The following is a 72089-nucleotide window of genomic DNA, read 5'->3' on the forward strand; positions in this document are numbered from 1 at the left end:
GCAGACAATTCTTAAATACCTGTGCAAGCCGCTTTAGCCTAGAAGGACGTGCAAAGTCAGAAAAAAGTGCGGCGCAAAGCCCTTAGTAAATGTGCCCCAATTTGTCTTTGATGCATTTCCATAGACTTATAAAAGACATTTTTCTATCAATGTTACTTTCAAAAGTACAGCATGTTGAGAGTTTCACACATGTTAAAAAAGCACACGTGTATCTGAAAAAATTAGCCCGGCAAAATCCATTAAATATAATGGATCCGAGTCCAATGTGTGTCCCGTATATCAAAAACCTGCACAGGACACGTGCACAGGACACGTGCATGTTTTCTAGCAGTGTGGTGTTGCATCCATGTTGTCAGTACTTTCCTTCATGAATGGAAGGGGTGTTCTTCAAGCTCCATTCAGAAAGTGCATTAATTATCTCATCTCTGCTGTAGGACACAGATAATGTTTGTGGTCTGTAGGTGGCAGTATCCCATAGTAATGCTGTTTCCTGCTATACGTAGGTCACTCTGTACAGCTCCAGACTGCTGGAGGATGGAAGGGAAATAAAATTCACCTTTATCATCCCTGCTTCCTGCACTTTTTGCCATTTCACAACACATTAAAAATGTAATAAAAAGTAATCAAAAGGTTGCACTGTCCCTAAAATTATAGCATTTAAAACGTCAACTCATCCAGGAAAAAATGACTTACAAGCCAACTCCGTACTCCTAAGTATGAAAAAGTTATTGGAGTCAGAATATAATTAAATTTAATCATTTTATTTTTTTAAAAAATCTATTAACACCTGATAAAACCTATATAAATTTGGTATCCCTGTGACGGTTTAGAATCAAAGAATAAATTAGAGATGTCATTTGAAGTGCACAATAAAATGGTGCAAATGAGGTTTCCTGTCAATTTTACTGCATTTTGAATTGTATTTCCACTTCCCAGTACAAGGGATGGAATATAAAATGCAGTCACTAGGAAGTACACTTTGTTACGCACAAAATAAGTCCTCACACAGCTCTGTAATAAAAAAGTTATTGATTTTTGAAAGTGGGGAGCGATAAAAAGAAAGTAAAATTGAAAAAAAAAAAACATCTGTGGCAAGGGGGTTTAAAATGACCCCTATACCTGTTTACAGTTTACAAATTCTCTGGGATGAAGGTTTCTGGTACCTGAGGCCACGTTCACATGTGGAATTTTGGTTGAGTTTGGAAACATAATCCAAAGGCTCCATTCGTGATCACACTTTTAGGTAACATTTATCAAGTAAACCCCATTAAAAATGGACATCTAAAAACAAACGCAAATACGGACAGTGTGGGAAAACTGGAGGGGTACACTCTTACATGTATATACAACGCTGGTGTTGGCCAAACACTATCCAGGCCAATGTAACATTATATATGACAGGTACGGCTAATGCGACATGCCCAATTCAGAAAAGTAATATTGTACAATGTATTAACACATATTCAAACATATGTCACAAACACAAAAATATTAACCAGTTCCCACCAGACACCATGACAGCCCTACCAGTACACACTGTCCGACACCCCAACGCACGTTTCGCACCCTGTTTCGTCAGCGGGTGTGTGGTCCGTGTGTAACACTCAACCTTAAATCTAAAGTGGACAGGTGAACTACAAACCGCAATTAGTGCTAAGTCGGTGCATGTGCGGAGACCACGGCTGTCCGGCGTCAGCGACACGGAATCCGCGACTCCAAGAGGGTATCGCGAGGTCCTATTTGACACCCGCCGGAAGCGGAAGGGACCACAGGACTCCAGACATGCGCACAGCACAGGCCATTTTTTTAGAAGCCCATTCAATTGTAGAGAGTGGCCATCTTGGATGGGACAGAATCCTTACAGCGGCCATCTTTTAGAAGCCCATTCAATTGTACACAGTGGCCATCGTGGATGGGACAAAATCCTTATGGGGGCCATTTTTTAGAAGCCCATTCAATTGTACAGAGTGGCCATCTTGGATGGGACAAAATCCATCATTCGACACTTCTAGATCACATAAATGGTACCAGCTGATGGAGAATATATACTAAGGATATATGTGGTAATTTCAGATACATGATATTAGTACATAGTATCATAGTATCATGGTATATAAGGCTGAAAAAAGACGCAAGTCCATCAAGTCCAACCTTTAAGAATTAAATAAATGTTTTATCCCCATAACCCGTGATATTTTTTCTCTCCAGAAAGTCATCCAGGCCTCTCTTGAACATGTACATAGAGTCCGCCATAACAACCTCCTGTGGCAGAGAGTTCCATAGTCTCACTGCTCTTACAGTAAAGAACCTTTGTCTATGTTGATGGTAGAATCACCTCTTCTGTAGGCGTAGAGGATGCCTTGTACTGTCCGTTCAGGTATTTGTACATTGTAATGAGGTCTATCCTTTTTATACACTGGTTCCCAAAACTGTACACAATATTCCATGTGTGGTCTGACCAGGGATTTGTATAAGGGCAAAACTATGTCTTTATCATGAGAATCTATTCCTCTCTTGATACATCCCATAATTTTATTTGCTTTAGCAGCAGCCGCCTGGCTCTGGTCACTAAAATTAAGTTTACCATCCACCAATACCCCCAAGTCCTTTTCAGTTCCAGTTTTACCAAGTAATTGACCGTTTAGAACATAATTATACTTTTTGTTTCCCTGGCCCAAGTGCATAACTTTACATTTATCTACATTAAACCTCATCAACCATTTCTCTGCCCACTCCTCAAGCTTCCACAAATCCCTCTGTAATGCTAAACTATCGACCTCAGTATTTATTACTTTACACAGCTTAGTATCATCTGCAAATATTGAAACTTGACTGTGTAAACCCACTACAAGGTCATTAATAAAAATATTAAAAAGAAGTGGCCCCAATACTGACCCCTGTGGCACTCCACTGGTAACGTCAACCCAATCTGAGAATGTGCCATTAATGACAACCCTCTGTTTTCTATCACTAAGCCAATTACTTACCCAAATACACAGATTTTCACCTATTCCCAGCAGTCTCATTTTATATACCAACCTTTTATATGGCACGGTGTCAAATGCCTTTGAAAAGTCCAGATATACAACATCCACAGCGTCCCCCAGATCCAGTCTTGAACTTACCTCCTCGTAGAAACCAATCAGATTAGTCTGACAGGACCGATCTCTCATAAACCCTTGCTGACGCTGGGTTGTAAGGTTGTGCACAGTGAGATACTCGAGGACAGCATCTCTAACAAACCCCTCAGATATTTTCCCCACCACAGAAGTTAGACTCATGGGTCTGTAGTTTCCAGGATCGCTATTTGATCCTTTTTTGTATATTGGTACTGGTATTGATATTTTGTACATTTGCTATGTGCCAGTCCTGTGGAACATAACCAGTCCTCAGTGAATCTTCAAATATTAAAAATAACGGTCTGTCTATCACGGTACATAGTTCATGCAGAACCCGGGGGTGTATGCCATCTGGCCCCGGTGATTTATCTATCTTAGTGGTTGCGAGGCGGCGCCGTACCTCTTCCTGGGTTAAACTGTTGACATTCCAAAGAGAATTTACATAATTCCTCATTGTGTCTTCCACCAGTGGATTTTCCTGGGTAAAGACAGTTGAGAAGGCGACATTCAGTAGATTGGCCCTTTCCTCATCTCCTTCCACCATGACCCCCATGTTATTTCTAAGGGGACCCACACTCTCTGTTTTTAGTTTCTTATCATTTATATACTTGAAAAATAATTTGGGATTATTTTTGCTCTCCCTGGCAATTTTTCTCTCAGTCTCTATTTTTGCAGCCTTTATCTGCTTTTTACAGGATTTATTTTTCTCTCTATAATCCTGTAATGCCTCATCGCTACCTTCACGTTTTAGCACCTTAAAAGCCTTATCTTTCTCGCTTATTGCTTTCCTTACAAGACTAGTTAGCCACATTGGCTGTTTCTTGTTCCTCTTATGCTTTTTCCCGTAAGGTATGCGTTTCTCACAGGACTTTTTCAGAATATATGAGAAAAAGTCCCATTTTTGGGGGGGGCTTTTGTCTTTGAGAACATTATCCCAGTCTATGCCTTTAAGGTCTTCCCTTAGTTGCTGAAAATTTGCCCTCCTGAAGTTTAGAGTGTTAGTTGCCCCTTCCCTAACGTTCTTAGTAAAGCGTAATACAAAATCAATGATATTATGATCACTATTCCCCAGGTTCCCCCCAACCTGTAGTTTTGATACCCTATCAGGTCTGTTGGTTAGGATAAGGTCCAGCGGTGCCCCCCCCTCTTGTTGGCTCCAGGACTATTTGCGACAGGTAATTGTCTTTTGTTGTTGACAAGAACCTGCTGCCTTTGAAGGACCTGCAGGTTTCTGCCCCCCAGTCAATATCTGGGTAATTGAAGTCCCCCATGATAAGTACTTCACCATGTTTTGAAGCCGCATCCATTTCACTTATCAGCATTTCCTCTGCTGCCTCCAATATATTAGGAGCCTTATAACAAACCCCTAGTAATATTTTATTATTCTTTTTCCCTCCCCTTATCTCCACCCATAGGGACTCCACATTTGCATTTGCGTTACTGATGTCATCTCGCAAGACAGGCTTGAGGCAAGAATTCACATATAAACAAACCCCTCCCCCTTTTTATTTATACGATCCTTTCTAAAAAAGATTATAACCATCTATAGTAACAGCCCAGTCATAGCTACTGTCCAGCCATGTCTCGCTGATTCCCACTATATCATATTTCCGCTCCAACATCAAGAGTTCCAGTTCCTCCATTTTGTTTGTGAGGCTTCTGGCATTTGTGTACATACACTTTATATGGTTTTCCCTGTCCGTATTCCTTTTGTTCTTATTCCCCAATCTCATTCCAGCCCCCCTTCCTCCCCCATGGACTATGACTCTTCCCAGCTCTCTATCTACACTGTATATTTGCCCTGCACAAGTGTACTTGTCCTGCCCCTAGGTCTCTAGTTTAAACACTCCAACCTTCTAGCCATTTTTTCCCCCAAAACAGCTGCACCCTCCCCATTGAGGTGCAGCCCATCCCTACTGTAGAGCCTGTAGCCGACAGAAAAGTCAGCCCAGTTCTCCATGAACCCAAAACCCTCCTTCCTACACCAACTTTTGAACCACTTATTTACCTGCCTGATCTCCCGCTACCTTTCTGGTGTGGCACGTGGTACAGGTAGTATTTCGGAGAAAACTACCTTTGAGGTCCTTGCCCTGAGCTTATGGCCTAAATCCCTGAAATCATTTTTAAGGACCTTCCACCTACCTCTTACTTTGTCATTAGTGCCAATGTGGACCATGACTGCTGGTTCCTCACCAGCCCCTCCCAGTAATCTGTCAACCCAATCCGCAACATGCCGAACCCGAGCACCCGGCAAACAACACACTGTTCGGTATGCACGGTCTTTGTGACAGATTGCCCTGTGTGTTCCCCTAATAATCGAATCTCCCACTACCAGCACCTGTCTGACCTTGCCTGTGCTCCCATTACCCTTCTTACTGGAGCAGACAGTCCCCTGGTTGCTAGAGGCCATGTCTTACTGCAGCATTGCTACCCCAGAGCTGATCTCCCCCTCATCCGCCAGCCTGGCAAACTTATTGGGGTGCACCAGATCAGGACTAGACTCCCTACAACTCTTCCCTCTACCCCGCCTTCTACATGTTACCCAACTAGCTGCCCCCTCACTCTGCACCTCCATACTTCCCTCCCCACACCCATCTTCCCCAGAAAGTTTGTGCTCCAGGAGCAGCAAACTTCGCTCCATATTGTCAATTGCCCGCAGCCTTGAAACTTGCTCATTTAGATCCAGAATCTGGGCTTCCAGATGGCCAATTTTCACACATCCCACACAGCAGTATTCCCCCTCGAACGGCTGTTCAAGGAAAGCATACATGGCACAGGATGTACACTGTGTAGCAATGCCACTTATGGAGTCCATTGTTCTAATGGGGATTACAATAGAAATATGCACGGAAAGAAGAATTTACAGTCAAAGTAACACAAAATACAGCAGTTACCTGCTAAAGTCCCTCAAACTTAAGTCACACTTAGAACACTGCACACACTTCGGATCAATGCACACTCGCCACCAAGCTCACACACTCGCTTTTCTGATGCTTTTTTTAAAGGTTATGTGCCACAAAACTCTGCTGAGCTCACTGCAACAAGATCCGGCTGCAAACCACCAAACAAACTGACCACAGAAGTATACAAAGGCTGCTAATTAGATAGCCACACCCACTATTAATTAGGCAGCACCTGTGACTATACTGTCTAGATAAGCAAGGTGAATGCCTCCCTATACGCCCCACACAATATACAGATTATGCAAGTAAAATACCTTCAGATCTACTTGGTTGCAATAAAACTCACACAATGAATTTCAGGAAATAAAAATGTAAATGCACTTATCTATTTGTTACTGGATCCAAAAAGTACTCCTTCCCTTAACCCCTAGGCGCACCAGGACGTTATAGTACGTCCCCGGGGCTAGATGCTTAGCGCACGGGGACGTTCTATAACGTCCTGCTTCTGGCACCGGCTCACGAACGGAGCCGGTACCAGAAGCAGCGGCTGTCAGCTGTCTAGTACAGCTGACAGCCTGCGCTAACACCCGCAATCGGAGCCGGCTCCGATCGTGGGTGTTAACCCCTTACACGCCGCGGTCAAACATGACCGCGGCGTGCAAGGGTGTTTGCGCTGTGGATCGGATCCCCCGTGCCGCTTACCGGGGGATCCGATCCACTTCTGGGCAACTCCGAGGACTGGCATGTGCCCCGGAGCTGCCCGGTTTCCATGGCAGTCAGACCCCTTCCAGGTCTGACTGTAAACTGTCTGAGCATGCGCAGTCTTGCTCAGACAGTTTACACTGCTCTACAATAAAATAGTATTGTAGAGCAGTGTATTGGACTTAAACCAGTGATCAGAGCATCACTGGTTTAAGTTCAAGTATGTATAAGTAAAAATATGCAAAAACACTTAACACTACACATTATAATTAATAAAAAATAAATACATAAAAATATAAGCCCCTAAAATGTCACTTTCCCATAAAAACACTTAATAAAGTATAAAAAACACAAAAACACAAAAAACCCCGCATATTTGGTATTGCCGCGTCCGTAACAATCTGTATAATAAAACAGAATGATTACTGGACCCGCACGGTACACGCCGTAGAAAAAAAAACGCAAAAACGTTCCGAAAAAAGATAATTTTTAATTAATACCCTATAACAAAATGCTCTAAAAAGTAATTTAAAAAATGTTATGCACTCCAAAATAAGCCCACTAAAAAGAACAACTCTTCTCGCAAAAAATAAGCCCCTCACTAGATTTGTCAGCCGAAAAATAAAAAAGTTATGCATATGAAAAGATGATGATGCTAAAATGAACAAGATTTTCTCCAAATTGGTTTTTATTCAGTACAATTGAATAAAATACACAAAACCCCCACATATTTGGTATCCCTGCGTCCGTAACAATCTGCATAATAAAACAGAATCGTTATTAGATCCGCAAAGTTAACCCCGTAAAAAACAAAACAAAAAAAAGCTCCAGAAAAAAGATCATTTTCAATTAATACCCTATAAAAATGCTCTAAAAAGGGATTTAAAAAATGTTATGCACTCTAAAATAAGACCACTAAAAAGAACAATCCTTCTCGCAAAAAATAAGCCCTTAAACAGATTTGTGAGGCGAAAAATAAAAAAGTTATGCATATGAAAGACGGTGATGCTAAAAGTAACAACATTTTTGCCAAATTACTTTTTATGCACTAAAAATGGGGAAAAAATAAAAAATCTATATAAATGAGGTCTTTTTGTAATCGTGGCGACCCATAGAATAAAAATAATATACTATTTTTATGGTATGGTAAACAGCCAAAAAAAAAACCCCATAAAAATCTTCCTGAAAAGTGATGATTTTCATTTCCTCCACCAACAAAGAGTTAATAAAATCTCACCAGTTAGCCTATAGATTCCCCCAAATTACGTACCAGAAAAGTGCATCTCATGTGGCAAAAGAAATAAGCCCCTATAGGTCCACATTAAAAAAAGAAAAAAATTATAGCCTGTACAATGTGACATAGCAAATCTGCTCTGGATGGCGCCTCCTTCCCTTCTATGCCCGGCCGTGTGCCCATACAGCAGGTTACCACCACATGTAGAGTATCCGTGTACTCGGGAGAAATTGGGTAACAAACTTTGTGGAGCCTTTATTCATTTAATCCATTGTAAATGTTTAATTTTCCACCCAAAATGAGTGTATTGTGAAAAAATATTACAATTTGCAGACTGCACCTCCATTTTGTTTTAACCCCTTTAAAACACGTAAAGCGTTAACAAACTTCTTAAAAGTGGTTTTTCATACGTTGAGGTGTGTAGTTTCCACAATGGGGTATTTTACGAGTCCCACTATTATTTAGGCTCTCAGTGTCAATTAGAAGTTGAGCAGGTCCATCTAAATACAGGTTTTGGTGATTTTACAAAAAAATTGAAAAATGATACCTAAATTCTGAGCCTCATAGCATTCTAGTAAAATATGTGGGATCTTAAAAAACCATGCCAACATAAAGCAGACATTTGGGAAATGTAAGTTATGAATTTATTTGGGAGCTATGACTATCTGCATCAAAAGTAGAGAATTTAGAACATTGAAAATAAAGAATTTTTCCAAATTTTTGCCAAATTTAGTTTTTTTTCATAACTAAACACAAAAGATATCATCCAAATTTTTAAACTAATTTGAAGTACAATGTGTCACGAGAAAACAATCTCAAAATCCCCTGGATATCTCATAGCGTTCCAAAACTATAACCACTTATAGTGACACAGGTCAGATTTGAAGAATGGGGCCGCGTCCTTAAGGCCAAAATAGGCTGTGTCCCCTAGGGGTTAAACGTAAGTCACACTTAGAACACTACACACACTTCGGATCAATGCACACTCGCCACCAAGCTCACACACTTGCTTTTCTGGTGCTTTTTTAAAGGTTATCTGCCACAAAACTCTGCTGAGCTCACTGCAACAAGATCAATTAGTTTATAAATACATGAATAAGAAAAAGATACAAAAATCAATGAAAAATGAAAATTAGAGTGAAGTGACCCTAAAAAAATGTGGGAGGAGATATCCCGAGAGTTAGAGCGGAAACCCTAAATCTCGATATCATTAAAAATGTGCTAAACAATAAATAAAACTGATGCAAAAATTTGTTGTGCCGTAAAAATATATCCTTTTTCCAGACTTTTTCATCCTTATTTTTATAAATATGAAATTGTGGCAAGTGTAAATGATTGGAAAGTGAAGAAAAAAATGAAAAAAAGGAAAAGAGGTTTGAATTATACAAACCAAATAAAGTGCTAGCAGCAAAAGTGCAAAAAGTGCCAAGAAAATGTGTAAAAAATTTTTTGTATACACAGTGTGAAGTGTATTGCGAATATTTGAAAAAATTAAAAAATATAAAAAATATAGTAAAAAATAGTGCATACTTACCATACAATAATTACCCAAGTATGAAGATACCATAAAAATCGCTGTACGAAAACAACATATCGGAGTACTAAATGTACTACACCGTGATCCACTTTAGTTCTCGCTGGGCTAAGATTCTCTTAATAGAGAGATCCAATTCTGATCTCTACTACGAAAATCCATATTGGACCCTGCTTAAAGCCAAAAGACAACACAATTATAACAACCGAAAAAATCTTTAACTGCAGGAATAAATCACTATCTAGTCAAATATCTCCGCTTAAAAGAGTAGGAAGACCCCAGAAACATCAAAATAACCCCTATCAAGCTTCCATAGAAGAGCACAAATATGCCTCAATCGATAAATAAATCAGAATCTTTATTGTAATTTCAATCGACAGTATATTACAGCAAATACATAAATACTAAAAAAAAAACATTAAAAAAGGACATCTAAAAACAAATGCAAATACGGACAGTGTGGGAAAACTGGTGGGGTACACTATTACATGTATATACAACGCTGGTGTTGGCCAAACACTATCCAGGCCAATGTAACATTATATATGACGGGTACTGGTACTGTGACATGCCCAATACAGAAAAGTAATATTGTACAATGTATTAACACATATTCAAACATATGTCACAAACACAAAAGTATTAACCAGTACCCACCAGACACCTTGACAGCCCTACCAGTACACACTGTCCGACACCCCAACGCAAGTTTCGCACCCTGCTTCGTCAGGGAGTGTGTGGTCCATGTGTAACACTCAACCTTAATGATGCGTTTTGACCTGCGTTTTCATTGCGTTTGAAACGCAAATGTGGGAGGAGATATCCTGAGAGTTAGGGCGGAAACCCTAAATCTCGATATCTCCTCCCACAATTTTTTAGGGTCACTTCACTCTAATTTTCGTTTTTCATTGATTTTTGTATTTTTTTCTTATTTATGTATTTATAAACTAATTGATGTACTATGTACTAATATCATGTATCTGAAATTACCACATATATCCTTAGTATATATTCTCCATCAGCTGGTACCATTTATGTGATCTAGAAGTGTCGAATGATGGATTTTGTCCCATCCAAGATGGCCACTCTGTACAATTGAATGGGCTTCTAAAAAATGGCCCCCGTAAGGATTTTGTCCCATCCAAGATGACCACTCTGTACAATTGAATGGGCTTCTGAAAGATGGCCGCTGTAAGGATTCTGTCCCATCCAAGATGGCCACTCTCTACAATTGAATGGGCTTCTAAAAAATGGCCGCCGCAAGGTGCTGTGCGCATGTCTGGAGTCCTGTGGTCCCTTCCGCTTCCGGTGGGTGTCAATTAGGACCTCGCAATACCCTCTTGGAGTTGCAGATTCCGGGACGCTGACGCCGGAGGCGGGACAGCCGTGGTCTCCGCACATGCGCCGACTTAGCACTAATTGCGGTATGTAGTTCACCTGTCCACTTTAGATTTAAGGTTGAGTGTTACACATGGACCACACACACCCCCTGACGAAGCAGGGTGCGAAACGTGCATTGGGGTGGCGGACAGTGTGTACTGGTAGGGCTGTCATGGCGTCTGGTGCATACTGGTTAATATTTTTTGTGACATATGTTTGAATATGTGTTAATACATTGTACAATATTACTTTTCTGTATTGGGCATGTCACAATAGCAGTACCTGTCATATATAATGTTACATTGGCCTGGATAGTGTTTGGCCAACACCAGCGTTGTATTTACATGTAATAGTGTACCCCTCCACTTTTCCCACACTGTCCGTATTTGTGTTTGTTTTTAGATGTCCTTTTTTAATGGTTTTTTTTTTAGTATTTATGTATTTGCTGTAATATACTGTCGATTGAAATTACAATAAAGATTCTGATTTTTTTTATCGATTGAGGCATATTTGTGCTCTTCTATGGAAGCTTGATAGGGGTTATTTTGATGTTTCTGGGGCCTTCCTACTCTTTTGAGCAGAGATATTTGACTAGATAGTGATTTATTCCTGCAGTTAAAGATTTGTTCGGTTGTTATTATTGTTAACATTTATCAAGTGTCTGAAAGTCAGAATATTTCCCATGGCAACCAATCACAGCTCGGCTTTCAATTTACCAGTGCTCATGAATATTTGAAAGGGGAGCTGTGATTAGTTGCCATGGGCAACTAGAAATATTCTGACTTTCAGACACTTGATAAATCTGCCCCATTGTGTTTCCAAAACGTTAACTAAACACAAAGGAAATACAATCTAACCTAAACATGAGATAGCAGGTAGAGCCTTTGGATTGTGTTTCCAAATGCAACTAAAATGCCATATGTGAACGTGGCCTCAGGGGCTCTACAAACACATGGCACCTGAAAACTTTTCTGCCCTACAAAAGTTCAATAGCGCTTGTTCCCTTTTGCGCTTCACCATGTGCCCTGACAGTGGGCTACATACACATATGGGGTGTCCTCTTACTCGGAAAAAACTGCACAATATATTCGTAGATGCGTTTCCTTCTTTTTTCAGTTTACGTAGGTACATTTTAGGGCTAAATGAACGTATTAATGATAAATATTAGTGAATTCCAAATCAAACCTTCATTTCCTTTGAAGTTCTGTCAAATACTTAAAGGCTTAAGAAGCTTCCTACCTGCTCTTATGAATAGTTTGAGGGGTGAAGTTAATAGTACCAGGTTATATGTGGGGTTTTCTATAAACAGAACTTCCAAAAGCCCTATAGAAATAAAATGGCCTCTAAAATGATTGATTCTAAAATGTTCAATTTGTGATCTTTCTAGAGTCATAATAAAACAAAAGGACACTTATAAAATGACGCCAAAACACACAGCTGAGATATGGTAAACGCTAGTAACTAATTTGGGTAGTTAAATTGTCACTTTGAAAAACAGAATTTTGAAAATAGCTAATGTTTTCAAAATGTTTACCAAATTCACCTTTTTTTCATGAATAAATGTTAAATATCAACCAAAATTTCCCACTAACTTGAAGTACAATATGTCACGGAAACACAAACTTAAAGCCTTCTAAAGTTAATACCGGATAGAGGGACACATGCTGCTTTTGAAAAAAAGGCACAAATGAGCCTGGTCCCTAAGGGGTTAATTTATGCAGGCATCATAAACAATATACATTGACCTTGAATGTGTTTGCCCCACTAGCTATGCCACTGCATGCATGGAAAAAGGGGGTTGAAACTGCATTGTATGAAAATGACCTTGTTGACACACGGTTTCATGACAGTGAATTTTGAAACTGACAGAACTGTTGTAGAGACAATCGTAGAGCAGGAAAAATGTGCAACTGTCTATGAAAATACAGTGTTGGTAAAATGGCATAGATAAACTTTTATAAAAATGTATTTTTATAGCCGAATAACACTTTCTAACACTTTGCTTCGGTCAGTTGTTCCTATTGGGTCACCATGGTTTTGGAACAGATCTGCTATATGTTTTTGTTTAAGCCGGCGCCACACAGGGCGCTTTGTCTGCGCACGCAAACGCAGACAAAGTCGCGCCCACCGGGGCGGGCCTCGGCCCGATCGCATAGGCGTTTCTATGGAAACGCCTGCGATCGGGAACGAGCCGCCGGTGTTTCGCGTTAAATTAACGCAAAACACCGGCGGCTCGTTCCCGATCGCAGGCGTTTCCATAGAAACGCCGATGCAATCGGGCCGAGGCCCGCCCCGGTGGGCGCGACTTTGTCTGCGTTTGCGTTTGCAAGCGCAGACAAAGCGCCCTGTGTGGCGCCGGCCTTAGTGTTTGAAAAGGCTATGATCAAAGATCTCTTCAATAAAGCTCTTCCACATCAAGGATAACAATACCTGTACAGTATGTGTATGGACTTTCCAGGATGAAACTACATTCCTATGGATTCACATAATAAAGTATGTTATATACAGTGATGCTTTACTAAGAACTGAGCTGCCACACTCATACCATGAAAATCTAACCTAGACCATTATGGCACTGTCAAGGAAAGATAAAGGGTCACAGGCTCTAAATTTACCCACATCCCAAATGCCCTTTCTAATATCATCACAAAACCTAGTGATAGGGGACTACAAAGTTGACTATCCCTACTCTGAGTATGTTCTCAGAAGAAAAAGTAACAGACAGAGAGACAAATTAATAGACAGACACAAACAATGTAAGAAAACTGGATAGGAACCGAGAAGGTAACAATGCACAGAAACAAATAAGTGAACAAAATGAGCAACAAAGAGACAAATATACAGACACAAGAGAATTTGGTTAGAGGCTCAGGAATGGTGCTTTCATCCAGGCTCAGGAACAGGTTTGGGGTTCCGGACCAGGAACGGGTTACTTGTCTAACACACCAGGCAGCAGTTCTACAAATCAGGAGAAAGTATAACTAGCCCGGAGTGAAATGAGGATTGGATATTTAATTCCTGTGTTCCCCATCACAGTTGACTGGCTCTGCTGTTCATCGATCAACCCACATCTGGAACCAACAGAAGCAAGATGAAACCACACAGCTTAACACAAAACAGAGACCCAGCTCAACTAAGGGAATAAACTCTGCATGGCAATGTGTGTATGGAATTGTCATAATGGGATGTGGGATTGGCACTACACTGCTACTTTATTATGCTGTGGATTCACTGCACAGAAATTACACATAGCAATAACAGGCACAGCAATAACATAATAATACGCAACCCTAAATCTTTCTGTAACTATTAAACTCAAAAGTATTAACATCATAGAAGATTTTTTATTTTTCCTGACTAACACGGTACTTCTACACTTCTCTCAACATACTATGAAAAAAAAATCATATTTAAATAAAAGACCAAATTAAAAAAAAGTACCCAAAAGGAGATAGAATCAGAATATCCCACATGTTTAAAGTGCAACACCCTCGCCGATGCAAGGCAGAGCTGTGTTTGCAAATATGTCCCACCATGTAGCTTGCAGCCTGTGTAGGGTCTGATCAGCCCCACAGCATGTCACTACATAACACTAGATAACACAGATGAGCACTGCAGCGGTAGATCCTGCCTGGCAAGGCAGGAGTTAATTCTTTGATGTGATGAAAGATGTGTCATCCAATCACATGTGTTATCCTAATGTATTGTAAGCTGGGATGTAATTGGAGGAGTAACCACCACATGACCAAGAGCTGAGAAAAAGTGACGGTTGGAGATTTCCAACAGTCAGTTCAGTCAGAGAAGTGAGACCAAGCAGTGAGTTAGACAGAGAGAGGAAAGGGGTATCATCCTACCTTCCAGGGTGATACCTGAACCACTCCAGGACAAGCTGAAGCTTCCTATTAGGACACAGCTACCTCCCAGCCTGCCCTCTGCATCCAGGCTGGCGATCTACCTCCTGTGGCTCCCTCCAAGTAAATCTCAGCAATCCACTACTCTGTTAAAGGCACGTTGCTGCGGTTCCTGTCGGTTCCAATAAAGAACTGTAAGTTGTTTTTGTTCAACCTCTGCCTCCGTCTGGTCCCTGCTACTACAACTACCATCATCACAGGCACCCTGTCCATCACACAGAGACCCATACTCTAGACACCAAAGGGTTGCCCCAGGGAGATCCGCTATAGCAGCCTCTCCCTCATCATTTCTTGCCAACACCACCCTGCTGGAGACCTGCCAGGCTGTAGGACAGCCCTCCGGTTCCCCATACCAAGCACCGTGACACTAGCGTGCCTAGGCCGCAACCGCCAGCCACTCAGGTACTGCGGGCCCCGGCTGACTCCAGGCCCCGAGAAAAGGCTAGGCCCCGGTGGGGGATGTTGCAAGTGGCGTCACGAACACAGGATCATTACTTCTGTGCCTTATTCTGGCACTAGAGACTATCCTTTATTGAAAAACTACTGTGCTGCCTAACCCTGCTACCATTCGGGTATAGGCCAAAGTGATTTTGTGCTATATTTCACATTGACTTTATTACTGCTGCCAAGTGCTGTCAAGCATCGCTCCAGCAATCAGGGGGTTAATCCCTGCCAACGGACTCTGTTAGCTCAACTACAGTTGGTGCAGAGCGGTTGAAGCATTTTACCTCACAAGGCTGTGGCGCAGCAAGTATTTACAGCCCACCAAATCCTCACTGGCGGGAACTCCAGAGTCGTCACTAGGCTCCGCCCCCTGCGCGAGTGGCGCGAAGTACCGTTGAGGAGGAGCTGGAGCGTGTGCGGCCGGCAACGAAGAGGGTTAATTGGCCATCTTGGATTTTGGCGCAGGCCGCGCCTGAAGCCTGCCAGCAGCGTGCGCCTCATCCGGAGTTCCGGCACATGTGTCCTGCGACTGGAAGAAAGCACTGCTGAGCATCACCGTGCCCCTGCTGCCTGCCGGACATCGGAAACGGAGTCCTTCGTGCACCGGAGCTGTCCTGTCACCGCGGCTGATCCTGAGTGAGTACAGCTGGGGAAGTTAAAGGGGGGTAGAGATTGTTTCCGATGCTAGGTTATTGGCTCACCTCCCAGGGAATAGTGACTGTGTCTTAAAGTGCCCACGTCCCATTCTAGCCATCGCCCATAGCAACGGATATTGTGTGCCCTGCAGACTTCCCTCAGCTAGACCAGTCATGTCCGCCCAGGACAAAGATACGGGGCTGGAGCAGGTCCCGTCCCCTGGTCCCTCCTCAGGGTACCGGAGCATGTTAAGCCCACCAGAGAGTCCCTTCAGCCATGCTACAGCCAGTGTCCCTGGGACTCCCACCTCGACTATGGCCTCTGACTATGCCATACTATCCGGGGGCCCCCTGGTTACCCCACTACGAGGGAGAATCACACACTCTCCCTGAATTCAGGGACAAGTTGTTAGCCACCTTCGCCCTGTACCCGTTCACAGAGGAACAGAAAGTGGGCATTCTAACCGGGCAGTTGAAAGGACCCGCTCTCCGGGAAGTCAAGTCTTGGCCCCGAGAACAGTCAGAATGTGGTCCAAATTCTTGATAGGCTGCGCAACACCTTTGACAAGTGTACTGCCTCAGAGTTGAAGCAGCAATTCTTCGGGAAAAGACAGGAGCCCCAAGAGTCCCTCCGAGACTTTGCCCTTTCCCTACAGGAGACATGGAAGGCCATAAACCGTCTTGATCCCAAAGATGCTGAAACCTCTGAGCAAACCCTGAGGGAAATCAAAGGTGTCAACTAAAGATCATCTCTTCTCAACATGCCCAGGCCTCCTTTCTTGAGTTTAAGGAAATTGCCATTGACATATTAGGGGACCGACCGCCTACTGGACCGCAGAAAGAGCCTGAATCTGTGGAAATAGCTTGCCATCCAACGCAGTCGACATCACTTACTCCTGCGGCTACGGAAGTTGCTGGCTTAGCAGGACAGGTCTCTAATCTGGTGGACACCCTGCATAAAATTCTCGATCGGTTGACCCAGTTGGAAGTGACTGTCTCCACTATGAGGAAGAAACCTTCAGAGAACTCTGTACGGTCAACTACCCCTCGTGACTCCCCGGCCAAACAGCGCCCAAGAGAAGCGAAGTCGTTAAGCACCTGGAGTCAGATGGAACCCCGCCAGCGGTGCAGCTACTGCCATAAATATGGGCATGAAGAAGATGGATGTCGTCAGTTAAACGACAAACCCTTGGAGCTAAGGGACGACCTCCAAGGGAAGGACCTGTAAGTCCCCAAGATGCCAACTGGATGCCCAGGTTCGTGGGGACTCGCCCCATGGTTCATGTAACCATCAACGGAGTTACCCTACCAGCCTTAATTGATACCGGCTCTCAAGTGACCACCCTCCGGAGTGCTGCCTTTGAGAAATGCCGAGGAGGAGCATCCTTAGTCCAGCCTCCCAAGGCTTACTTGAACATTATTGCTACGAACGGAAAACCCGTACCCATCCGTGGCTACTGGGAGCCCACGCTAACCATTGGAGACACTGAGTTAACCAGACAGGGCGTAGTGGTGACACGAGTGCCCGAAAACGGTAACTTCTCCCTGGTACTGGGTACCAATGTCCTCCGCAACTGCTACCCTGAAGTGCTGAAGGCTCTCCACGACTCCCTGCCAACAGTGTCCAACGGTTCCCGGAAGGTAATTCAGGAGACTATACAGGTTCTAGCGGCGCAACAGAAGTTTGCTGGCCCTAATGGTGAAATCTGCAGAGCCCGGATCAAGGATCCCCAACCTGTCCGCCTTCAACCTGGGACTGAGACGTTAGTATGGTGTCGAGCCTGCATGGGCGTCCAAGGTCAAGACTACCAGGCGATAGTAGAACCTCTACCAGCTGATGAAGACCTACCCATTCTAGCCGCCAGGAGCCTAGTCACTGTATCCCGAGGACAAGTACCCATTCGACTACTAAATGTGGGAGATTCCCCAGTGGATCTGAGAAAGTACCAAGCCGTAGCCACTCTCTTCAGCGTGCATCCTGAAGACTTGGTGGAAACCTCTCTGTCTGCCTCCCAACAGTTGGAACTGAAGCAAAGTGCTGAAGGTGAGCCTGCCGAGCAATCCTGGTGGCTTGAGCTCAATATTGGAGACGACGATTTTACTCCTGCAGACCAAGTACAAGGTGTCCTGGATGTCGTTATGAAGCACCACCAGGCCTTCAGCAAACACCCACTGGATTTTGGGCAGACTACCCTGATCCAACATACCATCCCTACTGGCTCTCATCCTCCTATCAAGGAACGATACCGGCCCATACCTCCAGCCCGCTACCAAGAGGTGAAAAAGCTGGTACAAGAGATGAAGACAGCCAACGTTATCCGGGAGAGTCACAGCCCATGGGCTGCCCCGCTGGTCCTTGTGAAAAAGAAGGATGGAACCCTTCGATTCTGTGTTGACTATAGGAAGATCAACAATATCACCCACAAGGATGCCTATCCTCTGCCTCGAATCGAGGAATCCCTCGCAGCCCTAGGGTCAGCTGCCTACTTCTCTACCCTGGACCTGACCAGTGGCTACTGGCAAGTGGCCATGGCGCCGGAAGACAGAGAGAAGACAGCTTTCACCACCCCAATGGGCCTGTTCGAGTTCAACAACATGCCGTTCGGGCTATGCAACGCCCCAGGCACATTTCAACGGCTGATGGAGAGATGTTTGGGTCATCCAAACTTCGAGACCGTCCTGCTATACTTGGACGACATCATCATCTACTCCAAGACTTATGAAGACCACCTCCACCATCTGGCTGAAGTCTTCCAAATCCTGACCCAACATGGGTTGAAGGTCAAGCCATCCAAGTGCCACCTGCTACAACCTAGCGTCAAGTACCTGGGACATGTGGTGAGCGCTCATGGAATTGAGCCGGATCCAGAGAAGATTGCAGCTGTCCACGACTGGCCTACCCCATCAACCATACGGGACATCAAAAGCTTCCTGGGATTTGCCAGTTATTACAGGCGTTTCATCCCGAAGTTTGCCCAGCTGGCGGCTCCCCTGCAAGAACTTCTAAGGGGCCTGCCAAAAGAGAGCCAACGTTCCCGAGTATCCATTGAGTGGACAGCCGAACGAGAAGCTGCCTTCCAGATGCTCAAGCAACGGTTGACTGAGCCTCCGGTGTTGGGATATCCAGACTACAGTCTGCCTTTCACCCTATACACTGATGCCAGCAAGCAAGGCCTAGGGGCTGTACTATCCCAGCTCCAAAACGGAACTGAAAGGGTCATAGCCTACGCCAGCCGTTCCCTCCGAGAACCGGAGCAAAACAACCAGAACTACAGTTCCTTCAAGTTGGAGTTTCTGGCGTTAGTCTGGGCTGTGACCGAAAAGTTCAAGGACTACCTGGCTGCATACTTCTTCACTGTCTTCACAGACAATAATCCCTTGGCGCATCTGAACACCGCTCGTCTTGGAGCACTGGAACAACGGTGGGCCTCCAGACTTGCCAACTTCAACTTTACCATCAAGTACCGGGCTGGTAAGACCAATGACAATGCCGACGGTCTGTCCCGTCTCCCTGACCAGTGGGAGGGACCCTCCACGGATGCTCAGTGGGAAGATGTCGAGATGCCAGTGTTCTATGCCCGGTTTGTGCGTCAAGATGCCCAGAGAGTTTACTCCTTACCGTCAGAGGCAGCGCCAGCTACTCCTCAAGAAGAGTCAGAGCCCCCTGCAGAAAAGGACCTCTGGATAAGTCTTCAGGCTGATAGCCGCGCCATAGGAGAAGTAATGGACTATCTCTCTAGTGGGCGAGTGCCTGAAAGAATCCGCCGCAGAAGAGCTGATGGAGAACTGTCTCAATTGTGGCGCCAGAGAAAGACTCTGAACATGCACCAGGGTCTGCTAAAGAGAAGAACTCTGGACCCTATCACTTATGACCGGCTGTACCAGATTGTGATTCCCAGGAGGGACGCCAAGATAGTACTGGATATGTACCATGACCAGTCCGGACACTTTGGTGCTCAGAAGACTGAAGCCACCCTCCGAAGGCGATTCTACTGGGTCAATATGAAGCCCGACATCGAAGCTTGGTGTCGGGAATGCCCAGCCTGCGCCATCGCTCGAGGAGAGCGACACAATCAAAGGGCCCCTCTACATCCCATTGTGAGCCAACGGCCCTTAGAGATCCTGGCATTGGATCATGTGAAGTTGGAGCCCAGCAGATCCGGTCACAGTTATGCTCTCACGATCATCGACCACTATACCAAATTTGTGGTTGCAGTACCTGTCAGAGATCTATCTGCAAGGACCACCGCAGCGGCCCTGTGGAAGAGCTTCATCCTCCCCTATGGCTGTCCGGACCAGATCCTTACGGACCAAGGAACAACATTTGAGTCCCAAGTCTTCCAGGAGCTGTGCACTCTATATGGCTGCAAAAAGCTGAGGAGCACAGCCTATCATCCCCAAGGCAACGGGCTTTGTGAGAAGATGAATCAGACTCTAATCAACATGCTGAGGACTCTGACCCCTGCAAAAAGGGCTGACTGGCCAAAACTGTTACCCGAATTGGTGTACCTGTACAACAATACCACTCATTGTTCCACAAGATACACCCCGTATTATCTGATGTTCGGGAGACACGGCCATCTCGCTGCTGATATGACCTGGGAAATGGAGTCCCCTGATTCCCAGTCTTTACTCCCCCAGACTGACTGGGTTCACGAACACCAGAGGTGCTTGGCGGATGCCAGAGAAGTTGTGGATCTGCGGTTGGAAGAGGCCCGAGAGAAACAAAAAAGGGACTTCGATCGTAATGCCTGTGCTGAGCCTCTTGCCCCAGGAGATCGAGTGTGGCTGCGCAACAACCATCCCACCAGTAAGCTAGATGGGCGTTGGGAGCGTGAGCCATACCTAGTTAGGGACAGTCTCTCCCCTGAAGTCTACGAGATTTCAAGAGGAGACCGTCCACTACTCCGGGTACATAGGAACCGGCTGAAGAGATGTCTTCGTCCTTTTGCCCCTATGTCCACACCTCTCACCTCGACCCCCAACTTACAGACCTCCTTGTGTTCACCTACCCCCAGTTTCTTAGAACTTGTGACTGTGCCTCAACTCTGTTTTGTTGTTTCCACTCCAGTAAGAGGTACCCCAGAGAGACCATCATCCCCACCGCAGTCTCCAATACTGCTGCCTGTGGAGGATGCTCCAATGTCTGCAACCCCTGAAGCATCAGAGACAGCTGAGACTCCGACTCCAGCGCCTGACTCAGAGGAGGATGATGAGGAGGTTGTTATCTTCTCCAGGCCGGAACTTCGGAGGTCTCAAAGGGAGACAAAAGTTAAAGCTCCTGCGTACCTGCAGGAGTACCAGCTGGTGTCACACAGAAGGAGGAGGCAGGTACGCTTTTCTAACACCGAAGTACTTACCACCGAAGAAGATACTGAGTAACCCCTGATGGGCTGAAAGCCTTACCAGGTACTGTGCTTATTGTACATATTGTAAATATTATTACTGCTATCCCATTTGGGCTGAGCGCCCGCTATTCGACAAGAGCCAGAGACTTTCCTGGGACTCTCACCCCTATTTATTTATTTCAGTCAAGAGACATACCTTGAACTGCCCACTGTCATGTGCTATGATAGCACCCCTACAAAGGACTCTGTCCCTCTACACATAGAGGAAACCCTTTGCATCTTTATTGCACTTTTCCCACTTCAAGGGCTGTACCCAGAAGATGGACTTTGCTATTAAAGACCTTCTGAGAGACTTTTGCCAACCTCAAGGAAAAGTTGCTACTTTATTTATTTTTATATTGCACTTAATGCCTTCCTTTTAGGTACGGACATTCTACATGCACTTTTATGCCTTTCCTTTTCAGGTAAAGAGACATTCTATGCTGCTACCCTGAGTAGCCTAACTATCTGTAACGTTTGTAATGTTATAAGATGTGTACCCATTGGGCTCCTAAGCCAATGTGAGTTTACAACATGTTTGCACACTGTCAATATATGTCAGTAGTTTGCACTAACCTTTTATAGGCTTTTCAGATTGTAGTGTGGCTGTGTCGGACCGTCTAATCTGTAAACCTTGACCTCTATCTTATGCCTCAAACCAAAGCTTTGCAAGTGGGGGTAGTCCGTAAACTGCGGGTCCTTAGGGGACCGGGGGTGTTAAAGATATAGCTCCTGGATGCCACTCACACAAGGGTAAGAATGTCAGTCGGCAGTTACTTGTACATTGTACAATGTTTTATTGTGTCACATATGCCAATGTAATGCATATATACACTATATATTTGTCGCCAGGGAAGAAGTGTTTATATAACAAATATACAGGCCCCGGTGCAAGGAGTGGATTACAGTACATGACACCACACCTTTCCTACTGTACAGTTTGGTTTAATGGCGTCAGCAACCAACTGTCACACATGTCCTTGTCTTAGTCCGACACCAACCCAGGTGCCTGTCTCCAGGACCATGGGCAGTTTGTCCCTACAGATCATGTAGCCTGCACTTCACAGAAGTGCCCCTATCTACCTCTGCGCCCCAATCAGTCTGCAGTCGAGCCGAGAGCGGCTCTTTCAATTGCCCCGGGGGTATGCAACACCCTCGCCGATGCAAGGCAGAGCTGTGTTTGCAAATATGTCCCACCATATAGCTTGCAGCCTGTGTAGGGTCTGATCAGCCCCACAGCATGTCACTACATAACACTAGATAACACAGATGAGCACTGCAGTGGTAGATCCTGCCTGGCAAGGCAGGAGTTAATTCTTTGATGCGATGTAAGATGTGTCATCCAATCACATGTGTTATCCTAATGTATTGTAAGCTGGGATGTAATTGGAGGAGTAACCACCACATGACCAAGAGCTGAGAAAAAGTGACGGTTGAAGATTTCCAACAGTCAGTTCAGTCAGAGAAGTGAGACCAAGCAGTGAGTTAGACAGAGAGAGGAAAGGGGTATCATCCTACCTTCCAGGGTGATACCTGAACCACTCCAGGACAAGCTGAAGCTTCCTATTAGGACACAGCTACCTCCCAGCCTGCCCTCTGCATCCAGGCTGGCGATCTACCTCCTGTGGCTCCCTCCAAGTAAATCTCAGCAATCCACTACTCTGTTAAAGGCACGTTGCTGCCTGTCGGTTCCAATAAAGAACTGTAAGTTGTTTTTGTTCAACCTCTGCCTCCGTCTGGTCCCTGCTACTACAACTACCATCATCACAGGCACCCTGTCCATCACACAGAGACCCATACTCTAGACACCAAAGGGTTGCCCCAGGGAGATCCGCTATAGCAGCTTCTCCCTCATCATTTCTTGCCAACACCACCCTGCTGGAAACCTGCCAGGCTGTAGGACAGCCCTCCGGTTCCCCATACCAAGCACCGTGACACTAGCGTACCTAGGCCGCAACCGCCAGCCACTCAGGTACTGCGGGCCCCGGCTGACTCCAGGCCCCGAGAAAAGGCTAGGCCCCGGTGGGGGATGTTGCAAAAGTGCTGAGTGTGCATAAATATATCATAAAATGTGATGTTAATAATAATGATAATAATGTAAAATAATAAACACATACTAACCCGGAGCCGGATTGGCCCCTCTAATACTGCATAGTCCAAAAATAAATAACCACACAGAACATTGATTAAATTCTCAATTGTTGGTTGACTTGCGGTCAGCCACAGCTTTATTGAAACCATTAATAATTTAACCATTTCTTTATTTGAATATATACACACTTTTAACCATTTCACTTTACATAGAGACCGAAATTGTGTAGGACAGGCACTACCAAGGTATACGAATGTATGTATGCCAACGCACCCCGATAGCTATACAATCCAAACAAAACAAGAAAAAGGTGGGATGCGTACACAAGGCTAGACAGAAATATAACAAAACATGTTTATTGGACAAGTACAAGACAGGACAACAATAAATATAAAAACACTTAAAAAGTACACCAGAGGGGTGTACAAAGCTGCCAAGGGCCAAGTTGCCCTAAAAACCCCAACTATAGTCTGCCAAAAGTAGAACTACAGTAACCATAAGGACCAGAATATGAATAACCATATAGAGCTAAAGTGCAAAAAATGATGCATGAAAAGTGCAATTGATCAATGTAACAAAGCTCTGATGCATTGATCCCTACATGCCCAACATATATAATACCATGTTGTCGTAGAATGAGACAATAAAGCAAGGCAGGCAGGTGCAGGCAGAGAGAGAGGGGGGTAGGCAGTCTTGTGTACGCATCCCACCTTTTTCTTGTTTTGTTTGAATCATTTCACTTTACACAGGGCCGGCTCCAGGTTTCACTGGGCCCCTGGGCGGCAGTGCCTCACTGGGCCCCTTAGCTCATGTGGTGGCATTAAAAGCGCAGACCTTAAGAAACCAATATTAATATACAGCCCCCCCAGGCTCCATTAATATACAGCCCCCCAGGCTCCATTAATATACAGCCCCCCAGGCTCCATTAATTAATATACACCCCCCAGCCAGAATACAGTAATTAATATACAGCCCCCCAGGCTCCATTTATTAATATATCCCCCCAGGCTCCATTAATTAATATAACCCCCCCCCCCCCAGGCTGTATTAATTTATATACACCCCCCAGGCTCCATTAATTAATATACCCCCCCCCCAGGCTCTATTCATTAATATACCCCCCCAGGCTCTATTCATTAATATACCCCCCCAAACTCTATTAATTAATAGAACCCCCCCCCCAGACTCTATTTATTAATATACCCCCCCCAACTCTATTAATTAATATACACCCCAGGCTCTATTAATTAATACACCCCCCTCCCCCCCAGGCTCTATTAATTAATACACCCCTCTCCCCCCCAGGCTCCATTAATTAATTTACCCCCCCCTCAGGCTCCATTAATTAATTTACCCCTCCCCCCAGGCTCTATTAATTAATATACCCCCCAGGCTCTATTAATTAATACACCCCCCCCCCCCCCGGCTCTATTAATTAATATACCCCCCAGGCTCCATTAATTAATTAATTAAATACACGGTAAAAAAATAATAAAAGCTAACTTACCTCAAGGGCTGCTCGCATCTTCTTCATGTGCTACATCTTCCCGAGTGAGAGCTCCGTCTACTGTGCAGCAGCAGGGACGTGTGAAGTCATCACGTCGGCAGAGTCCTGCACAGTATTAGACGGAGCAGAAATACATCGGCCGCGCCGATGCAGGAGGGTGCCGGGAGGGTGCCGCCCTCCTGTCAGCCACGCCGGCACTGTGAGTGCGGCACTTCTCTCAATTACATCGGCGAAGTATGCCGATGTAATTGAGTTTTCTTATGTTGCCGGTGTGTGCCATGGGCATGGGCACTTGCCCAGGTAAGCCTGGTGCTGGCGCCGGCCATGACTTTACATAACACCACATAACACCCTGTATGCCTGCCATATGTAAGGGCATGTAGGACAGTGTTACCCCTGAAAAACCGCCCTCTGTGACAAAAAATACACAAAAAAGATATGAAAAAGGGAGGGAGGGAAAACCGATGATAAAAAGGATGAGTCTCTGCTGGTCAGAGTAATTAAGCATGTGCTCACTTCTTGTACCGCCCACATTACAAGCCACGCCCCCAGCACATCCCTCTGATGAATGAAGATGAGAGAGGGTAGAGCAACCTCCAATTAAAGGGGCCGCACACCGTTTATTGTATTCAGACTGTTAGCCACCTTTGAGCAGTCATTAGCCCAACGGCTATGTACCTAGGTGCTATCAATAACAAGTGTAATTACCATTGGCATACCATACCGCCTCCATGCTGATCAAAAATGTTGCCTTGTGTCCAGATGGATACATTACAGAAGCACCAAAACTATATTATGACTGTGTATTTTCATAATGTCTATATTTATAAAAAACTTTAAAATAATAAGGTTATCAGTTTTCTGGAGTCATGTAAATGAACTGCTTTAAAGGGGTTATCCGAGAGTAGCAATAAATTAGGGACGGGCTTTTTAAGGAAAATAAACATGTACTGACCTCCGTCACTCCTAATTTCCCGCACTGCGGTCGGTCTGATCCATGCCCCTGTTTTAATTAAAAATATCTATATCTTATTATTGCCAGAATTTTTTTTAGAATTTTTTTCATTTCTGTTAAAAATTGTGCATTGCTGGACACTTGAAATTTATGCAAAAGGGAATGTTCCTGTTTTATTTCCCAAAGAAATGGCTCAATGAAAGATATTTCAAATTCTATCATAATACACTGTGATACTGTACATTTGTCTTCCATTAAGAATGTCCAATTTATTATTAAATTCATAGTAAATGAGAGTAATAAATATTAATATTAATGCTTTACTTACCATATATACTCCAGTATATAAAAAAAATTGTGCTCACCTCCGGCGCTGTCCCCAGGCATCTTCTTCTCCCCAGGCTTGTTTTCTGCACTTGGCTCCGGCCTCCCGGCAGTGCTGACAGAGGAACCTCCATACTCTTTGGCCGCACGCACACACGCGGCATGACATCACCTGGCTTCCTTTCACTGTGGGGCTGAGAAGGCGAATCGTTATCCATTTCCTCCTTTCTTTTAAAATCAACTTTTACCTATGCTAATGAGCTCAAAGAGCTAATGTGGGTGTTACCAGAGCCACTTTGTGCTGCAGATTCACAGGCTAATACACTGTGCATTAGCAGTTTCCTTCTCCCACTTTGAGCTCAAACGTTCTGTGCTAGAGTAAGAATGTGCTAGGAGTGAAGTGCTGGGGGAGCAGAATGGGAAGGTGAGACAGTCTAACATGCATAGCATGCTGCATAACAACCCCCAGAGCCCTTCAGTTCCATAAGTATAATTTTGAAAATTGATTTTAGAAGGAATGTGGTCACTGGATAACATTTATAAGACGATTAGCATAGTCACGATGCCTGGATCTTTGAGTGTCTCTGGTTTATCATTCCTGATTTTGATGGCAGATTTCCTTTCATAATTCTTCCACATCACTTGCACTGGTGTTGACTCTATGTCAGACTATGGGCTGGTGTAGATTCCTGTTTCAACATCAAAATTTTGCTCACGAGCCTGAAGGGCTAGTGGGGTGGTTCCCAGAGCCCCTCCATGCTGCAGATTCAAAAGCTGTTAGACTCTCTCCCCCTTCCCCTCTGCTCCCTCAGGACTTCCTTTCACTTCAGATATGGCGTGTACTTGCACAGCAGGGTCCTTCCTCACTGCAGAGGTACACACATAAACACATGTTATGTCCTTCCTCACTGCAGAGGTACACACATAAACACATGTTATGTCCTTCCTCACTGCAGAGGTACACACATAAACACATTTATACACTCATACACACATTTTACTTACTCATATCAACAAATATACACTCATACATACATTATATACACATCAAATTTGCACACATTCTGTATAGTACATATACATTATACACACACATAGTATATATACATCAGCTTCTTAGGCATGATCTATATACACACCATATAAACACATACATACAGTATAAACACACAATATAGACACATACTGCATAAAGATACATAAAGCATATCCTGCCTTCGACTGCAGGAGAAAGCCTTGAGTCGCATGGGGCAGATTCACTTACCCAGTCCTTACCCGACGAGGATTCAGGTCTTCCGGCGATTTACTAAGGTTGTGCGCCCGTTGTCCACTAGGTGTCGCTGCTACACCGAGTTCCGCATGTGAGTGCTTGATTTTGCAACACACTTTGTTTTTTAAATTCGGCTGGTTTTTCGAATCCGTCGGGTTTTCCGTCGACCAATTACTGTCGCGTGAAAGCTGGCGCGATTGCAATGAAATCCGATCGGCAGAATTCGACACAAAATGGAAAAAGTCAGGAAACCCGACGAAAGTGCGGCCGTGGAGCCCTTAATAAATGAGCCCCTGTGTGTTGGCCTGTGTGAAGGCCTGGATGCCCACAGAAAGGGCTTTGAGTGCCATAGGTTCGCCACCACTGGCATATACATCAGACATGTTTCAGCACACAGTGGGAGTGGAGAAGTGATCTTTTCACACTGTAACACGGTGGAGCACATTTATTAACAGTAGCGCTGCTCACTTTTGTCGGACCGTGCACGTTCTTCATGGCTAAAACGGCTTGCACAGGTATTTCAACTGTGTGTGCACTGCAATTGTGTCATACGTGACCTTCTTGTGGCGCAGCTGCGCTGGCTTCCATGCAACTCAAATTAGGGGGTGTGCTGTAGGACGGTCCAACTGATTCAGACCAAGCGCTGTTTTTAACTTTCAAATTGTGTTGCACCCTATATTTACGGTGCACCACAAAAAAGACGGTGAACTCTGTCAGACCTTTGCGGGGAAGCACCAGATTCATGATTTCTGGCACACGATCTTAGTGAATCACCGCACGCAGCACTATAGACGTACAATGCACTTTTAGTGAACTCGAGTGACCTTATAAGTAAATGTCCCCCAGTCTGCGAATCAGAAGGGCTATGGGAAGCATCCCAGTAGCCCATCCGCCTCATTAGCATAACATTAAACTTCATTTTTAGGAAGGAGGCTGAGGATATCAAATATAAGAAGTGCCTGGATGTATGAGTAAGAGTTCTGGTTTATCTTGCTGGAATTTGATGGTAGATGAAAAAAAACAGAGGTAAAAACTTAGTCTGCCACATTAGTTCTATATCTAAACACCTTGCCTGAGGGAGATAGTTTGTGGTGTTGGTGCTCACCTTGGCATTTAGCATTTAGCAACAGAAACATCACTCACCTACTTACACCCATGCACAGGGAATAGAATTGCAGACTCACTAAGTAATAAATACAAAAAAAATGAATTAAGTAGGAATACTTTTTTTATTCAATGTTTGTAAAGTAAAATTAACTACAATAGTAAAAACAACTGGCTGAGAATAAAGAGTATTTACAGTATAAAGCTGTATCGCCTACACATGTTGATCCATGCTGAATCCTTATCATCATAATGTTTCCAGTATGGAGCATTCAGCAATCACACAGACAAGCCAAGAATACAGGCTTAGCTACAATGACTTAGCTAAAGGTGTAGAAGAAAGGAACATAATAGGGGATAAACTAGTACTGTGTGGACTTGTAGGTCTGTCATCCCTGATGAAAATTGTCTTCTAGAATGCTGATGAGGTGATCAGATTTACTGCCAAGAAAGGGCTCTTTAATGGGTGTATTCAACTTTAGGTACAGTCCTCTATATAAACTGAGCCTGGGTCTGTATGAATGCAGACAAGTTTTGTCCAGCAGATAAAACTTGATTATTTGTTAATCCTTCTATCTGAGCAGAGATGTCAACTGCAGGAAAGGTATGTTCTCCTATATGTAGCATTTGTGCACTGCAGCACCTATACCTGGTAGATATCTTTATAAAATCCATTATCTTTGTAAGGATATTACTTTTACTATTACTACTACTTTCTATTATGGTTTCTACATCTACATACGGATCTACAAAATAAAAAACACATATTACATTATACATAATCTATTCTTAAAGAAAGACATCATGGATGTCAAAGTTTAGGTCAAATAAAGTGATGTTATTTCCTATGATATACTTTGATAATGAGAATATTTTCTAATTGTAACAGTTATAGAAATTATTATATTTGCATATTTTACATTGCTATTTATCAGTTTTATCAAGTCAAACACGCTGTCAAAAACAAACTGCATATAGTATCTCATAGCTGGCTCCATAAACCTCCTCAGAATGCCATCTCTTTGAGAAAGACCACCTTCTGCAACATATTTTGCATATGTCTAATGCATTGTCTAATGCATAAAACCCTTTTACTTATTAAAATTGTGGGTGGTCATCCATAGGTTTCACTGTAAGGAATTGTGTATTTTTGTACTGGCAGTTATTATCTCTAGTAAAATGTTTTATAGACATTGCTAGTGATGTGATTACTTCAATCTGCAAAAAAGCAAATAGTTATGGAACAGTAAATAGTTAAAACAGGAAACAATTTACATTTCCATAAGGCTTAGAATTGCTCACTAATTAAATACAAAGGCGCATAAAGTTTTGCATGGAACATGTATGTAATTATAGGTATGTTTCTCTGAATCTAATATCCAGTATTAGCAAGAAGGCATTATCATTGCATCTTACTACATGCAGAATAAATGTGTTGTACATGGCGGTATTTATAGCTAAGAGCACTAGACTCCAGCAAGTCCTCTCATTGTAGATTTACCTCTGAAGGCTGCTTCTTACTGTAGTTTTCTGGTCAATAATACTGCATACAGATTGATAGGCTGGTGTGGGAGAGAACTGTGGCTACATTTAGTAAAGTTGAATAGTGGTATTGGACTCTAGACTATCAGGCATCATTTCTGTGTAATATATACTTGATATATTTATTTATGTTTAACTAAAACTGCAATGACAAACATTTTGTCTACGAACCCTTTAATTTATTACATTTTTTTATTTTGCTTTTTATAATTTGTATTTTGCTGTTACACTTGTGATGTGTACAGTAGCAGTGAATATTGTCACAGTTTCAACAGTGCACTATAGTGTAGCTACTACAGAAAAGTACAGTTGCCTTTTGAACTAATATTAAGACAATATCAGTTATAATAAAAATACATACAACAATTATAGGTAAAGGTAAAGTACCAGCTACAAACATCCTTTATCAGTTTTCTTATTCAGAGTTGCTTATACATATATGATTGTGAGAATGGAAGAATATAAATACACACCACTTATACACGAAACCTTCAGTAGTGTGAATGCCAGCGTCCTATTACAAACAGATGTGGGCACAAGAGATGGAGGGAGGGAGGGGTAGCAAAGCTTTTACTTTGTTATGAGTATCTCCGGCAGTTTGGCAGCCAGTGTTACCATTGAGGTCATTCAAGGACATGGTTAGTACATGTTTAGCAGTAATGAGAAAAGTGCATAACGTAGAACATATGTTAGATTAGATTCATGGTCTTTTCTACTTATTTTTCTGAAATCCTTCTGACCTGGCGACATATACTTGCCTTTATTCTACACCTAGCACACGTCCCCATTCACGTTTGTGAATGGAGCTCATCCGCTAATGACACACAATGGTCCACAGCAACCCATACAGTGCAACATCCATTGTGCAAGTAGCCTAATACATAGATTATTTGCTCCATTCATGATCCATTATTGCACTTTCCTATCTGCCATGCCAGTTTCGTAAAACGCAAGACTAATTGTAGTATAATATTAAGGCAATCATTTTAATTTTTAAGTAACAAAGATAAACTGGCAGTCTAAAATGGGGTTCTCTGACTGTAAAATATTACCTTCTGCAGATGCTAATTCATTGCCCTCAGCAGCAATATACCATTTTTGTCAGTCACTATGACCTAAATCTAAGTATATTCATATCATTATAATGGGGTATAACTCATAAGATCCCATCTTTGGTTTTCAAATGTGCAGATAACCATTTAGGTTTTGAGAAGATATAATAATAGGGCAGCAACATGTAATACATCACAGGTTATCATTAAAGAGTTTATTAAATTAGGTTATGGGTTCTCCTGTGATTCTTAATGTAGTTGGGATTTATCACCACCTTTCTTCTAAATGTTACAACAAAAGTGTTGCCAAGACTTTTTTGCAAAATTTTTTGCGACTATTCCACATTTGCTTCACAACTTGTAGTGCACTGTTTTTCAATGGATTTGTTAGTGGTTGCAGGCACTCAATAATCAGGAAGACTATATGCGCTGCGTAATCTGTGTGCGCTATATAAATAAAGGAAACAAAGGAATTATTATATTACAGGATGCATGACCCACACTGGCACAACCCACACCAGTCTTTCTTCTATTACCTAAATGGAGCTAAAAAAAACCCATTTAGTATCTCCACCTTCTCTTGGTCTCCAGTCACCAAGGCCTCATTTTCAGAATATAGGGGTCCAACCTGCTCTGACCCATTTTTTTTCGCATTGGTATACTTAAAAAAAACTCTTGCTATCTTTGGCCACCTGACTTTCATTTTGTATTTTGGCTGATTTTATTTACTTCTTACAGATCTAAGTAAGCATCTTGTAATTATTGAAGGCTTCAGGTGACCCGTGAAATTTATATTTTATGAATTCTCTATTTTTATCATTTATTGCCCTTTTAACTGTAGCTGTAAGCCACACAGGGTGTAATCTCACCCATCTATGCTTGTTACCTGTAGGAATAAATTTAGAAGTATAATGACCCAGGATAGATTTGAATGTCTCCCATTTAACATGTGACAGTATCGGATCCCAGCCTATGTCCTGTAGTGCAGCCCTGAATTTCTGGAAATTACCCTTCCTAAAATTTAATGTTTTTGATTATCCCAAGTTTTTTCTTTTTATAGTTTAAGAGGAAAATAATTACGGTAAGTTGTGATCACTGTTCCCAAGGGTTTCTCGAACAGTGACATTTTGAGCAATTTCCGCATTTTTAGAAATCACGAGGACCAACAATGCATCACCTCTTGTGGGATCTTCTACAAGCTGTACCATAAATTATCCTGCAGAAAGTTTATAAAATGTCTTCTCTTCATAGATGAAGAAATGCTATGACCCCAATTTATGTTTGGAAAGTTTAAAGTCTCCCATTATCACTATGGTCCCCTCCTGTGCAGCTTGCTCCATCTGTTTATATAGGTGACCCTTATTTCCTCAGAGATATTGTAGGGGGGGGGGGGTCTATAACTTACACCAAAAATTGTTTTCTCCTGGCTTTGAATGTCAACCCACAAAGTTTCAGCCTCCTCGCACTACTGTCTCATTCACAATCTGTCATACAGACATACACAACGTTCGTTCGTGTCCCCGCCTCCTAGTGCTCGGTGAGATTTAAAGGGCCAGAGCACCGCTAATTGGTGCTGCTGGCTGCCTGGCCTAAGAAATGGACTGCCTCTTCCTCTGCCCCTGCCGGATCTTTGGGCCTCGTGCCTTAGAATAAAGCTGTGTTCCTTGCCTAGCGTGTTCATCCTGACTTCCCGTTTTGACCCCAGTACAGTTACTGACTTCGCTCCTCTGCTGCCAACCCTGACCTCCTGCTCCACTACAGACTACAATCCCATGCTGCCTGTTCTGACCTCCTGCCTGTCCCCGACTATGATTCTGCTCTATGACTCTGTACTTCACCTTGGCCGCCACCGCGGACAAAGTCGAGCCTGTGGAGTGACCTGGTGGTACAACGCCACAGCAAGTCCAACCCGCTTTTCAGTGGGCTCTGGTGAAAAATGGGTACCACTTAGACTCCGTTCCAGGACGTCATCGTCCACGGTGGTACAGTGGGTCCACTAACCCTGAACCCTGGCAACACCCCAATCATGTGATGTATTGAGCCAAGGTCTTCGCTACACCAACTATATCTAACTGTTCCTCTAATACCAGGGTTTCAAACTCACCCATTTAGCTTGTGATACTTCTGAGATTTGTGAACATACACTTTAATTTTCCACATTTATTTATTTGATTTATAGTAATTTTACTGGTACACATATCCTCACTATTGGTTTGTAACTTGTGGATTACCCTATCCACTGCCTTACTCCCCCATTCATAACCTACTTTGCCACCCACCAACATAGGCTGCCCCCACTCTGACCTGTCTACCCCTTCCTTATCATGACACAAAAATGATAAGGGGTATGAGGAGTCTCAGTTATGAGGAAAGATTAAAACAACTAGATATATTTAGTCTGGAAAAGAGATGACTAAGAGGCGACATGATTCATTTATACAAATATATGAATGGTCCATACAAAAAATATGGTGGAAAGTTGTTCAAGGTTAAATCAAATCAAAAGACAAGGAGGCACTGTCTCCATCTGGAGAAAGCAAGTTTTAATCACCAGAGGCTACAGGGCTTTTTTACTATGAGAACTATCTGTGGAATAGCCTGCCTCAGGGGTTGGTTACAGAAGGGGCAGCAGAGATTACAGTAGGGGCAGCAGAGAACTTCAAGAAGGGTCTAGATACCTTTTTATGTTCAATCAATTTTATTGAAGTTTTACATTTTCCAAATAAACATATTATAAATTGAGAAATAACAAAATAAAACAGATGACAATAAGCTATGTCTGCTGTAGTCTCCATCGTCAACTCAAGGGAGCCTAATTTTTATGTTCCAATATTTGTGCATCATAAGTACTATATATACGTTGGAGAAACAATTAGATTCCTTGCGCCATATAGTTACTCCGGAGTTATGCTTAGGTGTCTATGTCGTCAAGGGACCAGAGTTTATTTGCTGTCAATTTCCCATTTGGGCTGATCATCAGATGATTTGTACCCTTTGGTTATCTAAAATAATCTCCACCATGAAGGGTATGCAAGGCTATTAGGTACTGGCTTATAAGCGACGTCCCCCCGTAATCTCGGTACAATTTTCCAGACCACATTCTAGGCGGGAGATCAGACATAGCGTGTTAACGAAGATCACGTAACAGGGGAGACTGACAGGGGGATTGGGGCGACAAGGAGGGATAGTTAGGGGATACAGGTAGGAAAGAAATGATGGACGCAGGGTAGGGGGTTGTTCCAGGAAGCCAGGGCCAACACGGGCCTCCCTCCCCCGTCCCCACCTCACCCAGACCCCAAGAGCCCTCTAAATGTTGGGGTGTCCCTGAACACCACCCAAGGCTGCCATAGTTTGAGGAATTTGACTGAAGAGCAATTGATGTCTGCCATTATCTCTTCCATGCGGAAGATCTGCATCATTTCCTGTAACCAGTCAGAGATTGAAGGAGGGCTGGGGGATCGCCACTTTCTGGGGATTACTGAACGGGCTGCTAATAAGACAAATGGAAGTAAACTGCGCTTTATTTTCTTAATCTCCCCTGATAAGATGGAGAGCAAGGCACTTTCCGGTCCGCCCATGATCTGGGCGTTAAGATGAGTTTTAGAAATCTCACAGACCTGGTCCCAAAATGGGAGGAGTTTACTACATGACCACCATATGTGGAGCATGTTTCCTTTCTCCACGCCACACCTCCAGCACGTGTCCGGTAGCGAGGGGTAGATCGAATGCAGGAGGGTCGGAACCCTATACCATCTTGATAAAATTTTATAGCTGCGTTCTTGCATCGAACTTGCAACTGAGAGCTTGTGTGTAGATACCTTTTTACACCTAAATAACACTGACGGTTATGTTATACAGAATTGTTTCCCCTAAATTCCTTCCTCATCTAATCCCTTGGTTGAACTTGATGGACATTTTTTTTTATGGACATGGTCTTTTTTCTACTGTATAAACTATGTAAATATGTATTTATCTAACAAATCCATGTATCCATGTACTATTTATGAATGTTAGACTATGAGATAAAAGTGCAATTTAACAGAAGGAGACAAATTAGACTAAGAAACTGGACAAAAAGGAACTAGAAAACTAGAAAGAGAAAAGATAAATGTCCCCCGTTGTAACTTAGCATATTTAACCCATTAATAAAATTCTTTGCTCTATTTCAGGTCATAAAAAGCAAGGCTGCAGTCGCTTATGGCTTTAAAAAGCCACTAGTTATTGAAGTAGTTGAAGTTGCTCCACCCAAGGCCCGTGAAATTCGGGTTAAGGTAAGCTACTCATGCTTTTGTATTTTTATTAGTATGTATTGGATATTTGTTAATTGGCATTGAAATAAAGAGAGCTTTTTATGGAAATTAAAGTGGTCTTAAAAAATTAGAGATCCATAGAAAATATTGGACAGTACAAATAACATCAATTATAAATTAAGCTTTATTTATTTCATATATATCTAAACCTCTTCTCACATCTGCCCTATGACTCCAATTTATAGTAAGAGCCATAACAGTGCTGATACAATTTCATTTATAATGAAATAGGAGATGTGAGCAAATGCTAAGAATTAGCTCTGCAGAATACATTATACATTGTAAAAATCAAAGTATTCTGAGTTGCACACCAAACCTTATTGGGAGCTACCTCACAGTCACGGATCGATCCCACGTCCAACAAATAGTAAAAATAAAAACAGTCTGACCGGTGTCCTTTTGTATATCCTTTAGCGAATCCACAATTTCGTTCCACTTTCCCTCTTGGAAACTTCTCTAGTGCAATTTCACACAAGCGATATTTGGATGAGAATAGACCCCTGTTCAGACAGTCCAGCTGCGTTTTCTTATATCTCGTAACCACTCAATAAAATGTAGGGCTACTGTAGAAAAGATTTAAGCTGCAATAGTGCAGTATGTTCAAACAGATTAAAATTTATTCAGATAAAACATACTCACAAAGCAAAAGTAAAAAATGTGCATATAAAATCTACCATGTGGATGCCAGTCTCAATAGTTCGCCCGACCCAGGGTTTCGCTACCACGGCTTCTTCCGGGGCGTTTCTGGCTAATGTCCTTTCAGTCCTTTTATACCTTTCTTACAGCACAATTGCTATCTTTTATTCTGATACAAATTAAATACATGGGACCATTTAACAACTATTGCATGTAAACATAATATAGTAGTGTACATAAAGCTAACAAAATATTCTACCAGGATGATAAATATATAACCCTTATTGCTACACACCTTTCCCCAATCTAATATATCTCGAAACATTCCACCCTCTCCACACACCCCCTATGGTTTCATTCATTCATAATTCTCGTGCCGCTCCCCATTCGTGTGGATGCTGGAAAACACAAATGTTCCAATCAGGAGGTCTGAATAGTTCACACCCTGTATATGGCGTCCATTCAGGAGGTCTGAATAGTTCACACCCTCTATATGACATCACGCGTCACTCGTTCTCGGGAGCTGATCGTCAAGGTGCGTTCACAGCCAATGGGCTGTTTAGAATGGGATGTTCAACCCCTCCCATCTCCTCTCACACAACTAACAATGTGTAGACGCCAATTCTTAGATCCCTGTCTACACTACTGCAGAAAAATTGATCAGTCCAAGCGAGGAATCCCTACTTCAAGAGGTTTGTTCATCTTCAGTAAAGGGTACGTTATTTCAACATCTATATCGAACAAAAAGTGGTATTTCCGCATAACTGCATGTTTTATAGGGGGATATATGTTACACCATAAGTATGTCAATGACCGAGAGATTTGTCTATCACCAGCAGAGGATATGTAGCTACAATGCCTATATCAAACTAGAGTGGTATTTCCACATACCTATATGTTGTATAGAAGGATATATATAACATCACCAATATGTCAATCCCCATTGGTTGTCTTCACTCATTTCCGTGTATATCTATATATAAATCGATCATATTTGTATTGTGCAGCCCATACGGACATTTTTTTCTTTTTCAAATATACAACACTCCTATGGCCATTAATTTTAACCAGTGTTTCTATTAATTTTCACCAGTGTTCCTATTCCAATCATGCTCTATTAGTCAATATTCCCAAATACGTATACATCTAGAAGTATCAATTCTTCCCTTATCCCTAATCGAAAGGAACTTTTTCACAACGTGTATGTTGCTAATATGTTCTCATAATCTTCATGAGTGTCTCCCCAGAATTGGAGTCATTGTAGCTGATATCCATTATAATTTCTAACTCTCTTTCAAAAAACATTTTAACTCAAAGTCTATATTTAATCCACCCGGTGTCAAAGTTCCCAAATTATATATCCAGTGTCCCTCCCTTCGACTTAATTTAACGTTCATTTGTTCCCCCCGCCAGTGTGTTTTTACCTTTTCTACTGCCATAAAACGCAGACCACTAGGGTCTGAATTATGTACCTTTTTAAAGTGTGCAGAGACACTATGGCTAGTAACTCCTTTCTTAATATTTCGGCAATGTTCGCCAATTCTTGTTTTGATCTTCCGGCCTGTACTCTCTACGTAACCCAAGTTGCAGGGACACATTAAAATATAGATTACGTTCATTGCATCACAATTCATATCCATATTCAATTTAATTTTGTGCCCATTTACCTCGGTGAAGTTTCTATTTTTTTATTTTTACTTGTTTCGTCTCTTTACATGCCTTGCACATTCTACAGTGTGCAAACTTATTAACTCTATCTGGACCATATCTAGGATTTTCATTTCTAATGTAACTGTTGGTAAGTATATCCTTCAAACACGGAGCCCTACAGAAAATCACTCTTGGTTTATCAATTAGTTTATCCCCTATTACAGGGTCCCCCTTCAGTGCTTTTGTATGATAGATCTAACTTTTAGCGCTTCCTTAGAGAATGTAGTAACGAACATAGAGTTGATTTTATTGCTTTCTTCCTCTACTCTCTTTTTTTCTTTATTCAGGAATAATTCGTCAGGATATCCCCTTTCCCTAAATCTCTCTTTAATGATCGCTACTTGTTTTTCTCTATCGTGGAAATTTGTGCAGTTCTTCTCCACCCTCGTTATTTGGCCCCTGGGAATATTGTCAATCCACGGTCTGTGGTGACAACTATCAAACTGAATGAAGCTATTCACGTCTACTGGTTTGAAGTAGTTCCTGCTTTTTATTCTACATCCCTCTCGAAATAATTCCAGATCTAAAAAGTGGGTGAAGAACTTAATTCGTGGGTGAAGTTTAAATTATACTCATTGTTATTTATATATTTCACAAATTCCTCCAGTTCATTGTTCGTGCCCCTCCATATTACTATGCAGTCATCGATATAGCATTTAAATAGAACAACATTGTTCGAAAAGATATTTCTCTCTCCAAAAATAAACTCCTCCTCCCATTTTTCCATGTATAGGTTGGCGAACGACGGGGCAAATTTGGCCCCCATGGCTGTTCCGCCAACCTGTACATAGAAATGGTCGTCATACCAGAAATAGTTATGTTCCAAACAGAATTGTATTCCTTCCACCAAGAAGTTCTTTTTTAGCCAATCGATCTCTTGACAATTATCTAGCCTCTCTTTGATTACATTGGTTCCTGATTTTTGTGGTATGGAAGTATACAGGGCTGAAACATCACACGAGCACAGAATGATATTATCCTCCCAGCCCACATCCAAATTACTTAATATGTCCATGAGACGATGGAACAAAATTGTGGATTCCCTAAAGGATATACAAAAGGACACAAAAGGAGCTCCGGTCAGACTGTTTTTATTTTTACATTATACATTGTACTTGGTGGTACAAAACATATGTCAATCAACATGTGATTTCATATTCAGATTGCAGATTATCTTCAAAATTCCTGACTGATTGACTAGAGCAAATCCTAATCCAGTAGCCATACCCTTGCATCATCCTGATCACATCAGCTAACTGCCTCTATTTCTTATTACAGTGACATTCCAGGTGTCATCAATGCCTAATAGTATCTACATTTAACTAATAACCAGTAAACCAGATTGCAAATACTTATTAATGTGTCAGTCTATAGACCAGTTAGAGCAGAACTAGACAGTTCTCTACTTCGCCAGATTTATCACTGTCTGATGCTGGATGATTAATCTGGTGAAGTATAAGACCGGAAAGCTGTACTGTGCAGTACCTATTAGTTGGTATAGTTTACTGTGCGACAATCATTAATAATAATTAATTTTCTGGAGCACAGACTGAATTTTTTGGTGCACAGGCTATTTTCTGGTGCAGCCACACCCCCTTTTACCAAAACTACCTAAAAATGATCTAAAACCCTCAATAAATGTGGTGCATGGCATTTCCGGTACAAATCAATGCTGGCACAGACAGATTCATACATCTCCTCTACTGTCTATTCTTCAAGAAATATGTGGTTGCCAAATAACTGCCGCAAAACCAATGATTAATGCCCCTAAAATGTTTCTATTACAGGTTTATGCAAGTGGAATTTGCCACACTGATGACCATGCCCTAAAAGGTGGAATGGCCAGTTTGAATTTTCCAGTTATTTTGGGACATGAAGGTGCTGGAGTTGTTGAGAGTGTCGGGGAAGGAGTATTCAAAGTTCAGCCAGGTAACAAACAGATTATATGGAAATTAGCATTGCAAAACAATTCTTTAATTTAGACTGTATGGGGAAGATTTAGGATCGCTACCTGATGTAATTAGAGGACTCTGCTCCAGTGGTTATTACTATGCCAGTTCCCGCCTGCCATAGAATTGCAATCAAGCCTGAATGTTCTCAGGCTATAGCCAGTGTGCGGAGAAGGGGCAGGAATGATCTGCACTAACCCACTACAGTGACAACCCCGCCCCCTTCAGACCCCTTTCATGTGAAAGGAAAATAATTGCTGCTAGGTGGTGCTAGGCTTTGCAATTATTTCAGGGTTGTACGTAAAAAAAAAAATCCCACAAATACAGTTATCTGGCAGTGATGAAGTAGTATTGTTAATTTTTCACTTGACTGAAAAAGAACGGCAATTGCATTTCCTCAAAAATTTACTAAACAGCCCCATCACATAGGTAACATCCATAGGCACCTGTACAAAGATGTTTACACCTTGCTACTGTTCCTAGCAGGAGCGGATTTAGCCTGCCATGGGTCCTGGGCTGTATGAATATTATATCCCCTACATATCTGGAATCACTTCCTACTTATGGTACGAGAATCAAGCTTCTTGGGGAATGGAGGATGCTTTCCTTTTGCCTACTTTCTAAGACCTGTAGAGGACCTTCAAAGGTCCTAAAATAGCTCTTGCGTGCTTGTGCATTGAGTGCAGGAACAGATGTACAAGGATTTCATGGGTGAAGGCCCTTTTGAGTACAAAATTTGGTGGGTGCTATTGGTGGTCATGGGCCCCCTTGAAGGCTTGGGCTCTGGGCTACAGTGCAAACAGCCTACATTATAATCCACTACTGGTTCCTATCTCTATAGTAACTATCCAAATGTATAAGACAATGGCCAACATTTACTAAAGGCTGTGTTCTTTTCAGTGCAACCTGCTTGCACTGGTATTTAAGAAATGTCTGAGACACATTTCTGGCACACGCGACACTATACCCGATGCAACACTAAATTCTGCACTGAAATGTGCTCAGTCAGACCGTGCGCCACATTTATCATGCAAAGTTCGACAGAAATGTGTTGCACGGCCCATGTTAAAGGTACACCAAAACAAAAATGGTGCAGGGGCACCAGATTCAGAAATCCTAAAATCTGGCACCCTCTGTGGGTCAATGAGTTTGAGAATTTAGTAGCAGTTACAACTAGAAGTCTATTTCTGACCATTGAATCCTTCTTATTTAGGAGACCATGTTATCCTGCTGTGCAGCCCAATGTGCATGAAGTGTAAAGCCTGCCTGCATGAAGATAGCAACTTCTGCGAAAAAAATGAGTATGTTATTTTCTCTTTACCTGATACTTTACTGACATTGGCTAGACTCCCATCATTAAATAAATTTACGGAGATTAGGTGGGCAGCTAGAGTGCAATCGACTGCCTTTGCAGATTTTAGGGCATCTAGCCATAACATATGAATTGGAATAAAAAGTATGACTTTTGCTATGATTTTAACCCCTTAATGCCTCTTTCTCTTTTTTATGTATTCCATTTTGCACCCCCCCCCCCCCCTTTCTGTGTAAAAAGCTTTTCAAGGGCTTGTTTTCTGCATAACAAATTGTACTTCCTAGTGGCTGTATTTAAATTGTCGCTGCTCTGTACTGGGAAGCTGAAAATAAATAAATGGAAATTCAGTGAAATTGATGAAAATTTAACCAGCAGATGTCGAAATGCATCCATTGTTTTCATGGCTGTGTTTTTCTAACCTTCTCTCGTATCATTCAGTGCCGGAGACACTTCTTTAAGGAAATAGATAAAAAAATATGTTTCCTGGTGGGCTCTGTTTTTATAGCTTTCACTGTGCATTCCAAATGTCATCTCCCCTTGATTATTTGTGTCGGTATAATCACAGAGATTTAAAATTTATATAAGTTTGGTTAGATTTTAAACTTTCAAACTTTTTGTATTAAAAATTTTAAAATTTCCCAATATCTGACCCTAATTACTTTTTTATACTTCATAATTTTTTACAGTATGCACTGACATTTCATTGCTACCATTTTGGGGAGTGTAAGACCTTTCTTGTTTATTCCGACATTTTGGTGCTGTTTTATGTTAAGGAACTCCCTGTCTGGAATAATTATTTTTATATTTTAACAAGAATTTTGGAATGTGATGATACTGAACATAGGGGCACATTTACTAAGAACGGTGCAGTGTGTACTATATGCAGTTTGCCTGTGTAGTGTAGGGGGCGCCAGATTCTGAATTTCTGCCACACGTTCTTCATGAATCTGGTGTCCTCTGTGCTGCTCCAGCAAAAAGTGCACCACTTTTTATTTGGTGCGACTTTAACATGGGGCTCTAGAATGCCCCCTTCAGTGCAGAAATGTGTCTTTCATGACAAATAGTACAGTGCTGCCACAAAAAGTTCCCATGTGCAAACTTGGCTCGGACACTTCTTAAATACCTGTGCAAGCAGTTTACACCTTAAAGAAAGTGCAAAGTCTGACAGGAAACAGGTGCAAGGTCCTTAGTAAATGTGCCCCATAGTGATGATTTAATCTGTTTATTTTTAATTCAGTTACAAAAGAAGGTGATTGGAACATTTTTTACTGTATTTTTAGACTCCCTAAGCTACTTGACCCCTAGGAGGTCTGATTGATCCTAACATATACCGCAATACTAATGTATTGCAGTACATTGGCATTTTACTGATGATCTGTATCAGGCTGTCACTGACAAACCATTAAATATCCATCTAAATGACAGGCCCTGAAGACTCACAGAGACTCATGGCTGTTATGGAAATGGATCACTTCCTCTGATGAAGTTATGGTGGCTGCGTGCACTATGAAGTTATGGTGGCTGCGTGTATTTTAATGGTTGACTTCCGCAATTGGTGGCAGCACCGACAGTGGGTGTTAGCTGCATAATACAGTACAGTTATGTCACATGGTGTTAAGGGGTTAAGGAATGTGTATGGATACATAATAAGCAAAATTAACATTTCTATCAAATTATCTACTTAACCTGTAATGATAGAAATAAGTAGATTTGCCATTATAGGGGTGCCATACATGTCCATTAGCTCCTAAAAACTCCATATGCCTCTGATTCAATATCAAACTGAAAAAATGTGCATCGAGACATAAATTAGTTAATAAATGAATATTTTTGTGAAACAGTGACACCTTTAACACATTCAAAATTCATATTTATGAATTCAGCTGTACAGAACCGGGCATTTTACTAATGTAACTTAAAAACACTCCCTCGCCAATCAACAGAAATTTTCACCATCCGAATTTTTGCTTGTCTTACTTTATTATTCGAGCTAAATATCATAAAACAAAACAGCTTCCGATAGAAATAGGCATTTGCATTAAGGGAAAAATATTATGTATTCCTTTTTGTCAGCATAAGGCCTTATGCACACTGATGTGTGGCCGCCTGGGCCAAAACCTGGATGAGCACACAACTCTGTGCAGGAGAGGGGAGGGCTGCTCAACCCTCCTTTCTCCAAAAAAAGCCCATCTCAGCCAGGTCATGGCGCAATTAGACACAAAGTGCTCATTGCTCCGTGATCCGGTGCTATTAATTTTGCGCCCAGATCACGTCCACCATAATGGTTGTGTACATGAGGACTAAAGTTGTTTGTATCATGCCCATGGTTTTACTTTTATAAGAAGTATTAAGAATCCTCCTCCTGCTGTGAAGAGGGTTGGGAAAGGGTAAGTTTCACAGAAATCACATAATAAATTGTTACAAAATGTTTTATTTACACTGTTGTCCTGTGGTAATGGCATCTGGGTTTTGACCAAAGGCAACTTTTGCATGTAGTTTGCATGTTTTTACTTTGTTTTTATGACTTTCCATAATACAAGTTCTTACTCATACAATAGATGGCTTACTACCTTGCTGATTGATTACATGTGTTCTTTTTTAGTGTTGGAAAAAATGTTGGTCTCATGCATGACAAAACCACCCGATTTTCTATTAAGGGAAAAATGATCCATAATTTCATGTCCACAAGCACATTCACGGAATATACTGTTGTGGATGAATTTGCCATTTGTAAGATTGATAAAGCTGCTCCTTTGGATCAAGTCTGCCTGATTGGCTGTGGCTTTGCCACTGGTTTTGGAACAGTTCTCAACACTGCAAAAGTAAGATATATATAATATAGAGAGTATTATCTAATACTCAAGTGAATCGGGCTGCTCTGAAAAATGATACTGTTTATGAATGATTTAAAAAAAAATTGGAAAGTAACAGTGAAAATATTCTTTAAATGTTTTCTAAACATTGTTATTATCCACCCATTTCATTTTCTCCTTTACGTCAGGTGAAGCCAGGAAGCTCATGTGTGATTTTCGGTCTAGGAGGTATTGGCATGTCAGCTGTCATGGCCTGCAAAATTGCTGGTGCCACAAAAATTATTGGAGTTGACATCAATCCTGAAAAATTTCCAAAAGCTAAAGAGTTGGGATGTACTGAATGTGTGAATCCAAAAGATCATTCCAAACCCATCGATGAAGTTATTACAGAGAAGACCAATGGAGGAGCTGATTATGGATTTGAATGCATTGGAAATGTTGATATGATGGTAAGAATTGTTTTATGTAGCCATCAACCAATATTTCACGACATGATATTCCCGGTTTAGAGACATATACAACCTTTATCAAATTTTGGTTACAGTTAAGGAAAACAATGGTCAGTGAAAAATGTGCAGAAAAAAACCCTTGCAGTTCACAAGACAGGTTAACCATTTAATAACACATATAGCTTTCTGCTTTGTGATGCAAAATTGTACAGTTATGTTGCCTTAAAGATTTGTTATGTCTGTGACACATCTGCACATCTCCAGCGAAGAGAAAACGTCATGATGAACATCTCTCTAGACAATTTCCTGCCCTCGGTTATCTCGGTTTATAATTGCCTGTATTTACCCTGCAGCATAAACCCAGTAATTTTAGGAAATATAGGGGTATCATAGGAGGGAGTCCTGGGGCACCCTGTTTTCAAGTGAGTAGAGAGCTAACAAGTATTTCTTGCTCAGGCCATCAGTTTCATGACTGACGATGTATCTAAATGGCAACCATGAAATACTACATTTATAAATATTCATAGTGTAAAAATCACTTTAAATGAACCTAACACTGAACACTGAACAGTATATCCCATTCATTTCCTTACAAGTACAGATTTAGCATTCTCCACATTTTATGGATCATTGAAAATACTAGTTAAACAGACGACAAAACAAAAATAATTATACAAAAACTTTTATCCACGCATCTTTAGGGACACAGTACAAAGACAGTGTCACACATTGGTGCTTTTCATTTCCCAGAACATCACTGGTTTAAAAAGGACATAAGGATTTTATTGTGCGTCTATTATGGAGTTCATTGCGCAGCTGTACAAAAAATTATTTGCTTCCTCCAAATTTCATAGAATTCTAGGTTTAAACCTATGTTTTAATTGATTTTCTTTAGAGATGAGCGAACATACTCGTCCGAGCTTGATGCTCGTTCGAGCATTAGCGTACTCGAAACTGCTCGTTGCTCGGACGAATACTTCGCCCGCTCGAGAAAATGGCAGCTCCCGCCGTTTTGCTTTTTGGCAGCCAGAAACAGAGCCAATCACAAGCCAGGAGACTCTGCACTCCACCCAGCATGACGTGGTACCCTTACACGTCGATAGCAGTGGTTGGCTGGCCAGATCAGGTGACCCTGGGATAGACTAGCCGCTGCCCGCGCTGCTCGGATCATTCTGTGTCTGGATGCTGCTAGGGAGAGAGCTGCTGCTGGTCGGGGAAAGCGTTATGCTGTTCTATTAGAATAGTGTTAGGCAGGAGTGATTCTACAAGAACCCAACAGCCCTTCTTAGGGCTACAATAACGTTATACATTTTTTTTTTTTTATTTGCAGCTAGTACCATATTGTGAGGAATTTGCAGGGGGACTTGCTACCGTTGTGTTTAGCTTTTAGTGACACACATATCCACCTCAAACACCAAAGTGGGAAAATTTATTAGGGGTTTGATTTCAATTAGGCACAGTCTGCCATTTACTTTTTATTTTACGTTTATTTTTTCATAACTCAGCGTCATCTCATCTGGCATAGCAGTGTGCTTTCATACTTGGCTAGAAAATAGCCATAGGAGAATCCAAACGGCTTACTTAGGCCTACAATAGCGTTATATATTTTATTTCTGGTTGATCTGCTGGTGGCTGTCCTTGCTGCAGTGCATCTACTACCATATTGTGAGGAATTTGTAGTGAGACTTGCGACCGTTGTGTTTAGCGCTTAGTGACGCACATATCCATCGCAAAGACCGAAGTGGGAAAATTTATTAGGGGTTTGATTTCAATTAGGCACAGTCTGCCATTTACTTTTTATTTTACGTTTATTTTTTCATAACTCAGCATCATCTCATCTGGCATAGCAGTGTGCTTTCATACTTGGCTAGAAAATAGCCATAGGAGAATCCAAACGGCTTACTTAGGCCTACGATAGCGTTATATATTTTATTTCTGGTTGATCTGCTGGTGGCTGTCCTTGCTGCAGTGCATCTACTACCATATTGTGAGGAATTTGTAGTGAGACTTGCGACCGTTGTGTTTAGCGCTTAGTGACGCACATATCCATCGCAAAGACCGAAGTGGGAAAATTTATTAGGGGTTTGATTTCAATTAGGCAGAGTCTGCCATTTACTTTTTATTTTACGTTTATTTTTTCATAACTCAGCGTCATCTCATCTGGCATAGCAGTGTGCTTTCATACTTGGCTAGAAAATAGCCATAGGAGAATCCAAACGGCTTACTTAGGCCTACAATAGCGTTATATATATTTTATTTCTGGTTGATCTGCTGGTGGCTGTCCTTGCTGTAGTGCATCTACTACCATATTGTGAGGAATTTGTAGTGAGACTTGCGACCGTTGTGTTTAGCGCTTAGTGACGCACATATCCATCGCAAAGACCGAATTTGGAAAATTTATTAGGGGTTTGATTTCAATTAGGCACAGTCTGCCATTTACTTTTTATTTTACGTTTATTTTTTCGTAACTCAGCGTCATCTCATCTGGCATAGCAGTGTGCTTTCATACTTGGCTAGAAAATAGCCATAGCAATAGGATAGCATCGTTTGGTTTTAAAAACTAAAAAACACAAAAAAAAAAAAAACCCAAAAAAACACAAAAAAAAGTTTAAAAAAAAATTAAAGTTATCACTTTCATTTTCAAAATGTTTAACCCGAGGGCTAGGGGTAGAGGACAAGGGCGGGGACGTGGGCGTCCAACTACTGCAGGGGTCAGAGGCCGTGGTCCTGGGCGGGGTGAGACACCACCTGCTGATGAGGGAGCAGGGGAACGCCGCAGAGCTACACTCCCTAGGTTCATGTCTGAAGTTACTGGGACTCGTGGTAGAGCACTGTTGAGGCCAGAACAGTGCGAACAGGTGATGTCGTGGATTGCCGACAATGCTTCGAGCAATTTGTCCACCAGTCAGTCTTCCACGCAGTCCACCCATGTCACCGAAATCGGCACTCCTCCAGCTCCTGCACCTCAGCCTCCTCCCCCCCAGTCTGCCCCCTCCCAGGAAAATTTGGCATTTGAACCGGCATACTCTGAGGAACTGTTTTCTGGACCCTTCCCACAGTCACAAACCACTTGTCCGGTTGCTGCTGAGCAATTTTCCGATGGCCAGGTTTTCCACCAGTCGCAGTCTGTGGGTGATGATGACCTTCTTGACGTGGTGGAAGAAGTGTGTAAAGAGGTGTCCGACGATGAGGAGACACGGTTGTCAGACAGTGGTGAAGTTGTTGTCAGGGCAGGAAGTCCGAGGGGGGAGCAGACTGAGGGATCGTAGGATGATGAGGTGACAGACCCAAGCTGGGTTGAGAGGCCGGGTGAACACAGTGCTTCTGAGACGGAGGAGAGTCCTCGACCAGAACAGGTTGGAAGAGGCAGTGGTGGGGCCAGACGGAGAGGCAGGGCCAGAGCAGGTGCATCAGCGCCAAATGTGTCACGTAGTGAAGCTCCCGTGGCGAGGGCTCCCGCGGCGAGGGCTAGATTTTCAGAAGTCTGGAGGTTCTTTAGGAAACACCGGATGACCGACGGACTGTGGTGTGCAACCTTTGCCAAACCAGGATCAGCAGGGGTTCCACCACTACTAGCTTAACTACCACCAGTATGCGCAGGCATATGAATGCTAAACACCCCACTCAGTGGCACCAAGCCCGTTCACCTCCGGCCGTGTACACCACTGCTCCTTCCCCTGTGTCAGCTGATAGTCAGCCCCCTGCCCAGGACCCTGGCACAAAAACCCCATCGTCGCCTCCACGATCCTCCACAGCATCCACCAGCGTTCAGCTCTCCATACCCCAGACGCTGGAGCGGAAACGGAAATATAGTGCAACCCACCCGCACACCCAAGCCCTTAATGTCCACATCTCCAGATTGCTTAGCCTGGAGATGCTGCCCTATAGGCTAGTAGAGACCGAGGCCTTTCGCAACCTCATGGCGGCGGCCGCCCCTCGGTATTCGGTCCCCAGCCGCCACTACTTTTCCCGATGTGCCATCCCAGCCCTGCACCAGCATGTGTCAGACAACATCATCCGTGCCCTGACCAATGCCGTTTCTGACAAGGTCCACCTGACCACGGACATGTGGATGAGTGCTGCCGGGCAGGGCCACTATATATCGCTGATGGCACATTGGGTTAACTTGGTGGAGGCTGGGACCAAGTCTGACCCTGCGGCTGGTCATATACTGCCGACGCCGAGGATTGCGGGGCCTACCTCGGTCCAGGTCTTTCAGGCCTACTATGCCTCCTCCTCCTCCCACCCCTCCTCCACCTCCTCCTCCGAACTACCATCCGTGGGCATGGCGCCATCAGTCACTAGCTCTAGGCACAGCAGCAGTGCCGTCGCTAAGCGACAGCAGGTGGTGCTCAAACTGCTGAACCTAGGCGATAAAAGGCACACCGCCCAAGAACTATTACAGGGCATCACGGTGCAGACTGATCTGTGGCTGGCACCGCTGAAACTGAAGCCAGGCATGGTTGTGTGTGACAACGGGCGTAACCTGGTGGCGGCTCTGCAACTCGGCAGACTAACACATGTGCCATGCCTGGCCCATGTGTTAAATCTGATAGTTCAGCGTTTCCTGAAGACATACCCCAATCTGTCTGATTTGCTCACGAAGGTGCGCCGCATCTGTGCGCATTTCAGGAAGTCCAGCACAGATGCTGCCACTCTCAGGGCAGCGCAGCGCCGCCTCCAACTGCCCGCTCACCGACTGTTGTGCGACGTGCCCACGAGGTGGAATTCAACATTAACCATGTTATCCAGAGTTTACCAGCAGCACAGAGCGATTGTAGACTGCCAGATGTCAACTTCCACCAGAACTGGTAGTCAGGTCAGTCAGCTTCCTCAAGTCTACAATGAGGAGTGGACGTGGATGTCTGATATCTGTCAGGTGCTGAGTAACTTCGAGGAGTCAACACAGATGGTCAGTGGCGATGCCGCCATCATCAGCCTCACCATCCCGCTGCTTGGCCTGTTGAAAAACTCTCTGATCAGCATGAAGTCGGAAGCTTTGCGCTCGTCACAAGAGACGGGGGAAGAAGATTCCCTTTTTGATAGCCAAAGCACCCTCAGGTCTGTTTCTCAGCGCATATCGGAGGAGGTGGAGGAGGATGAGGAGGAAGAGGAGGAGAATGTTGGCGAGACACAAGAGGGGACCATTGTTCAGTCCTTCACTGTTCAGCGTGTATGGGCAGAAGAAGAAGAGTTGGAGGAGTTGGAGGAGGAGGAAATGGAGAGTCAGGCCAGTGAGGGGAGTGAATTCTTGCGCGTTGGTACTCTGGCGCATATGGCAGATTTCATGCTAGGCTGCCTATCCCGTGACCCTCGCGTTCAAAGAATTTATTCCAGCACCGATTACTGGGTATTCACTCTCCTGGACCCACGGTACAAGCAAAATCTTTCCACTCTCATCCCTGGAGAGGAAAGGAGTGTGAGAATGCATGAATACCAGCAGGCCCTGGTGCACAAGCTGAAACAGTATTTCCCTTCTGACAGCGCTAGCGGCAGAGTGCGTAGTTCTGCGAGACAAGTAGCGAGGGAGAGTAGGCGAGCAGGCAGCTTGTCCGGCACTGGCAAGGGTACGCTTTACAAGGCTTTTGCCAGCTTTATGTCACCCCAGCAAGACACTGTCACCTGTCCCCAGTCTCGGCAGAGTAGGGCTGATCTTTACAGAAAGATGGTGAGGGAGTACGTAGCTGACCATACCATCGTCCTAAATGATCACACAGCTCCCTACAACTACTGGGTTTCAAAGCTGGACATGTGGCACGAACTGGCGCTGTACGCCTTGGAGGTTCTTGCCTGCCCTGCCACTAGCGTGTTGTCCGAGCGGGTTTTCAGTGCAGCTGGTGGCATCATCACCGATAAGCGTACACGCCTGTCGACTGACAGCGCTGACAGGCTGACGCTTATTAAGATGAATAAAGCCTGGATTTCTCATAATTTCCAATCTCCACCAGGTGAAGGAAGCTCAACCTGAATAATTTATGCACTCCTCCTCCTCATTTTCCTCCTTCTCCTCCTCTTTGTACACTAAAGCAGAGGAAACTGGCTATTTTTTGACAGGGCCCACTGGCTCTAGCTATAGTACTTTATGCATTTAATTTTTCTGGAGGGCCACCTACCCGGTCCTCTGTTTTAAACAATTTTTTGGACTGCCACATACAGGCACTCAATCTATTTCATTTTTCTGGAGGGCCACCTACCTGCTCCTCTGGTTTGAAAACTTTTTTGGACCGCCACATACAGGCACTCAATCTATTCAATTTTTCTGGAGGGCCACCTACCTGCTCCTCTGGTTTGAAAACTTTTTTGGACTGCCACATACAGGCACTCAATCTATTTCATTTTTCTGGAGAGCCACCTACCTTCTCCTCTGGTTTGAAAACTTTTTTGGACTGCCACATACAGGCACTATCCAAATTAAATTGTCTCCATAGCAGCCTCCACACGTTGTCTCCATTGCTACCTCCAAAAGTTGTCCATATAGCTGCCTCCATACATCGTCCCAAATTTGGGTTGTTTTCATGGATTCCACATCAAAGTTGTTAACTTTGTCGCCACCCTGCTGTGTAATCCACAAAATATACTGGCAAACTTTTACCATTTACGGATATTATTTCAGCGCTTCTTGCGCATCTGTTTACATTCCCCTCACCCGCCATATCCCAAACTTATAAGAACACTACTACACTTAACTTGGTGGAGGCTGGGACCGAGTCTGACCATGGGGCTGGTCATATACTGCCGACGCAGAGGATTGCGGGGCCTACCTCGGTCCAGGTCTCAAAGGCCTACTATACCTCCTCCTCCTCCCACCCCTCCTCCACCTCCTCCTCCTCCGAATTACCATCCGTGGGCATGGCGCCATCAGTCGGTAGCTCTAGGCACAGCAGCAGTGCCGTCGCTAAGCGACAGCAGGCGGTGTTCAAACTGCTGAGCCTAGGCGATAAAAGGCACACCGTCCAAGAGATATTACAGGGCATTCCACATCAAACTTGTTAACTTTGTCGCCACCCTGCTGTGTAATCCACAAAATATACTGGCAAACTTTTATCATTTACCGATATTATTTCAGCGCTTCTTGCGCATCTGTTTACATTCCCCTCACCCGCCATATCCCAAACTTATAAGAACGCTACTACACTTGATCTTATAAAAAAGGTTCTTAGAAGTGCTGTTTGGGGAGTAGCCTAGAGACAGGGGCTTGGGTTGGCGAAAGCTCGCCTGGAAGCGGAGCACCAGCTCCATCCCAAGATCCAACTAACATAGTTTTAACTGCAGCACCTTTAATCTACTACTAGTTCACTGCCTCCATAATAATAATAATAATCTTTATTTATATAGCGCCATCATATTCCGTAGCGCTTTACAAATCATAGGAAACAAATACAAATGTAATGTAACAGAGCACAACATTTGTATGGAACAACAGGAGTGAGGTCCCTGCTCGCCAGAGCTTACGGTTTATGAAGATGATGGGGTAACACGAGGTAAAAGAATATTTAATGGTCAAGCCATTCTTCTTAGGGAATAGAACAAAATATAATAAATGGAATTGCTGTCGCTTGAACCACTCAGCCGTCATCTTATATACCAGGTCCAGGGTGAATGGGACTGCAGAGAAGTCTGGTGCCTGTTGGTTGCTGGATAACAGATGGGAGGACGACACAGAACGGGTTAGTAGAAGAGTTAAAACTTCATGCAGTTAATGAGTGTTATAGGCTTGCCTAAAGAAATGGGTTTTAAGAGCACGTTTGAAACTTTGGAGGTTAGGTATTAGTCTGATAGTCCGGGGCAGAGCATTCCATAGAATTGGTGCAGCTCTAGAGAAGTCTTGGAGACGCGAGTGGGAGGTCCGCACTAGGGTAGAGGTTAATCTAAGATCACTGGCGGATCTAAGAGCACGGGTTGGGCGATAGACTGAGATAAGAGAGGAGAGGTAGGGGGGTGCAGCATTATACAGAGCTTTATGGATGAGGGTTATTATTTTAAACTGTATTCGAATGGAGACTGGCAGCCAGTGCAGCGACTGGCATGAACTGTAGGCATACATGGTCCCCTTATCAAACGAGCTGTGTCAGGCAGAATTTTGGGTTGTTTTCATGGCTTCCACAACAAACTTGTTAACTTTGTCGCCACCATGCTGTGTAATCCACAAAATATACTGGCAAACTTTTATCATTTACCGATATTATTTGAGCGCTTCTTGCGCATCTGTTTACATTCCCCTCACCCGCCATATCCTAAACTTATAAGAACGCTACTACACTTGATCTTATACAAAAGGTTCTTAGAAGTGCTGTTTGGGGAGTAGCCTAGAGACAGGGGCTTGGATTGGCGAAAGCTCGCCTGGCAGCGGAGCGCCAGCTCCATCCCAAGATCCAACTAACATAGTTTTAATTGCAGCACCTTTAATCTACTACTAGTTCACTGCCTCCATACATGGTCCCCTTATCAAACGAGCTGTGTCAGGCAGAATTTTGGATTGTTTTCATGGCTTCCATGTTAACTTTGTCGCCACCCTGCTGTGTAATCCACAAAATATACTGGCAAACTTTTATCATGTACCGATATTATTTGAGCGCTTCTTGCTCACCTCCTTTGGTTCCTCTCTGCCACCCATTGGTTTGAAGCCTGAGTCCATTTAGGGTATGTCGCCATGCCACTCTCTAGCCTGCCGCTGCTGCCGCTGCCTCTGCATGCCGTCCCCTATAGTGTCAGGGTCAATTATTGGATGTTTTAGATGCTATCTAGCTTCATTCTGTCACTCTGTCATGGCCATGCTGTTGCCCATAATTTTGGCATAATGGTGCGTTTAAGCAGCCTCAGAGGCATCCATGCATGCTGCCCCTGCTGTTTCCTGTCCATTTCTGTGGTGTTTCCATCCTTTTCTGAGGTTTCCAGGTGTTTGGCCAAGCTTCCCTGTGCAGAGACTTGGTCCCCTTGAAAAATGCTCGAGTCTCCCATTGACTTCAATGGGGCTCGTTATTCGAGACGAGCACTCGAGCATCGGGAAAAGTTTGTCTCGAATAACGAGTACCCGAGCATTTTAGTGCTCGCTCATCTCTAATTTTCTTCTATTAAATGATAACTTCTTTTTGCATTTTAGGTATCCATGATTAAGTCCACTAATTATGCCTTTGGTTCTGCCACTATTATCGGTGTGCCTGCTTTCACAGACAGATTACCCCTTGATGTGATGTGGCTGCTAACTGGACGTACATTGCAAGGCGCCTTCTTGGGAGGTGAGTTTTACAAAATGATAATTTCAAGTTAAATCTAATATTATAGGATTTTCTCTTAAAGGACATTAGTTTCACTGATGGTAGATGTCCAGCATTACATGCTCATTTCTTTAGTGCATAGAGAAACAGCGTATTGGCTGCTAAAACAACTTTTAAAAAAATACGTAAAGGAGCCGGAGGCTCTCAGGCTGATGTCACCTGAGTGCCCCTTGGCATCTTCGGTTTTTGATGTATGGGCCCTTCAATGCTGAAACAGTAAATCCTGCTCCCAGCCAGTTAGCTAGGAGCCAGGTCAGTGGGAAGGGGGGTGCATACATAGAATCTGGCGATGCCGAGAGGCACTCGGGTTCTGTCAGCCAGAGTGTTCCCAGCTCTTTTTTTTTTCATATTTTTTTATAATATTTTAAATATATTTTAATAATTTTAGCAGCAAATATGCAGTTTCTTTCTTCACTTAAAACTGATTTGTGCATAAAGATATTAGCATGTCATGATTGACATCTACCATCAGTCAAACTGATGGTAGATGTGCTTTAAATAAAAACTACCATTAAAATCAAGCACGTAAGTATGTATATACATTAGAATCTTGTCTTTTTTGGCCTTCGTATCAGCCTGTTACTAAGCAAAGTGGAAAATCTAGAAGGTATATACTGAGACTGTCGTGTTTTGTGATGTGTTACATACTGTACCATCATTTTGCTTTTCATTAACTTACTCATAGATCCAGGCACAGCTGACTGTGGTAATCATCTTATATTTGTTATCCATGTTCTTCTAAAATCAACTTTTAAAATTATATTAATGTGCCTATAGGGCTCTTGGTGTGTTACCAGACCCCTCATTGCTGCAGATTCAAAGGCTGTTACAATGAGAACAACATGGCTTACCCAACCCCCTGCTCTCTATTCTCCCTCTGTGTAATCTAGCAGCAGTAGGAAGTGCAGTGGGAGGGGAGACCTCTTCTTTAACAGCCTGTGAAGCTACAGCACTGAGGGGCTCTGGTAACATCCACCAGTTATGCTAAAAACCCTAGCCCCTCTTTAATCTGGCTTTACAGTCTGTTACACTGTCTAACCCTCCCCCATGATGCCTCAGCATTTGTGCAGTATGCACTTCCTGCCGTATGTCCCTGCTGAGGGCGCAGGGACAAGTGTGGGCAGTTTAACAGTCTGTAAAGCCAGATCGCAGATAAGCTAGGGTAGTCCCTTAGCCTTATTAGCACAATTTTTAAAGGTGATTTTAGCAGGAAGGAAGCCATGTATAACAAATAAAAGAAGATTACCACAGTCATGGTGACTGGATATGTGAGTCCCCCTGATTTATCATGATGGATTTTGATGGTAGATTTCCTTTAAATATAATTTGGTTACTTGTTTAAAAGAGAAAACCTATTCCATTTTGCTTTGCAGATTACAAGGCACCCCTTGACTTTCCTAAGTTAGTAAATGAATTACTGGCTGGCAAAATTGACCTTAATGCTCTGGTGAGTTTCAGGCTTCCATTTGAGGATATCAATAAAGGCTTCGACCTTATGAGAAATGGAAAAGCGTGAGTATATCTCAATCTATTAATGTTTCCAATTTTATTAAATTTGTTCATGCATATTTTATCGTAAGTAAAAAAATCAATGTGACATTAAGTGTGACATAAAATTTCTTTTATTGAAACCGATCATCATGGGGGTTTGCTTTGTATTATATATTGCTGGCCTACCCCTAGGATAGGCCATCAATTTCTTATTACCTAATTCCTGCAACTATCAGCCGTTCAGGTCTATCATTTGGTCATGCAAAACACAAGTGATGTGTCATCTGCATTAGGATCACTTTAATGACTGTTAGTCTTAACTGCTGACTCAGCGCTTGCTCAATTTCATTGCCATAGTGACTACAGTTTGGTGCCCGGCCACTAATTTTATCAATCTTCTTTGGCCACCGGTTGCTAGATTAAGGGATGACACTTTGGCTTTATTGGAAATATTGCTCACAGATTAAGAAAAATATTGGGGCTCATTTACTAAGGGCTCATTTTCGTCGGGTTTCCCAAAAATTACCGGTTTCCACCGTATTGCCCCGGGTTTCTGGAAAAACCGGATTTGGATAAACTGCGGTATTTTTTAAAAAAAATGTGTCGCTTGAAACGCACTTACCTGCACCAGGAATAGGATGGTGAACTCCGGCGGACCTCGGCGCAGCAGCGACACCTAGTGGACATCGGGCGCACGACCTTAGTGAATCGCTGGAAGACCCAAATCCTCATCGGAGAACGCGCCGCTGGATCGCGACAGGACCAGGTAAGTAAATGAGCCCCATTGTTTTTAATACTACAAAGGCTGTCTTAGGTGGTGGAAGTTTATTAAACTCTAGGGCTTTTCCATAAAGTATTACTGTTAATGTTTTTGCTTGACTATCAATGCACTAATACAAGTCTTAATGTTCTTCATTTTACAGTGTACGTACGGTCCTTCTCATGAAGTAAATATGGAAAATCACCTGGGAATGAGCAGCATAAAAATGCTTTCATGTTTTATTTGAACAACTTATCTAAATGTACTGTTGTATACAACACTGTTTTTCTCTTTTGTCTTCTGTTGGGTTTGATGACTGCTACTACAGCGAGTTGGGTATTTTTTTTCGATTTTATATAGGCAAATATTTCTGACCTGTAACATGTTACCTTTTAAATCATCATCTTTCTCAATAATAAAATGGTTGGTTTCATCGATTTTTTTTAATGTGTATTCTTTGTATCCCTTACGTTGTATCAGTCTATTTACATATGACTAGGGCCCACCACTAACATCCTTTTTGGGGCCCACGATTGAGTAGCTTTATGCAAATATTCCCTTACAACCGTACACAAATTTCTTTTTTCTATTTCTTTTATCCATTGCATCTATAGTATAGAACAATAAAATGAGCATTTTTTAAAATAACATTATTGAACATGATGTTTGAGATATAGTAAGCTGAATATGGCCATAAGGTAACATGATGGGGACCTAGCTCAGGGGTTCTCCTGTGGATCCACCTCTGGGCTATTTCAAGCCTGTGTAAGTGTATTTCATAGTATGTACAATTTATCTAACAATCTAAATGACAATGTTAAAGGATTTTTATTTATTTTATTTAAACATTATTGAGTCATTCCTTCTGGCAATTTCACATTAATCCATTATTTCATTTTAAAGGGATTGTCTGAGACCCTAGGAAAAATAGATATGTGGCCAGGGGGGAACTACTTGCACTAACCTCCGTGGTCCCTCACAGTGTCCCACGTCGGCGTCTCTCCGGGCCATGCCTCTGTTTGTTTAGTTTGTTTAGCCAGCAGGACATGCCCCCAGTATATAGCCAACAGCCCCTTACCCCACTATATAAGCAGCAGCTCCTGCCCTGAGTATGCCCAGCCTATAAAAGAAATTAACTCTGTACTGTTACTCTGTGACTCTCCCAACTTTCTTCTGGTTCACCGTCTCCTTCTTCGGGTCCCTGCATGCTGCCGACACACACAAACTATCACTTGCCAACGTCATTCTGTGTGTACCACCTGTGCCTCCGCTTGTGTCAGCAAGCCGCTGACTTTTTAATGCTGGTGCCAGCAGTGCGCAGGGACCTGAGGATGGAGCCAGAGGACCTGAAGAAAAAAGGGGACCTGCAGGGATTGTCGGAAAGTTATAGTTAGGTTTTTGAGCACATTTTTTTGTGCTGAAAAAGTTGGCTTATATTCGAGTTTATATGGTAAATATATATAAATATATATAGCAGAAAATAAAGGAATGGGGCAGCACTCAAATATAATAGTATTCAGCTCAGGTGCACAGTCCAAGAACCTTGACCAAGATCCATCTACATGCAGAAAAGTAAAAAATGGCAGCACCCCGAGACTTGTATGTGAAAACAGCGGACTGGTTTATTCACACGTGTGTCCAAACACTACGTTTTGACTCCTTAGACCTGGAGCCTTCTTAAAGTGAGGTGTATATAGCAATGTGAAGATTTATAGCAAATGTAGGGGAGGTGACATCATATCAGCAATCATGCCATCAACAAAGTAAATGACAACATAAACATTCATATGTATATTCCAATTTCATTACTACAGCAGTGTGATATTATAAAGTGCATTAGTGCATATAGTTCAATAGAGATCCATCGCTTACCTAAAGATCAGTTCTGAACTGTGTAGGTGTCATCGGCGTCCTGCCTAAGACACTGCACACGTCAGTGATCATATGAATACCATGACAGGCAATCACGTGATTGGAACTCCGGGCGCGCATGCGCACCAGTGTACTGAAGGCCACAGCGCCATCTTTGAGGATGGAAGAGCGCAGTCCAAAAGGTAATGGAAGATAATACAGCAAAAGTGCGATATCAAGAAAAATAAGGCGCTGAGTTTCTGGAGACCAAGGTGTGTAAAGCTCCAACTCAAGCCAATATACCACTATACTTCAGTACGTTGGTGCGCATGCGCACCCGGAGTTCCATTCACGTGATCGCCTGTCATGGTAGTCATATGATCACTGACATGCGCATTGTCTGCAGTGTCCATACTTATTCATACGGAAGGATTGCTACTATGTGCAATGTCCATAGACAGTACAGTATATAAAGGGGCGAGCTGATGTATGCAGTGTCCAAATATTTAAATATACTGTGTATAAGGAGGGAGTGCCACTGTGTGCTGTGACCTTATACAGTATGTACAGGGAAATGCTAATGTATGCAGTGTCCATATATATTTATAAGGATTGCTACTATGTGCAGTGTCCATATACAGTAAATATGATGTATGTAGTGTTTATATTTATGCATATACATATATATATATATATGCATATATATATACACTCACCGGCCACTTTATTAGGTACACCATGCTAGTAACGGGTTGGACCCCCTTTTGCCTTCAGAACTGCCTCAATTCTTCGTGGCATAGATTCAACAAGGTGCTGGAAGCAATCCTCAGAGATTTTGGTCCATATTGACATGATGGCATCACACAGTTGCCGCAGATTTGTCGGCTGTACATCCATGATGCGAATCTCCCGTTCCACCACATCCCAAAGATGCTCTATTGGATTGAGATCTGGTGACTGTGGAGGCCATTTGAGTACAGTGAACTCATTGTCATGTTCAAGAAACCAGTCTGAGATGATTCCAGCTTTATGACATGGCGCATTATCCTGCTGAAAGTAGCCATCAGATGTTGGGTACATTGTGGTCATAAAGGGATGGACATGGTCAGCAACAATACTCAGGTAGGCTGTGGTGTTGCAACAATGTTCAATTGGTACCAAGGGGCCCAAAGAGTGCCAAGAAAATATTCCCCACACCATGACACCACCACCACCAGCCTGAACCGTTGATACAAGGCAGGATGGATCCATGCTTTCATGTTGTTGACGCCAAATTCTGACCCTACCATCCGAATATCGCAGCAGAAATCGAGACTCATCAGACCAGGCAACGTTTTTCCAATCTTCTACTGTCCAATTTCGATGAGCTTGTGCAAATTGTAGCCTCAGTTTCCTGTTATTAGCTAAAAGGAGTGGCACCCGATGTGGTCTTCTGCTGCTGTAGCCCATCTGCCTCAAAGTTCGACGTACTGTGCATTCAGAGATGCTCTTCTACCTACCTTGGTTGTAACGGGTGGCGATTTGAGTCACTGTTGCCTTTCTATCAGCTCGAACCAGTCTGCCCATTCTCCTCTGACCTCTGGCATCAACAAGGCATTTCTGCCCACAGAACTGCCGCTCACTGGATGTTTTTTCTTTTTCGGACCATTCTCTGTAAACCCTAGAGATGGTTGTGCGTGAAAATCCCAGTAGATCAGCAGTTTCTGAAATACTCAGACCAGCCCTTCTGGCACCAACAACCATGCCACGTTCAAAGGCACTCAAATCCCCTTTCTTCCCCATACTGATGCTCGGTTTGAACTGCAGGAGATTGTCTTGACCATGTCTACATGCCTAAATGCACTGAGCTGCCGCCATGTGATTGGCTGATTAGAAATTAAGTGTTAACGAGCAGTTGGATAGGTGTACCTCATAAAGTGGCCAGTGAGTGTATATATGCTATTGTCCTGTGATGCTTGCACCCATCTGATCAAAAGTGTGCCGCTTGTATTTCCTATCGTATATTTATATGTATATGTATATACATATACACGGAGGTAGTGCTACTGTGTGCATTGTCCATATCTAATATATAAAGCTGGATGTATATGTGTGTGTCCGATAAAGGAACCTGCAATGTCACGTTTACAGTCACCAAATTCTGCACAGTTGTTGCCTGTGACTGAGGGAACGTCTTAGACTCAGTTTTGAGACATAATTTTCACCCCGCACAGGAGCCATTGTCTGCTGCTGCTGTGGCAGTTGTAATCTGAGCTGTGATTGGTTGCTATTCTGCCACAGGTCATTAATATGAGTTCTGAGCTGTGATTGGTTACTATAGGCAATGAGTAGAAGACACTTATGTGTGAGGTAAGATGGATAGGGTTACAGTGATAGTGGGAGATTTACCAGTAATATCTATGGTAAAACTGTTCCAGTTGCCCATGGAAACCAATCAGAGATCAGCTGAAATTTTATAAACAGCTGAGCAAAAATGAAACTTGAGCTCTCAGACAGTTACTGAAAAAGACTGCTGCCAACAGGCAGACAGTCAGTGAAAGAGACAGTCTGAGACAGTCTATAGATACATATAAAATATCTTTTGTTAACCCAAGAGCAGTTATTTACTATCCCGGGCAACACCGGGAGCTACAGCTAGTACTGTATATACTGGGAAGATAAGAGCTAATGTATGGAGTGTCCATATACAGTATATACAGGGAAGCGCTTATGTGTGCAGTGTGTTAATGTATGCAGTGTCCCAGGAGGACTACATATAGGTGGTGTATTAATATGTGCAGGGTCCATACAGCTAAAGAAAAAAAAGTTTTGCCTGCAGACTCAATTTATTCATGAAAAATGTTCCTTTTTGCACAGTCCATACATGCTTGGAAAGTGGTGGTGGTGTCCATGGTTGACGAAGACAGGAACATTTGCAATGGCACTGTGTGCAGGGTCAATACATTCACGGGAAGTGGTAATATGGACCACATATACATAAATAATATGCACAAGGTTTAAATATATAGAAAAAAATAGTACTATTTGCAGGAGCTATATATGCAGGAAGAGTGATACTATGCACAGGGTCCATGCAGGCGAGGAAAGTGATACTGTACCCTTCTCTGACCTCCTGCTTCACAATGACTCCCCTGTCTGTGACCTACAAGTTGTATATAGAAGAATCCAGTCCTCACACTTCAGCTTGATAGTTTATTGGTAAAAATTTCATTCCATCAGGTACAGATGAGAAATCAACACATTTCTGCTTAACCAGTAATCACAACTAATTCAAGTTGGGCTAAAATGCTTTAATTTCTGTCAGTGGAGATTTGGATAGTGATCATTATTTGGCTAAAGAGAAATATAGGGAGATCAACACACTCGACATGTGCCCCAGGAAGCAGTGAGCCACAGAGTATTGCCAGAGAATTTGTGGAGCCCCCCAAGCTCAGCGGTCCACTCGCAACTGTGTTCTCTGCAAGCCTTATATCTATGCCACTAGATGCAACAGATTCTCAAAGCAATGACGGAAACAGTATCCCTTGTGGGAAGAAGTAATTTGGAAGATAATTGCTATTTTTCTGAAGAAACTATTTAAAAGATTGGATAATCTGCAGCATAAACTAACATTTTATCATTCATATTACTGCCTCAACACTCTGATTCAGCACTATAGAATACTAAAATAGTGAAAAAACAAGGACAAGATTACTATAGCAAGGCCTTTTTATACTGACAAACCCAACAAATAGGAGCCAATTTATTACAGATCACACCATGTGTGTTGTGTTTGGCCAGTGATTATGAACCATGCATTGCCCTGTGTCACTGACCACAGTGTTGGATAAGGCCCCTTTCACACTTACGGTTTTTCTCGCGCGTTTTCTGCGCATGCTTTTGACGCGCAGAACTTGCATTGCACTCTGACCCATTGTAATCAATGGGTCTTTTCAGACTTGCATTTTTTTTCAACCACACACACACATTTTTTTTAACGCGCATTTAAATCTCCGCATGCTCTACTTTTGCAAGTCACGCGCGTGAAAAACGCACCATACAAGTCTATGGAGATGCATCAAAAAACGCATTGCACTCTGAGAGATGCAAAATGTCAGTTTTCACTGACCAAACCCTGATCGCACTCTGATCAGACTCTGACGTAATCTGCAACGCAAGTGTGGAAGGGGCCTAAGGGATTCCTTGCATAGTATGATGCAAGGAGTCTTCTGTGCAGCAGTGCCGACACTGTAATTAGTCTTTGTGCCTTGATTGGAATCAGGGGCTACTACCTAAATAGATTTTACCTATAATCTGTACAAACAATCTATCCATTAAACCCACTTATGTGAAAAGTGGTGAGATGCAGAAACTACAAGTTTTTGCTTGACATGCAAGCCAGATTTTTGGTGTGCAAGGAATGATACATTAAACCCCACAGTCGGTACTGATCACACATTAGCAACAACTCTAGCATGTTCCCCTGATTTTACCAAGAAAAAGTACAGCTTGTCCCACAAAAAATAAGCTCTAAAACAGCTCTGTAAACAAAAAAACATAAACGTTATGCCCATTGTTACATGACGATGCAAAAACAAGCAAATTTCTCACAAAATGAGTTCTGCAAAACAAAATGACCATAAAAAGCTATATAATTGGTGTATCCCCGTTAGGCCCCTTTCACACTTGCATTTTTAACGTGCGTTTTCTGCGCATGCTTTTGACGGGCAGAACTTGCATTGCACTCTGACCCATTATAATCAATGGGTCTTTTCAGACTTGCATTTTTTTTCACGCACACACGCGCGTGAAAAACGCACCATACAAGTCTGTGGAGATGCATCAAAAACACATTGCACTCTGAGACACTTGCAAGTGCAATGCGTTTTTCACGCATCAATTGCCATAGAAAAGATAGAGCTCAGCCCTGAGTCCATTTCACGCGCATTATCTGCGCGTGAAAAATGCATTGAAATTGCATTGAAATTGCATTGAAAACGCACGTGAAAAACTGAGACACTGAACAAACTCTGACTGAAAACTGATTGAACTCTGATGCAAAATGTGCGTTTTTCACTGACCAAACCCTGATCGCACCCTGATCAAACTCTGATGTGATCTGCAAGTGTGGAAGGGGCCTTATCATGATGATGACCCATGTAATAAAGTTATCACATTATTTTTATAGTATGGTGAATGTCCGGGGAAAAAAATTCTAAAAACCATAAACAAGAATTAATGATTTGTTTAACCACCACCAAGAAAGAGTTAATAAAATCTTATTATTAGCCATTTTGAACCCCCTTCAAATAATGTACCTGAAAAGTGGATGTCATCCACAAAAAAATAATCCCCCATATGTCCAAATTACAAAAAAATAAACAATGCAGATCTGCCCTGAATGGCGCCTCCTTCTGTTCTATGGCTGGCTGTGCTTCCATACAGCAGTTTACCACCACATATGAGAAATTGGGTATCAAACTTTGTGGAGTTTTTCATCATTTAATAATTTGAGATGGTTTATTTTTTGGTCAAAATTAATATATTGTCTAAAGAAAATTACAGCTTGTAAATTACTTCTCCATTTTGTTTTAACCCCTGTGAAGCATCTAAAGGGTTAACAGAAGTTGATTTTTCAGGGGTCTAGTTTCTAAAATGCCATGATTTATGGGGTTTTACTGCTATTTAGGCCTCTGAAAGTCACATGAGGCTGAGCGGGTGCCTCTTAATAAGGATTTTGGAGATTTTCATAAGAATTAGAAAAATTGCACCCACAATTGTGAACCTCCTAACAACCTAGAAAAAAAGAGGATGCATAAAAAGCCACGCCGATATAAAGCAGACATTTGGGACATGCGTTACCTGGGTGCTATGACTAGCTGCCTGAAAAGCAGAAAATTTTGAACTTTGAAAATCAATAATTTTTAGAAATTTTTGCCAAATTTCAATTTTTTTTTCATAACCAAATGCAACACCCCTACCAATACAATAGGGAAGGGACAGTTGCGAACAGTTTCCTCTCCTTGTTAGGAGCTATCTGAGGGAGTCATGAACCCTCTAGAAGGTTCTACCAATGGGTTGCTAGGTAGTTGGCTGCTGTATATCCTGCCTGTATAGGCAATGGTTAAGAGGGTGTAAGTTGTCATCCAATTGTATTTCACTACATACACTGGAGTGTGATTGGAGAGTGAGCAACCACCTGACCAGGTTAACAAAACCCCTGGACAGGGAGGGGCTAGGTCTCTTAGGTCAGCCAGTCAGTTCCAGAAAGAACTTAGAGCACAAGCTCTTACTAGAGAGCACATCTTGTCACAGAGTGAAGAGAGGGATAGTGTCTGTGCACCATCAGCAGGACCCAGGACAAGAGCTGCAGCTTCCACAACTAGCCACAGTTCCATCCCAGCCTGCATCTACTACCAGGCTGGTGCACTATTCCTGAGGACCACTCTACATGACCACTCCAGTAATGCGGAATCTCCAGTAATCCGGAATCTGTTCCAAGATTGTTTGGGCCATTTGCCTGCAGTTGTTCTAGTAAAGAACCATGAGTTATTTTGCACTACATTGTCTCCATCTCATCCCTGGATACGGCTGTACCATCACGGCTTCCCCATCCATCACCCAGGGACCTATATTACAGACATTAAGGGGTTGCCCCATAGAAATCGAGTACATCAGCCGCTCCCTCCATATTTAATGCACACACCACCTGCTGGAAACCTGCCAGGCTGTAGGACAACCCTCTGGTCCCCATACTAAGCACCGTGACATCAGCGTGCCTAGGCCTCACCCACCAGCCACTCCGTTATTCTGGGCCCAGGCTGCCTCCAGGCCACAAAAAAGGCTAGGCCCCGGTGGGGGATGTTGCACAAACACAAAAGATATCATAAAAAGTTTTCTATAACTTTGAAGCACAATGTCTGACTAGAAAACAATCTCAAAATCCCCTGAATATGTTACAGCATTACAAAGGTATAACCTCCTATAATGAATGACACAGGACAAATTTGAAAAATCAGGCCTGGTTCTAAGGCCCTAAAATGGCTAAGACCAGAAGGGGTTAAAGAGTTAATCAATAATCAATCTCATCAATAAGCCAAAGACCCCTTAAAACGCCAACATGATTTTTTGATGTCAGAAATACCGAACACCTTGTCTGCAGACACAGTGATTGGGGAAGGTGGTCACAGTCCGCGACAGCCATCCATTTTGCCTTGCAGTCCAGAGGGGTTTCACTGCCCCCCAGTCCATGTTCGTTTCTATTAGCTGGTTGAACCAGACCAGCCAATAGCAGCTATATTTGTCACAATGGGCTCCACAGGGGTTAATGGGAGCACCACACAGCGATAATTGATGCTGTTTAGGAAAGCACCAGTCATCAGTGAAAGGGCCATGTCCGGTGGCATTATGTCAAACAAAATGTAATTGGTCCTCTGGTATATTCCACCACTTTATATGCAATGCATTCACAATTTATGTCCAACCTTTGTTGTGAATTCATTTTGATAAAAAGAATCATGGTAAGAACTGCTAGCTCAAATTGCTCTTTAAGATACACATATCGCTGGTTGCTGTGCGCAGCCAGCGCCCTCTAAGACCCTGGTCCTGGCTGCTTTTTGTATTGGTATTTTGCTCACAAAATATGCACTTTTTTATATCACTGGATTTATACATATAGTCTAAGTAATATCTTTGTACTATTAAAGTGATATGTTGGTATATTTGAGACTGATAGCCATTAGATATCACTTATGCCCCTTCCACACTTGCGTTGCAGATCACGTCAGAGTTTGATCAGGGTGCGATCAGGGCTTGGTCAGTGAAAAACGACAGTTTTCAGTCAGAGGTTGTTCAGTGTCTCAGTTTTTCACGCGCGTTTTCAATGCATTTTTCATGCACATATAACGTGTGAAAAGGACTCAGGGCTGAGCTTTATCTTTTCTATGGCAATTGATGCGTTAAAAACGCATTGCACTTGCATGTGTCTCAGAGTGCAATGCGTTTTTGATGCGTCACCAGACTTGTATGGTGCGTTTTTCACGCGCATAACTTGCAAAGGTAGAGCATGCTGAGATTTAAATGCAAGTTAAAAAAAAACGTGCGTGTGTGCGTGCGTGAAAATAATGCAAGTCTGAAAAAGCCCATTGATTGCAATGGGTCAGGGCACAATGCAATATGCGATCGCCCCAAACTCCGCCCCCTGTGCGCTAGCGTCGCGTTATGAAAGCGGCGCTAGCGGAACGTGTGAACGCGCCCTGAGGCTATGGTTCCCATAGGCTCCTTTTACACTTGCGTTGCAGATCACGTCACAGTCTGATCAGGGTGCGATTAGGGTTTGGTCAGTGAAAAACTGACATTTTTCATCAGAGTTCAATCAGTTTTCAGTCAGAGTTTGTTCAGTGTCTCAGTTTTTCACGCGCGTTTCTCAGAGTGCATCGCCATAGACTTGTATGGTGAGTTTTTCACGCACGTGACTTGCAAAAGGAGGGCATGCTGAGATTTAAACGTACGTGTGTCTGTGAAAAAAAATGTAAGTCTGGAAAAGCCCGTTGATTACAATGGGTCAGAGTGCAATGCAAGTTCTGCACATCAAAAGCATGCGCAGAACACACGCTTGAAAAACGCAAATGTCGAAGGGGCCTGGGGCCCCTTTCACACTCGCGTTGCAGATCACGTCAGAGTCTGATCAGGGTGCGTTCAGGGTTTGGTCAGTGAAAAACTGACATTTTCTTCAGAGTTCAATCAGTTTTCAGTCAGAGTTTGTTCAGTGCATTTTCAATGCAATTTCAATGCGTTTTTCACGCGTAGATAACACGCGTGAAAAGGACTCTGAGGTCTGAGGTCTATCTTTTCTATGGCAATTGGTCAGTGTAAAACGCACTGCAGTTGCATTGGAATTGCATGTGTTTCAGAGTGCAATGCCTTTTTTGATGCATCGCCATAGACTTGTATGGTGCGTTTTTCGAAACGGATGTGAGGCGCATGCGAGTAGCATAGGTCCCCAGTGACACGCCCGAGGTCTGATAGCATGCCAGTGTATGGTAGGAGGAATAAGACAACCTAGGGTAAAGATAGGGAGTCTGAAAAAAATGCAAATCACCCCTCTTTCCCTAGAACTGATATAAATATAAAAAACTGTAAAAATTATAAACATGTTAGGTATCACCGCATTCCAAAATATCAAAATATAATAAAGATTATTCCTGCCGTTTAACCCCATACCGGAAAATAGCGACCAAAGTCGAAAATGACCCTTTTTTTGCCATTTTACAAAATGTAAAATTTTTTATAAAATGTGATCAAAAGGCCGTACAGTCCTCAAAATGATAGCAACGAAAACGTCATATCATTTTGCAAAGTTATCAGCTCCAGAAGATGGCAAAATGATTTTTTTTTTTGTAGTGGAGGTTTTCATTTTTGTAAATCTATGAAAACATTTTAAAACCTATATAAATGAAACATATTATATAATATAATATAAACATGTATCAGCGTGATTCTACTGACCCAAAGAATAAAGTAGACATGTCATTTGGTGCGCACAGTCAAAGCTTTTAAATCCAAGCCCACAAGAAAATGGCACGAGTGCATTTTTTCACCAATTTCACTGCATTTGGAATTTTTCCCCACTTCCCAGTACATGGCATGCAATATAAAATAATATCACTATAAAGTGTAATTTGTTATGCTGAAAACAAGCCCTCGCAGAGCTCTTTACATGGAAAAATAAAAAAAGTTATGGATTTTTGAAGGTGGGGAGTGAAAAATGAAAACTTGATGGTGACCACATATCCACTATTAGAGTTGAAGTGAAGGAGCCCTTTATTGTTCTATTGTTTTATTTTGAATCACTTTTTTCTTGTATGTTGTTAGATTTTTAACTTTTATATACAGCAAAATGAATAGAATTAAGGTTAAACTACACTAACTAATAATAACCCTAATAACTAATCTAAGCCCAAAGAAAGAAAGCAAATACAAGGACTAGTGAGAGGAACTGGCAGAAAAGGAGGAGGAAAAGACACAAGGAAGGGAGAAAAGGAGACTATGGGTGTAATACATGCTCAGTTTTGGGGTGCCAGTTAATTTTAAATTAACAACAATAACTAATGGATCTTTGAAGAGGATTTATTAAGGATACAATACAGATAAATATACATAAATGGTAAGCTAACAAAGGGACAGACATAAGTAAGTGTACAGGTAGACGGTAGGGGAAGGACATGCTCTAATGATCTATATACAATCTTATATACATACATACAGACATAGACCATACACATTTTCCATCTCCATAAAACCTCCGCTACTGTCTTTGCCAATCCGACAATGTTGTAGAGTCAATAGTTGGCAGCCTTGATTCCATATCATCTTCTTAGATCACCCAAACTTGTAGGACAAGTAATTTGAGTCTTTGCTTCCCCTTAAATCTGGGAGAATCCCCATGGGCAATGGTATGCAGCTGTCCTCAGTGTCTTTATGGCCTAAGACCCTCCAGGTGTAATAGCATTCCATTTTTATTACATACAATCTTTATTGGGAACATTGTACACATTTACGGCCTAGTTCTCCTTCTGTCCACGAGGACAGTCAAGTTAAGTCACATCATTTCGCACTTCTAACAGTGGGTATATATCCACTTCCCTCGGAAATATAAATGGACATCACCCATCTCTTGATGACCTCCAAATCCAAGCAGTACAAGTCCAATTAAATGAACAGCACTTCACAGGTAAAAATGAAAAAATGGAAAAAAGTGGATTTTATTCCATGTTCCAAGAGCAATGTTTCAGCTCCAAACAGTAAGCCTTTCTCAAACATTTTTCATCTTTACCTGTGGTGTGCTGCTCATTTCATTGGACTTGTTTATGAAGGACCTGATGCCCGGTCCTTATATGCAAGCACCAATTTTATATTTACTTTTCTATGCTTTGAATATTGCTGCTTGAAGATTTTCTTGTTGTACATACAGGCAGTATAGCTAAACACACTGTCACAATAGAGAAATGGGCGCAGGCCCTAAGCTCATCTACAACCTAGATCCCTACCTGATTGCCCACACTGTGCTAGCAGAGGAACACTAGAGGACAATCCCAGGCAATGAATTGGCGCTCAGAAAAGATGACAACAAACACAGAGGGACAAACAACTATAAACAGACCAACAAGCAAGGTCATACAAACCTGGTCAGTACCGAGAGGGTGGGAAGGTACAAATACATTAGGCAAAGAATGGTTAATAAACATATCAAAAATTAGATACATGGCAGCGGAAATTGCAATCGAAAAGGACAACAAGTGCCTGGAGACCAGTAAAACTAGAAACCTGTAATGAGAACTGGGCAGATATTTAAAATTGCTCCTGGACGCCAGATGACAACAACCAGTTTTACGGGATTTCAGTATGCCTAAATGGGAAATAATTACAAATTACAGGCAGTCCCTGGGTTGCAAACAGGATTTTTTTTAGATTTTTTCTTAAGTTGAATATGAATGTAAGTTGGAACAGGTATGGTGACGCAATATAATGAATTGTTGGACTTGATGGACTGATATGTTATTGTAACCTTTTTTACTTTGATAATATGATATTTTACAACTCCAGTCAATTTGTTTGTCCCTGTGACAATTAAATTTACAAAAAGTTGAATTGCCATCAAAGCAAGGACTGCAGATACCATTGATAACTCGCAGTTGGTCATTGCAGCCTGTAACTACAATCAGTAAATTCCCAGCATCCAGGGATCTTCACCAGAGGTCATAGGTTGTGGACCCCTGAGGAAGTTGTGACAAGCGACAAGTCCTCACACTGCCCTTAATACCTTGTTTGTAATTATACAAACTGGAATGAAGAACAAATGAGAACCATCCCTTAGGCCAGTGATGGCGAACCTTTTAGAGACCGAGTGCCGAAACTACAACCAAAATCCACTTATTTATCCTGATGTGCCAATGTGCCATTTTTAACAGTAACTTATTGCTACCAGTTCTTCCACTTTAATTGTATCGGCCGCCTGAGGCCACCAATACAATTGAATCAAGGTGGGCAAATTCAGACTATCATTGTAGCTTCTCTCCAGGGTCTCTCTGTATAGGAAGAATAGTGGGTCCAGCATGAGGACCTCCAAAGATAATGCACTTCTTTTAACACCTTCTCACTTTTCAAGCAGTTATAAACCGTCAATGAAGTGTCGCTGTAAAATAGTGCTGAGCGCAGCATCTCATAAGTTGCCTAGGACTGCAAGAAGATTTAATGAATTTGTTCCTGTTTGGTGAACTCTGTCCTGGGCTGATGGCCTGAGTGCCCACAGAAAGGGCTCTGAGTGCCACCTCTGGCACCAGTGCCATAGGTTCGCCATCACTGCCTTAGGCTATGCTATGTAACACATTTTTTGTGTCACTTACCATGTTGTGGAATTATGCACCTCTACTAGGCCTGGATTTTATATTACCATAATACTTTGTATATTTATGTGGCATATGAAACTGGGATCTCTTTGGGCAGTGTGAGAAGTATGGGCTTATCAGGGTCTCATACATGGGTCTTTGGAATGTGTAGTAAGCTACGTGTTATGTGTTTTAAATGTTTGGATTAAATTGTGTGGCATATTTATATAGATTAAATAAAGTTTTGTACATAATTGCCTATACACACTTTCTTTGGTCTTTTTTGCTAATATTCCATGGCTCATAAAACTTTCCTTGCACAGCCACGCTGGTGTCCAGCAAACTGCATGAAGCAAGGCTTCTCGCGCATGCACGAGACTTGCAGACAGCTGGGTGATGTCACCGTCTGTCTCCAGCTCTGCAGGCGGGATAAGGGGGAAATACTGAGAGTAGGGGGATCGAATATATTATAATGCGCCAGAGCCAAGAGGCAACAACAGCTGGAATGCCTCAGGCTCATTTACATATTTTTATAAAGTTGTTTTTTTTAATATGTACTGCTTGAGACATCTGAAAATTAAATTGACTAGCAGAAGTGCCAAAAAAGTTAAAATTGCAGACTTTTAACATTAAAGCGTTATCCTAACCAGCAGAATAGATTTCACTTGGGAAGTTATTTCTGATCATATCCAAAGGTCTTTACATATCCTTTCCGATGACAATGCAATTTTTTAATCCAGTAATATCATGCCCAGGCAAGGCAACGCATTCCACTTACAAATATGTAAGGTAGGTGGAGCACATATATATGTGTATATATATGACTCAAGTTATTATATTATATAAACAGAAGACTTTTCAGTTTGTAACATTGTTACCAAGAGCAAATATTTATTTTTATATCTCCCATTTGCTCTGTTGAGAAGTGAAGAAAAGCAGTTCTGTAGAGTCATTGTGATTGTAATTGTTAAAAGTACATTTAGGCCACTACATGTCATTGCATGAAATATCACATTGACCTGATCAATACAGAATTTAATAAGCAACTGCATAACATGTTTGCTTTCTATTGTAAGTAGCAAGTCTTTTACTGGAAGGTCAAATCCTGTACAGTTCAGAGGATCATTTTTACCAAAAACCATATACAGTATTGTGACAATAATGTATTACTGTAATCATTCTATTTTTTTCAGGAAGGATCACCGTTTATTCTTCTCCTGTGTGTTCTAGGGTTTTTTTTGTGAGACAAATAGTGCTTTCTAAGGGAACGATATAATATTCTGTAAAATGTACTAGGGAGCTGTAAACAAATCTGAAAGGAGTGGAATTGGGAAAAAAAACCTGTAAAATTGAATCCATTTTATCTTTATTCTGCCAGTATAATTAAATTTATCAATTAGAATACCGATGACCTATGGGGGGATTATTGCTTGTACGGTGCTTGTCAGCAAGGAGTTAAAGGGAACCTGTCAGCAGAAATAGACCTAATATAAAACAACCAGCATAATCTGAAGCAAACACCTTGCAGATTTTCATGGCCCATTGTGGTGGATTCATCTAGAAAATTAACTTTAAAATAAGATGTAAATTGGTTATATATAATATAAAGGTGTCAAGCTCTCCCTGTCACAGACTTTTGGAGATGCGGTTATGATAACTGTCAAGATTCAGGATGAGTGGACCCTCTGGACCACCGCGAAAGGTGGTACTAGCCGACACCTGGGACCGGAGTCTGAGTGGCACCTGGTTTTCACCAGAGCCCGCGCGCAAAGCGGGTTGGACTTGCTGCGGCAGGGTACCGCCAGGTCGTTCCACAGGTGCGACTAGGCCACAGTGGCAGCCGAGGTCGAGGCACCTTGACATAAGACAGTCTCGTGGTCGGGTCCAGGCACAGGGTCAGGGCAGGCGGCAGAGATGCAGGGTCAAGTCCAATCCGGGGTCAGCAACGGGAGGTCCAGGCAGATGGAAACGGGAACACAGACACACGGAACACAGGAACACAGCAACGCAGGAACGCAGCAACACAGAGGAATACAGGTACACAGAGGGACTCTGGTAACACAGCAACACAGG

The 72089-nt window shown here is 42.6% G+C and overlaps 1 protein-coding gene across 1 annotated transcript; it reads left to right on the forward strand.

Moving 5' to 3' along the window:
* The first annotated feature begins 28947 nt into the window (after positions 1-28947).
* On the forward strand, positions 28948-56237 carry LOC140071089 (alcohol dehydrogenase 1-like). Its single transcript, XM_072118377.1, has 9 exons — positions 28948-29105; positions 35265-35366; positions 39539-39680; positions 40914-41001; positions 43615-43834; positions 44014-44274; positions 53375-53510; positions 54923-55061; positions 55964-56237. The coding sequence occupies exons 1-9, from the start codon at positions 29088-29090 to the stop codon at positions 55989-55991; spliced, it is 1134 nt and encodes a 377-aa protein (XP_071974478.1). The 5' UTR covers positions 28948-29087; the 3' UTR covers positions 55992-56237.
* Positions 56238-72089: the final 15852 nt, after the last annotated feature.

The sequence above is a fragment of the Engystomops pustulosus genome, chromosome 1 (genome assembly GCF_040894005.1).
Source record: "Engystomops pustulosus chromosome 1, aEngPut4.maternal, whole genome shotgun sequence".
Lineage (NCBI taxonomy): Eukaryota > Metazoa > Chordata > Amphibia > Anura > Leptodactylidae > Engystomops > Engystomops pustulosus.

What these genes read in the sequence shown, in the direction of transcription:
- LOC140071089 (XM_072118377.1), top strand. An exon ending in CCCGTGAAATTCGGGTTAAG is followed by an intron (nt 35,367 to 39,538) that starts GTAAGCTACTCA and finishes TTTCTATTACAG; the next exon opens with GTTTATGCAAGTGGAATTTG. An exon ending in GCAAGGCGCCTTCTTGGGAG is followed by an intron (nt 53,511 to 54,922) that starts GTGAGTTTTACA and finishes TTTGCTTTGCAG; the next exon opens with ATTACAAGGCACCCCTTGAC.